Consider the following 60,948-nt stretch of genomic DNA (forward strand, 5'->3'; position numbering starts at 1 on the left):
ATGTTTTGTTTAATCTAAAAACAGTTACTTGCTATTTTTTCCTTTGAAACAAAAGGAAATTCTCAGGGGAATATAGAAGGAACTAACCCCTTGAAACCTTTCTTTCTCAGCAGACCAGAAGGCTGGTTGTAAGAGCAACAGCCCAACTAAAGGAAGGAATGTGAACTGAAAGATGTGGAGCTACTGAGTCAGGCATTATGGCTACAATGGCCCCAGTAGGTCTGCCATTTTACAACCTGAAAGGTCACTGCAATGCCTTCCTTTTATAAGTACTATCTATCCCGACTCTTGTTATAAAGTGATCATTCTTTTAATGAATATCAAGACCTTAGACTTGCCCACTATAGCCCATGAAATCACTAAGTTGAACCTGTAGGAACATGACTGAACTCTGAAAAGTGGATACGGTGGAAGAAAACAAGAATCAGCAATGTTTAGCACTTTCACCACTACCAATGATGGAAAACACTGTGATATAAAAGCTTGCAAAGGTACTCTGATAGTTTGAAAAAAGCTAAATATAAGATAATCAATATAGAAAAATGCCAGAATAAAATGAGGTACCAGAGACCTTTGATGCAGGAGCTGCCTTTACGTACAGAAGAGTAGACTAATTGGCAACACGAGCACTTTCCCGAAGTAAATTTTACAGGGTTTGGCCTGTATCCCTACGAAACCTAACTCTAGAAGTGACTTTGTTAAATATTGATCACCAAGTGTCTGTATGTGAAGACAATTACCTGAGGGAAATGCGCTTTCGTACATATACTTTCAAGGTAATAATGGATGCTAACATTGGCCTTATTTTAGAGCCTGCTAGATCTCTGACACTCTTTCACTATTCCGTATAACACTGCAGCAGTCACACAGGAGGGTTCTTGAATTATTTGTCCTGTCCTTTTAGACATCTGCCATTATTGCAACAACAGTGTATGTCAGATACCAGCATCCGATAGGTTAAAAATGTTAAATATATGCATTTTACTGAAATAAGACAGCATCTATTGTAAGAAGGATCATTATTTTGTACATGGCACTAAAAATGACTTAGAATACTGCCAATTTAATGATGACACATGACCAATTGTAAAAGGCGTTCTCATTTCAGAGTTGGCAAAATGTTGAAAAAATGTGCATCTTAGGTTAGAAGAAATATAATTATAAAAGACAGAACTTTCTAAGCTTAGAAATTAGATTAGATTTTCTAATTCACAGTTTCCTGGATCCCAGAAACTGGGTTACATTACCAAACTGTTAAGTTACTACAAAAAAGAGATACACCTAGAATTCTAACAATTTAAGGGGCCACCAGGGGTGGATCACTTGAGCCCAGGTGTTGGAAACCAGGCAGGGGAACATGGCAAAACCCCATGTATACAAAAATTTTTTCAAAAAACAGCAGGACATGGTGGCACATACCTATAGTCCTAGCTACTTGGGAGGCTTAAGTGGGAGAATCACTTGAGCCCTGGTGGGGTGGAGGTTGCAATGAGTTGAGATCATGCCACTGCACTACAGCCTGGGCAGCAGAGTGAGACCCTGTTTTCAAAAAAATAAAAATGCTTTCAATATATTTGGGATTTAACATTTTCCATCTATACACCTAAAAAGTAAACTAAGCTCTCCCTGCCTGGAATTTTAACATTACTTTCACTTACTTCTATACATTACAATATTCGAGTGAGGGTTTTGGAGCCAAAGCTTAGTAGATAGTTGACTTGGACAATTTACACAAATTGTTTGTGACTCAGTTCGTTCATTTGTAGGTAGGGATGTAATACAGGTAACAGTAGTTCTCTTGTAGTATTACTGGAAGATTTAAAGATATCTATACAGTGTTTACAATTAATGGTGCATAGCACATAGTATGCTCTGAGAAAAGATGAGCCATTTTTATCACTGCACATCTATTTAAAATATGCATATCAGTAATGCAGAACTCTGTTCCATTGGCATGACCTTGGAAGGAGGAACAGAGAAAAGGAAAGTGTTCCCGATGCTATAGCTAAGTACACACCTTCTCAAAACACAGTTTTGTATCTTATAAGAGCCATTTTTAATGTTTACTGATTTTGTGGGTCAGTATTTCATACAGAGCACAATTCCTGATGTCAGAAACCTCAGCAGAGAAGATCTGAAGGCAAGGAGAGGAAGGTGTGACTCAATAGCTGAGGATTAGAATCATCTTAAGCAGTCTTCACTAACATGTCTGGCAGCTGCTGTTAGCTGTCAGCGGGGACCTCAGCTGGTCTGTCCGCCAGAAAACATACCTGTGTATTCTCCATGTGGTCTCCCAATGTGGACTAGTTTGGGTTCTCACAGTGTGGCAACTGCGTTCTAAAAGCAGACATCCCAAGAAAGCCGAGCAGAAGTCTTACTGATTTTATGACCTAGTCTTAGAAGTCACAATGTGTCACACAGTACCACCAGATTTGTAAGGAGCAAACAGGAAACCCACATTTCAAATGGAAGGAGTGTCAAGGTCACATTGCAAGAGGAGCATATGGAATGAAAGATATTGTTGTAAACTGCTGAGAAAACAATCTGACAGAGAGTTAGAGACAGTGAGAGACAAACTTTTAAGACAACCTGAAAGATGACTACCTCTAGTGGCACAGCCATATGACAACATTATTTGGGGATACACTTAATTTTGAAGAGTCAAATAACCATTGCCTAAACACAGCAATTTATTCAGAACCATTGAAAGCATATTAGGCTTCTATACTTTGAAAGAGAATGAACCGTCACAAATTTTTTGCAGCCACTTCTCAGATTAAGCAGAGCAAAGGTAACAAGCACAATAAAGGTTTTTTTCAGATGTATAGATAATCAGTACTTATCATAAACTAGGTAAGGAGAAAAATTCAGTCGAGCCAGCATGTGCCTAGAAAAAGAACAAAAACAATTTCTATTTGTAAGCATTCTGTTTGTTTTCAGGACTAAATTGTAAATTGCTTATCATTTAAAAATAGTGGTCTTCTGTAATCCAAGCACTTTGGAGGCCAAGGCGGGCAGATCACCTGAGGTCGGGAGTTCAAGACCAGCCTGACCAACATGGCGAAACCCCGTCTTAAAAAAAAAAAAAAATAGTGTTCCTTTATTATGCACTTGTGTGCAAAGTGCTTTAGTGAAATGTGCACTTTTTAAATATCTGATCTTTGCAACATTATGATATTAGTGTATTTTCCTCCAATTTACAGATAAGAAAGCTAAAGCCCAACCCAAATAATTCAACCAATTCTGCCTGCCTCCCAAATTCATGCACATTCTATTATCAAAGACTACTTTTGGTTTGTTTATAAAATTATCTTCCAGAGGACACTTAAGTTAAAAATAACCCAGACAGTTCTAGCCAGAGTTTGAAATAGGGCCAGGTTAACTTTGAGTATTTTTGTGAATATTATGAACCAAGAAGAAAAATAAATTAACTTGAAATGGGTGGATAGCAGAAATCTTCAGGATAATTTCTTAATGTGACCAAACACAAATTTTGAACAAAAAGAAATAACTATAGAGATAATTCCAGAAATCAATACAGACAAAAAGTGGGCCAGGCGCGGTGGCTCATACCTATAATCCCAGCACTTTGGGAGACCCAGGCAGGTAGATCATGAGGTCAAGAGATCAAGACCATCATGGCCAACATGGTGAAACCCTGTCTCTACTAAAAATACAAAAAATTAGCTGGGCATGGTGGTGCTTGCCTGTAGTCCCAGCTACTTGGGAGGCTGAGGCAGGAGAATTGCTTAAAACCAGAAAATGGAAGTTGCAGTGATCTGGGATCGCACCACTGCACTCTAGCCTGGTGATAAAGAGAGCCTCTGTCTCAAAGAAAAAAAAAGTAATAGATATACACATCTGAAGTTGTATGCATTGATTGGCTGGAAGAATAAACACAGATGTTAAACCAATGTTTCTGAAGCTTAATATTGCCATTAAAAAACTAGACATTGACAGGAAAATGTTTCAGAACTTTGAATATAGCAGACTTTTTCATTTTCTTTATTCTTCTTTGACTTCTCCTTAAGTAGTGACCTGAGCCTCCCTCAGGGACATCTTTAGATTTGTATCTTTCTTTTCTTTTTTTGAGATGGGGTCTCAGTTTGTTTCCCAGGCTGGAGTGCAGTGGCAGGATCACAGATCACTGCAACCATTGCCTCCCACCCTCAAGAAATCCTCTCACCTCAGCCTCCCAAGTAGCTGGGACTACAGGCTTGTGCTATCACATCCTGTTAATTTTTGTTTTCTGTTTTGCTGTTGCTTGTTAGAAACAAGGTTTCACCATGTTAACCCACCGGTCTCAATCTGCCTGCTTCAGCCTCATAAAGTACTTGGGATTACAAGCATGAGCCACCAGGTCCTGCCTGCATTTTTATTATTGTCTAAATTAACATGCCCTTTTCACTTCCTCTCAGATAATAGAGTATTATTGAGCTAGTAAGATTTTTGTTGTCATTTGATACTTAAGCGCGAAGGAATCCTGAGTATTTTAAAAATGTGTCATAGCACAAAACAAATTATACAACTTTATAAAAGATGATCTGATACCGATACTTCCATCTAAGTAATGCATAAAGATCTCTTATGAAGTTAGGAAAATAATTTTCCTTCTTAAATTGAGAAGCATGACCAACTTTTAATGTACAAACCTGCAAGCAGAAAATGCAGAAGCAAGTCCAGAATATGAAACTAAATTCTTTCCACAATAAGCTAGTTCTGACTATTTAAAAGAAGAAAAAAGAAACACTCTTTTTCAAGCCTTCTCCTTCTCCAATAAGAGTTTACATAACACTATCTTATAACAAAATGTCAAATTCACCCTGACGGGTTTTAGAAATCAAATTATCAATTGAATACATTTGATAGTAATTGTAAATGTGAACAAGTGCACACACATACAAAGTAGGGTAAGCTAAGAAATAAAAGAATGGTGGGTGGTGGGAAGTTCTTCTTGTTTTGGGGTATTTTTTAATGTCTTTCTATATTACCTAAAGTTAGTTACCGTTGGTTTAAATCCTTCCCTACTCCAAAAGCTTCTATATTTGAGATGATGATTTTTTTAACCTTTAGATTCAAAATTTAGATTTAAAAGTGCACTCTTTACCATTTACCATAAATTATTGAGTAAATCATAATTTAGAGAAAACCAGCAGTTAAAATATTTCTGCAGTTAGCAACGATTACCAAGAGATCTATTTTTGCAGTTACCTCTAGGTCATTTGACCCAGGATGGAAGAACTTAAACAAAACCACCAGAGGCCAATCAAGTGCTTCCTGGCTTATTTAAAACACTGGCTGCTTCAGACTAGTCCCTGAAAAGGGAAGTAATAATTTCAGACCCTAACACTTGATAAACATTCACCCAGTAGTAAATGATGGCTATACAAAGGGCCATCCTTTGTCATCTTCAACTTTTCAAAATTAGGACAAACACTATCTTTTGGAATAAACATCATTATTCATTTGCACCTGAGGTTCTAAATTCAAATCCATTGTTGAATAGAAGGTCATCTGAGCTAGTTTTCCAATCTCTGATTTGGAACTACAAGTAGGACCCCCGGGGGAAGGTAACTAGTTAGCAGAATGCCACCCTCACCTGCTGTTAGGAATAGCTTCATAGAAGGCCAAGAATTTTTTAGATACTAAAGGATATAGAAAGTCCTTAGGGTTAGAAACACTCCCAGGTTTTCCAATCCATTCCCTACAAGTAATTGTGTGTGTGTATGTGTGTGTGTGTGTGTGTGTGTGTGTGTGTTGCTCTGTTTGATATTTTCAGAGCTCTCAAAATCTCACAGACACCAATCAGCACCATCAGTTAACAACTATGCAGACTGCTGAATTGGCTAACAGATCTGGAATTTTCTCAAAATTCTCAGTGAATGGCTCATTTGTACTGTAGGAAGTAATACAATATGAACTAGCTAAAAATATTTATAGTTTATCTTCAAGTTTAGATAATAACTGGGTCTGGCTTATCCAATTGCTATTAAAGGCTTCACTTTAGTGAATGGATAAAAATGGTCTGGTTTAATATATAAAATAAACTGTATAGACACAGTGATTTCAACCTACTGCTATTTGGTTTTATAACTCCTCAAGTTTTTATATATTTGTTGTCTTAAATAAGTAAACGTTCCTACTTGAAATCTTATTTACACCATTTTTTGGCATAGACTCACTTTTCCAAAGGCATTTCATTCTAAACATTAACCAAAGTTTAACGTCAACTAGCCGGATATATATTATCATAAAGTCCAAAATAATGGCAATTGACAGCATGAAATCAGAGCAACATAAAAGACACCATTTATAGAGCTGCAGCATTAAAAATGTTCGACCCAAAGTTAACTTTCTTTTCCCTCTGTTGTACCTCGATATTCAGACTCACAAAGAACCAAAGGAACCAGAGAAAAATAATACTGTTAAAAATGATATCCTCTCCTCAAGAATCATGCAGTGACTGTGGGGTTTTCCAGACAGAACTAACAGAGCAAGAAAAATTAGGGGTAAATGTCACTGGATCTTAGTATAGAGATAAATTGTCAACCATTCTAAAAGGGTGAAGTATCTACCTAGAAGGCTCTAACAAATAGGTGTCAATTAACAACATAATCTGATTCCTGGCTTAAATACAGCAGCAATTACGGGACTGTTTCTGCTCTCTGTTGGGACTGTTTCTGCTCTCCGTTGGGCCTGTCTCATCTCTGTGGTCAGCCTTCCTCCAGTTTCTCTTGGCACTTGTTGGTAGGGTGCATTGTGTCTAAGAACCCAGGTGTTGGAGAGGAGAGCTAGATTCAAATTCCAGTTCAGCCATTTTTAACCTATGTTAGATAAATCACCTAATTTGTTTCAAAACCTTCATTGCTTTATGTAAATAACTGTATACTTGTATTAATAACAATAGTTATTAATTGTCTTAAGGGAAAGGGGTAATGTAGCCAAACACCAAGCTTAGGGTCTAACAAGTGTTTGATAAATAGTAATTATTCATTCAATAAATACGTATCCAATATTGCCAACTGCAAAGAGTCATGAGTTGAATAAATTGATTTGAATTCCCTCCTAATCTTCATATATTTTGAACCCTTCACTGCAACAACTGAAGTATAAAAAGAAGAAATATTTTAATCACCACTAATAGGAATATTTTCTGACAGCCCGTACATGTATGTAGTCCAGCACACACTAGCTGTATGTGAAGGCATCTTAGAATATTTGTATTATCATATCGCCATGAAAATAGCTTGAAATTGGGGACACCCACTCTCCTTTTCATCTGCAGACCCAACCTCCATTCTCCCTGAAACTGCCTTTGCAAAAATTGTAACCAAGAAAATTATGATACTGAAAGATACCTGACCTAACCAGTCCCATCTTGCTTCTAATCTCCAAGCTGTCCTTATTCATTTCTGGGCGTAGGTTGAACTAACGTTGGGAGAAACTTATTTTATACTTAGACTTTGAAACAAAGATGGCAACAGCCCTTTCTCAAAATAAACTCCCTTCCCGCCTGGGGACTAGACTGCCTTTGCAGGACTCACAAATTAGCTGCAAGATAAGAAATTATGTTTTAGGAGTCATGTAGCTGGAGGCTGCAAAATTCTAAACCTCCCAAATTTCTCCTCAGGATAACATCTCCGTTGTAAAACCCAATGTCAGTGCTTGAGATATTTTGCAGACCTTGCACTGGGTAAATCAGCTGCAACACTCACACGGAAACTGGCTCATCTGATCTTGTGGTCCTCACCCAGAATCCAACTCAGTAAAAGAGGACAGTTTTGACTCCCTGTGATTTCATCTCTGACCCATGTTCTGACCCCCTATTCACCAAATTATCCTTAAAAACCCCAATCCCTGAGTTTTAGGGGAGAATGATTTGAGTAACAATAAAACTCTGGTCTCCTGTCCAGCCAGCTCTGTGTGAATTAAACTGTCGCTATTGCAATTCCCCTGTCTTGATAAATTGGCTCTGTCTAGAGCAGTGGGTTAGGTGAACCTGCTGGCTGGTTATACCCACTCATATTTATATTTAGCTTATGAATAAAATCTCAGTCTTTAGAATCAGATAGGGGTTTGATTCCTGGTTTCAACATGTAGTCAGTCATTGAGAAATCATGGATAAATTACTAATCTCTATGAACTTATTTACCTCATCTACCCAACTGGAATTGTAATAAGTGCTTTATATTATTGTAAGGATTAGAAATACATTATTGTACATTTCCAGTATATAGTTGGCTTTCAATAGATTGGCTTTCAATTTAACTATCATTAAAGTTCTTTGTGTTATTTCTCCCTATTCTAAACTTTAGTCTTAAACTGAGTTGTTTCGGTCTTTGCAGTGATAAAAATCTCAGAGAAAAACTTTTAGGGTTTTAGACAAGATGGAGTAGATATACTTCTTTGTGTTCTCACTAAGTACAGCTAAAAATCATGGATACTATAAATAAAAGAAACATAACAAGACTCTTAAGACATAGAGAAGGCAAACCAGAGATCTTGGAACTGGAGGAATAACACAGAGGTGAGTTCCCTGAGATTTTTTGTTTGTTTGTTTGTTTTGCCTCAAATATTCTAAAAATTGAGACAGAAGAAGCTGGCAACCTGAAACTTCCAACGGGCACAGACAAAATAATCTCCAAGAAAGGCATGCTCTTTCTAACCAGAGAAACAAGAAAGGCACAGACCAGAAAGACAAAAACTTTTGGACAATAACCACTATACTCCGACCAAAAACAATTGGAAAAGTTACTGCTTCACTGCCACTTTTGTCAGCAAATGCCAAGTGGAAAGCCAGGACATCCACCACCACCTGGGGCTAATGAGGCTCCACCTCCCATGGAGATGGTGAGAACAACTGAGAAGCAAGGACTTTCACCACTCTCAGAGTGAATGTCCAGAACACATTCAAAAACAAACCAAAAAAATTCATCATACCAAGGAACCATGAAAACCTCAACTTGAATGAGAAAAGTCAATCAACGGATGTCAACATGGAGGTGACACAGATGTTGGAATTACCTGGCAAGGGTTTTAAAGCAGCCGTCATAAAGGTGCTTCAGTGAGCAATTACAGACATGCTTAAGGCAAATTTAAAAATTAGAAAGTCTCAGCAAAGAAACAGAAGCAGAAACAAAAAGAAAAACCAAATGGAAATTTTGAAGTGGAGAAGTACAAATGAAATTAAAAAAAAAATAACTAAGTAGATGGGCTCAAAAAAGGAATGACGAAAACAGAGGAAAGATTTAGCAAACTTGAAGACAGAAGAAGAAACATCACTAAATCTGAACAATAGAGAATATGATGAAAAAAATGAACGCAGCCTCATGGGGCTTGTGGGATTATAACAAAAGTTTTAACATTCAGGTCATTGGCTTCTTTGAAGGAAAGGAAAGAGATGTCGGGACTGAAAAAGTATTTTTATGAAGTAATTTTACTGACAGATCGCCAGTTTGACAAAAGATAGAAATCCACAGAATCCAGAGAGAAAACCTGCAGAAATTTAACATATGATAATAAAATTTCAGAAAACTAAAGACAATGTCTTAATAAGCAGGAAGAAAAACAATGCATGACACATAGGGAAAAATAATTGAAAAGACAGCAGATTTCTCATCAGAAACCCTGGAGGCCAGGAACAGGGACAACATTTTTCCATTGTTGAAAGAGAAAACTTTGAACCTAGCATCCTGTATTTGGAGAATCAAGGAATTCTCCTGTTCACGAAACTTAAAAGAATTTGCTGTCAGCATCTAACCCAAAAAGAATGGCTAAAGAAATTTTCTGAAACAGAATGCAAATGCTAAGAAAGGAATTTTGGAGCATCAGGAAGAAAACGCAGCAGAAAGAGTAAGAATATGGGGAAGTACAGTACATTCGCCTTCTTCTTTTGAGTTTTCCAAGTTATGCTTGATGGCTAAAGTGAAAATGATAGTATTATATGATGTGGTCCTAAAGATACATACAGGAAATATTTAAGACAACTTCATCATAAAAAGGAAAAGGTAAAGAGACCCAAAGAGAGGTAAAGATTTTACCCTTCACTTAAACTGGTAAAATGTCAGTGTCAGTTAACTGTTAAGATTAGATAGATAAATACATAGATAGAGAAAATGTAATATCTAGAGCAACCACCAGAAAATCTAAACAAAGAGATACACTCAGAAATGCTATAGATAAGTCAAAATGGAATTCTAAAAACTGTTCACATAACCTCCAGGAAGACAGGAAAAAGGTCTCATTTTTTTTAAGTTGGGTAGAAATTGCTCATGGCTTAGCCATGCTTAACCCGATATTTGTACCTCAACTTCAACTTCCCTCTATTCTGAATATTGATTTTATCATGAGTCAATACTCAATGCACCCCCCCACTAATAGCCATGACAGTTTCACATTCAATATTAATCCAAAAGTACATTAAGGAAAATAATACTTATGATGATTGTCTGAAGAACAAGGGGCCTGTTTTGCCAAAGAATTAATATAGCGCTGGATCAAGCAGGGGCACAAGAGCACAAGAGATAAAGCACTTAGACGATACTGAGTTGTACCCCTCTCCTAGCTCTGCCATACACACACAGGGTAGCTTTTATTATATTAATGTTTCATTTTGATACATTAATGTGAATGCTTTTCAAAGAGATAGCCCTGTACCTAAGGTTAACAACAATAGTGGGTCTCTTCCACTTATTGAATACCTGTTATATGCCAGACATCTTGTAAAAATTATTATCCATCCTTAAAACAAGCCCTGCAAGGCAGATATTATCTCATTTACAAGTGTCTGGGCCAGAAGGTGTGCTTATACCTGGCTCACCTGAGTAAGCGTTCTGGCTCCACTTACGCAGTCTGTGACTGTAAGAGAATTTTATAGAGAGAATTTATTACTTCAGTGTTTCTCATTAGGAGAAAATGGCAGAAGAAATTGAGTCCAAGAGAGAGAAACATTGCTAACATAAATTAGATCCACAAGGCCAACAAAAACCCACAGTCATAAAGCCACGAGAGTGGAATGACTCTATGAAAACTCAATGAAGACAGAACAAGAGAAAAATATTTTCAGCCACAATTAATTAGAGGAACAATATGTCAAACTACCCTGATGTGAGTTTAGCTTCTCAAGGCAAGAGATAACCATGGATGGGTATTCTACAAATTTCAGGATAGAAGGTAATTAAATACTCCAAGATGTAAGAGGACAATTGAAAGAACAATTCTTACAGTCAGATTCTGGTATAGTGGCTAGGTTTCTATTCATGTTCTGGAGACTTATATTTGCATATCAGAAGCTATCATATCTGACCCTGGGAATTCTCCTACCACCTTTCACTATAACATGTAGCATTTTATTTTATTTTTATGGGTGCATAATAGGTGCCTATATTTATGTGGTACATACATAGTAGGTACATATATTTATATACCTAGCAGTGGGATTAGTGGATCATATAGTAGCTCTATTTTAATTTGTTCAAGGAACCAGCAAACTGTTCTCTATAGTGGTGGTACTAATTTACATTCCCATCAACAGTGTACGAGGGTTCCTTTTTCTCCATATCCCTGACAGCATTTGTTACTGCTTGTCTTTTTTGGAAGAAAAAAAAAGCCATTTTAATTGGGGTGAGCTGATATCCCATTGTAGTTTTGTTTTCATTTCTCTGATAATCAGTGATGTTGAGCACCTCTTCATAGAGCTGTTTGCCATTTGTATGTCTTCTTTGAAGAAATGTCTATTCAGATCTTTTGCTCATTTTTAAAGCAGGTTATTAGAATTTTCACCTATAAAGTTGTTTGCGTTTCTTATGCATTCTAGTTATCAATCTCTTATGTCTTATCAGATGTATAGTTGGCAGATATTTTCTCCCACTCTATGGGCTGTCTCTTTGCTTGGTTGATTGTTTTGCCATGCAGAAGCATTTTTACTTGATGTGATTTTGTTTGCCTATTTTTACTTTTGCTGCCTATGCTTTTGAGGTCTTACATAAAAAAACTTTGCCCAGACCAATATCCTGGAGCATTTCCCCAATGTTTTCTTTTGGTAGTTTCATAATTTCAGGTCTAGATTTATGTATTTCATCCATTTTAATTTTATTTTTGTATATGGAGAGAGATAAGGCCCTAGTTTCATTCTTCTGCATAAGGATATCCAGTTTTCCCAGTACCATATATTGAAGAGATTGTCCTTTTGCCAATGGATGTTCTTGACACTTTTGTTGAAAATGAGTTCGCTGTAGGTGTCTGGATTTGTTTCTGGGTTCTCTACTCCGTTCCTTTGAACTGCTGTGTTATCAATTGTAATGTCTCCTTTTTCGTCTCTGATTTATTTGGGCTTTCCCTGTTTTTCTTAGTTTGGTTTCAAAAACCGACTTTTTGTTTCATTAATCTTTTGTATTTTTTTATTTCAATTTCATTTATTTCTGCTTGATCTTTATTATTTCTTCTACTAATTTTGAGTTTGGTTTTCTCTTGCTTTTCTAGTTCTTTAAGATGCATTGTTGGGTTGCTTATTTGAAATTTTTCTCCTTTTTTAAATAGACACTTAATGCTATAACTTTCCTCTTAGCACTGCTGTTCACTGTGTCCCATAGGTTCTGATATGTTATGTTTCCATTTACATTTGTGTCGATAAATTTTTTTAAATTTCCCTCTTAATATCTTCATTGACCCACTGGTCATTCAAGAACAAATTATTTAATTTCCATGTGTTTGTATAGTTTTCAAAATTCCTCTTGTTGATTTCCAGTTTTATTCCATTGTGGTCAGAGAAGATGCTTGATATGATTTCAATTCTTTTGAATTTTTTAAGCCTTGTTTTGTTGTGGCCTAAAATATGATCCATCTTTAACAATGATCCACATACTGAGAAGAAGAATGTGTATTCTGTAGCCATTGGATGAAATGTTCTAGAAATATCAATTAGATACATTGTTCTATAGTAATGATTAAGTCTGATGTTTCTTTGCTGATTTTGTCTGAATGATCGGTCCAATGCTGAAAGTGTGGTGTTGAAGCTTCCAGCTATCATTGAATTGACATTAATCTCTCTTTTTAGCTCTAATAATATTTGCTTTATATATCTGAGTGCTCCAGGGTTGGGTGCATATATATTTACTATTGTTATATCCTCTTGCTAAACTGACCCCTTTATCATTAGATAATGAACTTCTTTATCTTTTTGTCTCTTTTTATAGTTTTGATCTCAAAATCTTTTTGTCTAATATAAATATAGCTACTCCTGCTCTTTCTGGTTTCTATTTGCATGGATATCTTTTTCCATCACTTTATTTTCAGTATATGTGTATCTTTATAGGTGAAGTGTGTTTCTTGTAGGCAACAGACTATTGGGTCTTTTTTTTCCTTTATCCATCCAGCCACTCCATGACTTCTGATTGGAAAGTTTAATCCATTTACAATGTTATTATTGGCAAGTAAGGACTAACTCCTGTCGTTTTTTTGCTTTCTGGTTGTTTCGTTGTCTTCTTTTCCTTTATCCCTGTTTTTGCATCTTGCTTTTAGTAAAGGTGATTTTCTCTGATAGTATGTTCTAATTCCTTGTTTTGTATCTGTTGTAGTTTTTTTTTATTTGAGGTTACCATGAGGCTTGCAAATAATATCTTATAAACATTATTTTAAACTGATGACAACTTAATACTAATTGCCTTTAAAAAAGCTAAAATGCAGAAAGAAAACCAGTAAAAACTCTACAATTTAACTTGATCCCTTTTCTTTTTAACTTTTTGTTGTTTCTACTTATATCTTATTATACTATGTCTTGAAGAGTTGTTGTAGTTATTATTTTTATAGGTTCATCTTGTACTCTTTCTACTCAACATATGAATAGTTGGCACTCGTATGTTGTTTTTTGACACAAAGATTCTGTTTTTCTGTGTACTTACTAGCAACAATGAGTTTTATAACTTCAAATGTTTTCTTATTGTGTTCATTAACATTCTTTTCTTTCAGACTGTAGAACTCCCTTTGGCATTTCTTGTAAGACAGGTCTAGTGTTGATGAAATACCTCAGCTTTGTCTGTATGGGAAAGCATCTCTCCTTTATATTTGAAAGACATTTTCACTGAATACACTAGTCTAATTTTTTTTTTCCTTCAGCACTTTAAATATTTCAAGCCACTCTCCCAGCCTACAAAGTTTGCATTGAGAAGTCTGCTGCCAGACTTACTGAAGCTCCTTTATATGTTATTTATTTCTTTTGTCTTGCTGGTTTTAGGATCTTTGGCTTTTGGATGTTTTATTATTAAATGTCCTGAGGTAGTCTTATTAGGCTTAAATCTTCACACTGTTCTATAACCTTTTGTACTTGGATGTTGATATCTTTCTCTAGGTTTGGGAAGTTATTATTATCCCTTTGAATAAACTTTCTACTCTGCACATGCTCTCTCCCTCTCTCTCCTCTCTCCTCTCTTCTCTCTCTCTCTCTCTCTCTCCCCCTCCCCCCCACCCCTCCCTCCCTCTCTCTTTCTGCCTCCCCCTTAAGACCAATAACTCTTAGATTTGTCCTTTTGAGCTATTTTCTACATCTTGAAGGCATGCTTCATTGTTCTTCCTTTTTCCTCTTGTCTCCTCTGATTGTGTATTTCAAATAGCCTGTTTTTGAGCTCACTAATTCCTTCTGCTGCTTCATAAATTTTGCTATTCAGAGACTGATGCATTATTAAATATGTCACTTGCATTTTTCAGCTCCAGAATATTTTATTCTTTTTAATTATTTCAATCTCTTTGGTAAATATCTCTGATGGGATTCTGAGTTTCTTCTCCATGTTATCTTGGATTTTGTTGAGCTTCCTCAAAACAGTTATTTTGAATTCACTATTAAAAGGTCATATAATTCTGTATCACTGGGATATGTCACAGGGGCTTATTTGTTTGGTGAGGTCATGTTTTCCTGGATGGTCTTGATGCAGGGGGATGTTCATCTGTGTCTGGGCATTAAAGAGTTAGGTATTTATTGTAGTCTTCACAGTCTGGGCTTGTGACTTAGGAAGGCTTTCTAGGTATTCAAAGGGACTTGGGTGTTGTAATCTAGTCTTTCTTCACTACAGCCATATCTGCTCTAGGGGAAACCCCGAGCCCGGTAACACTGTTGCTCTTGCAGACTCATAGAGGTACCACCTTGATTGTCTTGGGTGAGATCCAGAATAATTCCCTGGATTACCAGTCAGAGACTGCTTCCCACAGGCAAACAGAGTCTCTCTCTGTGATGAGCCACTTGGAGCTGAAGGGATGAAAGCACCCCTGTGGCCACCACCTCTACAACTTTTCTGGGTCAGATCTGAAGCCAGTAAAGCACTGGGCCCAGAGCATACCAGCTGTGTTCACCCAAGGCTTAAGGAATCTATAATCAGTAGGTGGCAAATCCAGCCAGGCTTGTGTCCTTCCCTTCAGGGCAGAAAGTTCCTCTTGGCCCTGGGCAGGTTCAGAGATGCCCTCCAGGAGCCAGGGCCTGCAGTAGAGAACCTTAGAGATCTATCTGGTGCTCTATTCTACTACAACTGAGCCAGTATCCAAGCCTTAAGAAAAAGTTCTTACTCTTCCCTCGCCTTTTCTCAAGTGGAGGAATCTCCCTACAGTCACCAGTGTCCCAGGCCCACTATGAGTTCTGCCCTGTGCTACTCTTCGCCATGACAGGGCAGCACTGAGTTCCAATGCAAAGTTCCATAATCACTGCATTCTCTCTCTCACCACAAGCACACAGATTCTCTGTCCACATGCCTGCTGTCAGAGGATGGGGAAGGGTGCTGTCAGTGATTCAAGGCTGTCTCCAACCCCTTTTTCAGTGCTTCTTTCCTTGATAAGATGTAAAAACCAAGCACTGTGACCACTAATCTTATTTTTAGTTGTTATAAAGGTGTTTTTTACATGAATAGTTGTTCAGCTTGGCGTTCCTGTGGGGAGGACCATCACTAGAGGCTTCTATTTGGCCGTCTTGCTCCCAGATTTTCAGGCAGCCTTTTCTTGAAGAGTGAGATGAATGGAATCTTGTACAGTTTTGCACTAAAGTAGCAGGTGTTTGGTAGAGCTCTTAACTCATCTTGGCCTATTTCCTCATTTATAAAACAAGGGATCTGGATTAACTGATCTCTAAAACCATTCTCAAATGTAAAATCCTGTCATTCTACTGATAAAATTTTAGAGACAAACTTCTACACCTACTTGCTTAAAGAACATTGTAATTATAATTCTTATCAACTTGTGGGCTATGACTCAATGTCATAATTTTTGTGAAAGTTAACACAACTGTGTAATAACCAATCTTTATCATTCTTTTCACAGTGTATTTTCTAGTTATTTCAATTCCCTGGAACACTAATTCATGCTAATCTTTTCTCCTAGAATATTTATTTTTGTATTTTTCTTCCTATGACCATAAACTTCTCTTTCCACAGCAGTCAGATGTCACATATGATATTTCCCAACGACCATTAGTGCGAATCATCAAAGAGGAGGTTGCTAGATCCACATGCACCAGCAACCATTATGAAAAATACAACTCTAAACACAAGTCCCCCCAACCAAGCAAGTTCACAAGACATAAGGTGGTTTGATACATTTGTGAAGCAGTGTCTTGTCATCAGCCACCCTGAATGCCAGAGTAGCTGGTTATGCTACCCTTTTGAGCCTCATTTTTCCTTATATTAACTGGAATAATATCTGTCCTACTTTCTCAAACAGTAGTATTAAGAGTCAAATGATATAATGTAAATTTAAAAACTGCACACGACAGCATTATTGACATTAAAGAGTGTAAGTGGTTTTATTTTTCTCTAAATAAACTGCACATTATCATGTCAAATAAGCTGTGGCCTGAGTCTGTAAAATATCCATTTTAATGAGAAGGTTTTTTTTGTTTTTTTGTTTTGAAACAGACTTTCATTCTTGTTACCCAGGCTGGAGTGCAATGGCGAGATCTCGGCTCACCGCAACTTCCGCCTCCTGGGTTCAAGCAATTCTCCTGCCTCGGCCTCTTGAGTAGCTGGGATTACAGGCACGCACCGCCATGCCCAGCTAATTTTTTGTATTTTTAGTAGAGACGGGGTTTCACCATGTTGACCAGAATGGTCTTGATCTCTTGACCTCGTGATCCACCCGCCTCAGCCTCCCAAAGTGCTGGGATTATAGGCGTGAGCCACCACGCCTGGCTGAGAAGTTTTTTACATTATTAATTCAAGATTTTCTGAAATTTGTTCCATGAATGTTAATTTTTTATAAATAATTACAACAATGAAACGCCTTACATTTTTTGTATTAAATAGGCTGAATAAATGCTTAGTTAAGCAAAGTTAAATAACTTCTTTCCTGCAAAACTTCATAAAAACTTTAATATGCCAAGGTGCAATCCTCCATGGGATCCTCACTATATAATACGTATGATTTCCAAGCTTCTTTGACCATAGAACCATTTTTCTAGGGAACATCTCTTGGGAATACTGCCCAGAAAGCCTCACTTAAGACACAGCACTAATAAATTGTTTTATCTTGTATAACTTGCTGAATGAAGCAGAACCCATTCAGCATGTACCCCAGAGGTAAAATTTGAGACACACATCTAGAAGTAAAGTAGCTAATACTGATTCCAGCTGGGTTAATCACTTTTCTAATAACATTAAAATAAATAGGAATTCTGAGCAGCAGATATTTGATAGAAAATGCATCTGTTGATTACCAGGTTTTGAAGTAAAACCACAGGTAAGTGAATGTCATTTGGTCCAGATTCACCTACCCACATCATTACAGCTGTTCTCCCTTCTCATTTCCCAACTATGTTGTAATAATCCTTTGTTTTTACTATTTTTTTTTCTTCTCCTCGAATCTTAAGACCCTGAGCTTTTTGGTACATTTTTGGGGGAGCTGGTGAAGGACAGAATAGTGTAGTAAATAAGAACTTACTCAGGAGCTGGACTCCCTGGATCGACCCTATGTGTGGCCTTAGGCAAGTTCTTCACTTCCATTAGCCTCGGTTTCCTCTTATATAAAGCAAATATAAGTATCCTCACTTTCTAATTTAGGAACTAAATGGATTTGAATAAATATCCTGCTATTTAAACTCCTATTACTCGTTGTCTTAAAGAGGAACCAAATTTATTTGGATAGTATAATATTGTCATTTTTCAATTTTGCTACTCAAACTCAGTAATAAAATAGATTTGATAGCAAAATTTGCTAGACTGACATCAAAGAATTGTTATGAGCATTAAAGTAAGCACTTATGAGAGTATCTGGCAATAATGTTTGCTATTTCTATTATTCTGGCTAATATAATATTCCATAAAAATATTAATAATAGACTTCTAGGCATTTTATTCTTATTTAACACAGGTTCTTGCTGCTCTAATTCAAAGTGTTATTAAAGGACTGATCCTCAGGTTTTATTTATGTATTCATTTGTTTTGTTTTGTTTTCTTAATTTTGGAAATAAAAAAGCATGGGGCTATGAACTAGGAGATCTCAATTCTAGCCTTGTTTCTGCAACGCATTAATCATAACACGTTAGGCAGGAAAATAATCTCTGGAAATTTCAGTTTACTCTTCAGAAAAATTGAACTAATACCTACTCCTCATGCCTGGTTAAGCAAAGTTAAATAGAGACTACCCTCCTAGGGCAGAGACTTTATTTTCTCTATGCTAGCAGGGTTGGCAGAGAAAATGAATATAGAAGTCCTCTGCAAACAGTAACATGTAACATTCAAGAAAGAGACTGGCTGTCACTCCACTTAGGCCACTTCTTATTTTATTTGGGGGATGGGATTACAAAATTACAATCCTAATCCTAAATCCTATATGAAACCCAGAGTCATGAACAAATCTATTGTTGCAGAGGAAAGCAGAACATATTTCACACTGATTAGGAGACCGGTGGTTAGACAATGGGACGTTTTAAAAATAATATTCACTGAAGCAAGGAACATTTATTGAGCACCTACTAGGTACCAGGAATTGTTCTTGGTGCAAGCTTGCTGGAATCATGGAGCATGTGACTGACTCATTACCTACAGAACCAGATGTTCATGTCAATTTCCCCTCTTACTTGCCATGTTACTAATCCTTTTCAAGTCACATATTTTTGGTCAAGCTTCCTTTCTTTGTAAAAATGGCTCCCAATTCATGAGACTAAGACTATTTGTAAGATCATGTACTAAAGTGTTTGCATTTCCTCAACAGGAAAGTATAACTGAAAACCAGTCTTGCTTATCAGTAATATATCAGGGGACTGATTTCTGACAGCAATGTCTGCTTTGTTTTCATTCATGTTCTTTTCTCGGAAATTTAATAAGCATTATCTAAAAGGTCATGAGTCCTTCCTGGATAGCAGCACCAAAGGTATTTGTACAGCATTTAATATTTAGCCAGCCCTTTACAATATCACTGTTTATTTTCCTCCTAGCAACCCAATGTAGTTCATTATTATTATATTCTTTTTTTAAAATGGAGAAGCTAAGGCCCCAATGCATACACAATTTATCAAATTTAACAACCAATATTATACTCACTATTTTAGTCAAGTGAGAAGTCAACAAGTTAAATAACATTTTTACTTTAAAAAAATAAAAGGCCTGGAGTGGTGGTTCACACCTGTAATCCCAGCATTTTGGGAGGCCTAGGTGGGTGGATCGCCTGAGGACAGGAGTTGGAGACCAGCCTGACAAACATGGAGAAATCCTGTCCCTACTAAAAATACAAAATTGCTGGGTGTGGTGGTGCATGCCTGTAATCTCAGCTACTCAGGAGGCTAAGGCAGGAAAATCACTTGAACCCAGGAGGCAGAGGTTGTAGTGAGCCAAGATCATGCCGTTTCACTCCAGCCTGGGCAACAAGAACAAGACTCCATCTCAAAAGTAAAAAAATAAATTATCCCCTATGCATAACTGATCATGCAAAGAGGATTTAATTCTAGCAGGAAAAAAGGCTCAAGTAGAATATGCACCCCATGCCACGCAATAAAAGTATTACTATATTATTTAATACAACAGGAACTCTCTTTTCTCTATATATATCATCTTCCTCTTATCCCAACATCTGCTAAATGACCCACAAAATATGCTGTCAGCTTATCTCACACTAAAATGAAACTGCAAAAAGAAAAAAAGAAAACCAATTGAAAAGTCCCTAAGTGAATGGTAACTCCACAATCTCTACTGTATGATTTCTTTAACTGAAAAGCAATTTATTTTCAGAAGGAAGGTCATAAACCCTGGCTGTCTGAAGTCATGCTCTCTGATCTCAGCTACTTTGGGAGGCTGAGTAGTTTCAAGTCTTTTCCTTCTACAACACCCAACTTTGCTTAAGTAGACAAAACCACCTCCCATCTACATGTGTGATTAAAACCAACCAAACTGAACGCCATCAGCTTCCCCCACACTGTCCTCCAAATTTTTACTTGTTGCTGAAGAAGAGATATTCTATCTTCTGATTGTCAAGGAAAACCTTTCCTCCAGAGTTTTTCCACTGCTTCACCATGGATCTTTTTCTCTTCAATTCTTGCAGTCCTTGGGAATCCTTCCCTTGTTATGTCTAACAAGCTCAGACGGCCTCTACTCTAAAATAAACCTCTATCAACCCTGGCTGCTCCCTCAGACTATCATCCTGTCTTGCCACCAATCTCTTGAATTATTGGTATGAAGTTTTCCACAGATTATTCTCCAGCAAATCACATCTTAAAGCCCTAAAAACTGACTTTTGCTCCCAATTACCTACTTTCACATCATATAAAAAGGCACACATATTCCTTCAGCAAATAATTTTGAAACACATACTACACTCAGTGCTGGAAGTGCAACAGTGACAAAGAGCATATAACATAGTAGGGGCAACAATCAAGTCACAGGTGAACAGATTAAAAAAATACTTGCAGATACTGAAGTCTTTGTGAAATAGCTATGAAGGGAAGAAACGGGAAAATGATAGACAGGAGCAAGGGAAGCCTACTTACTTGGATACAATGGCTACAGAGGCTTTTCTGAAATGGTGCAAAAAATAGCCAGCTGTAGCCTAGGCAACATGGCAAGATCCCATCTCTACTAAATATACAAAAATATAGCCAGGCATGGTGGTGCATGCCTGTAGTCCCAGCTACTCAGGAGGCTGAAGTGGGAGGATCACTTGAGCCCAGGGTGCAGAGGCTGCAGTGAACTAAGATTGTGCCAGTGCACACCAGCCTGGGTGACAGAATGAGACCCTGTATCAAAATAAAACACAACAAAAATAGTCAGTTGTTCTAAGAAGAAGGTAGAATGACCCTTTACAACAGACCAATGAGATCTACAAAGAACTGATGCAGAAAAGCACTTGGTGCCTTTGAGGAATGATCCAGTACAATTCAGCAGGTGGGGCATAAAGTGAGGGACCAAGGACCCTGGAAAGAGACCTCCGAGAGCCAGGCAGCATTGAATGTTAGGACTGTGATGTTAATTTTCATAGAAAATTCAATCAGTCAAACAGAAAACATTATCTACAAGTGGGAGTTAATTTGAGACAAATAATTCCAGAGGAGAGATTCAATGTGGAGAGCTGAATTAGAGGCCCTAATAAGTAAAACACAGCATAGAAATACCCAAAAGCAGGTAACATTCAGAAATTCAAAGAGACAGCATGAGGGAATTCTGAGAGCAGATAGCAGAGTTCCAGTTACTGAATGCCAGTTTTAGGAAGGTTCTGAAATAAGGATGAGGTCTTATTTCAGAAGGACCACGCAGGAGGTAAAACTTAGGTAGAGGAACCTAAATGAAGACCTAAGCACAGGAAATAACACAGAAATCCATTTACCAAAATTCAGGTAACTTGTCTGGCCTCACTCCTGAGTCTGAGTTTTGAGTGGCTTAGAGTAAATAATAGAGAAGTTCACATTGAAAATAAACTGTTTGCAGCCACATGGTGGCTAACACCTGGGCGAGGCGGGCAGATCACAAGGTCAGGAGTTCAAGACCAGCCTGACCAACATGGTGAAACCCCACCTCTGCTAAAAATATAAAAATTAACTGAGTGTGCTGGTGCATGTCTTTAATCCCAGCTACTCAGGAGGCTGAGGCAGGAGAATCACTTGAACCCAGGAGGCGGAGGTTGTAGTGATCTGCGATCACACCACTGCATTCCAACCTGGGCTACAGTGCTAGCTAGACTCCATCTCAAAATAAGTAAATAAATAAATAAACTGTTTGCTCCAAACATTAAATCGAAGGTCTCCTTCTTGCCCTTTCTCATCGTCTGTTTTCAGTCTCCATCATCCACTGCCCTTTACATATAATAAGTCCATCCCACATGTATTCTCCTTCACCCCATCACTAGAAATCTTTCAGGTAAAAATCTTGAACTTGTTTTCCTCAACTATGAAGGTGAAGATGAAGAGAAAGAGAGAAAGAAAGAAAGAAAGAAAGAAAGAAAGAAAGAAAGAAAGAAAGAGAAAGAGAGAGAGAAAGAGATCTTGAGGTAAAATACATCTCTCCCATTTTTACAACAAACCAGTTGCCAATCCAGCCTCTTCTGCCTCCTCTGTTCCTGTTCCTCATTTTTATTCCCACTGGCACAATCCAATTTAGTCTATCTTTAAGTATTATCTAAAATTCCAAATAGCCTTCTATACCACTTTTTCTCTCTATTCAAAACAGTATAAAATACTTTTAATTAAAAGCCCACCCTGAATCATATGACTCTCCTTGAGAAGAATTGCTATGCTGGCTAGCCATCTGCAAAAGATTGAAGCTGGACTACTTTTACCACACAAAAAAAATTATCTCGAAATGAAACAAAAATTTAAATGTAACACCTTAAACCATCAAAATCCTAGAAGACAACCTAGGAAATATTCTTTCTGACATTAACCTTGTCAAATAATTTTTTTCCTCTTAGCCAATGACTGACCAAAGAATTTTTGGCTACGTAATTGCAAATGCAATTGCTTCAAAAACAAAATAGATAAGTGGGACATAATTACACTAAAGAGCTTCTACACAGCAAAATAATATATCAACAGAGTAAAGAGACAGTCTACACAATGAGAGAAGATATTCACCAACTATGCATCCAACAAATCCAACAAAGGCCTAATATCCAGAATCTCTAGGGAACTTCAGCAAATAAGAAAAAATAGGAGAAGATCCAACATGGCCCTTTAGGAGCAGCTCAGGAGTGCAGCTCCCAGTGAAAGTGCAGAGGGTGAGTGAACGCCACATTTCCAGACGGATCTTTATTGCCTACAGACCAGGAGATTCCCAGGCGGAGCAGCCCAACAGGTCACCGGCACGGCTGTTTTGGCCAGTGCGGCTGTTTTAGCCAGCACGGCTGTTTTGCTGGCTCCCCGGTGCAGCGGCTCTCCATACAAAATACACTGGTGTGGTTGCCCTTTTAAGCTGGCAATTAGAGGTCTGAGAAGGCTGATTCGCCCATTCATCTGATTAGACAGGGAGCCAGGCCAGGAGATTCCCAGGCAAAAAAGCACCATGAATCTCAGCGCCATTCTTTCAGCCGGCGGAGTGGGTCACTGCATGGGAAATCACACAGATCCCAGCGCCCTTTCAGCAGGTGACTGGAACACCTGGGAGAGAGTCAACCATTCAACTTAAAAAAAAATAGGCTCTGAGGCAGGGAGCCAGGTAATCAGGCTCAGTGTGTCCCACCCCCACAAAAACAAAATCAACAAAAAAAACAGTAACTGGAAATGCTCAGGGTTGAGAGGTTCATGGTAAGCACAGCTGAACCCAGAATGGCCCAGCTCTGTGGGGGAAGGGCGTCCGACATTACCGAGGCACTCCACCCCTACGGAGGTAGTCCACCATTGCTGAGGCAGCCTGCAGTTGCCGAGGCAACCCACCATAACAGAGATAGTCCACCATTACAGAAGCAGGCCACCATTGCTGAGGCAGTTCCAACCACACCCATATAAACAGGACTACAGGGAAGTTCACATGGCAGCAGGGTGGAGCCCACGGCAACTCAGCAAAGCCTCGGCAGGCAGACAGTGACTAGGCTGCCTCCTTGCTGGGCAGGGCAGCCCTGAAGAAAAAAGGCATCAGCACAATAGATACTCATAAATAAAGCCCTAACTCCCTGGGACAGAGCACCTGGGGAAAAAAAGGGGCTTTATGAGTTCAGCTGCAGAGGACTTAAACATACCTGCCTAGCAACTCTGAATGAACAACGGAGCTCACAGCTCAGCACTTGAGCTCCTATAAAGAACAGACTGTCTCCTCAAGCAGCTCGCTGACCCCTGTATACCTAAAGAGTCACCTCACAAAGGACTGATCAGACTGACATTTGGCAGGCATCATTCTGGAACAAAGATAGCAGAAGAAGAAACTGGTAGCAACCCTTACAGTTCTGCAGCTGCTGCAGGTGATCCCCAGGCAACCAGGGCCTGCAGTGGACCTTAGCAGTCCTACAGCAGTGGGGCCAGACTGTTAGAAGGAAAACTAAGAAACAGAAATAACTTTATCATCAATAATCTGGATGTCCACTCAGAGACCCAATCTGAAAATCAGCAACTACACAGACGACAGGTGGATAAATCCACAAAGATGGGAAGAAGCCAGCACAAAAAGGAGGAAAACACCCAAAACCAGAACATCTTTCCTCGTAAAAGGGATCACAACTCCTCACCAGCAAGGGAACAAAGCTGGATGGAGAATGAGTGTGATGAAATGACAGAATCAAACTTCAGAAGGTGGGTAATGAGAAACTTCAGTGAGCTAAAAGAACATGTTCTAACTCAATGCAAAGAAACTAAGAACCTTGAAAAAAGATTTGAGGAAATGATAACAAGAATGGACAACTTAGAGAGGATTATGAGTGAATTGATGGAGCTGAAAAACACAACACAAGAACTTCCCGAAGCAAGCACAAGTTTCAACAGCCGAATTGGCCAAGCAGAAGGAAGGATATCAGAGGTCGAAGATCAACTCAATGAAATAAAACAAGAAGGCAAGATTAGAGAAAAAAGTGCAAAAAGGAATGAACAAAGTCTCCAAGGAATGTGGGACTATGTGAAGAGACCTAATCTATGTTTGATAGGTGTACCTGAATGTGATGAAGAGAATGAATCCAAGCTGGAAAATACTCTTCAGGATATTATCCAGGAAAACTTCCCCAACCTAGCAAGGCAGGACAATATTCAAGTTCAGGAAATACAGAGAACACCACAAAGATATTCCTCAAGATGAACAACCCCAAGGCATATAACCATCAGATACACCAGGGTTGAAATGAAGGAGAAAATGCTAAGGGCAGCCAGAGAGAAAGGTCAGGTCACCCACAAAGGGAAGCCCATCAGACTCACAGCAGATCTCCTGGCAGAATCCCTACAAGCCAGAAGAAAGTGGGGGCCAATAATCAACATCCTTAAAGAAAAGAACTTTCAACCCAGAATTTCATATCCAGCCAAACTGAGCTTCATAAGTGAAGGAAAAATAAAATCCTTTGTGAACAAGCAAGTACTCAGAGATTTTGTCACCACCAGGCCTGCTTTACAAGAGCTCCTGAAAGAGACACTACACATAGAAAGGAACAACCGGTACCAGCCACTCCAAAAACATACCAAATGGTAAAGAGCATCAACAAAATGAAGAATCTGCATCAACTAATGGGCAAAACAGCCAGCTAACATCAAAATGGCAGTATCAAATTTACACATAATAATAATAACCCTAAATGTAAATGGGCTAAATGCACCAATCAAAAGACACAGACTGGCAAATTGGATAAAAAGCCAAAACCCATCAGTGTGCTGCATCCAGGAAACCCATCTCACATGCAAGGATACACAAAGGCTCAAAATCAAGAAATGGAGGAAGATTTATCAAGCAAATGGAGAGCAAAAAAAAAAAGCAGAAGTTGCAATTCTTGTCTCTGATAAAATATACTTTAAAGCAACAAAGTCAAAAGAGTCAAAAAAGGACATTACATAATGGTAAAAGGATCAATGCAGCAAGAAGAGCTAACGATCCTAAATATATATGGACCCAATACAGGAGCAACCAGGTACATAAGGCAAGTTCTTAATGACTTACAAAGAGACTTAGACTCCCACACAATAATAGTGGGAGACTTTAACACTCCACTGTCAATATTAGACAGATCAACCAGACAGAAAATTAACAAGGATATCCAGGACTTGAACTCAGACCTGGAACAAGCAAACCTGATCGACATTTACAGAACTCTCCACCCCAAATCCATAGAATATACATTCTTCTCAGCACCACATCACACCTACTCTAAAATTTACCACATAATTGGAAGTAAATCACTCCTCGGTAAATGCAAAACAACTGAAATCATAACAGTCTCTCAGACCACAGTGCAATCAAGTTAGAACTCAGAATTCAGAAAGAAACGCAGAACCACACAGCTTCATGGAAACGGAACAACTGGCTCTTGAATGTTGACTGGATAAACAATGAAATGAAGGCAGAAATAAAGAAGTTCTTCAAAACCAACAAGAATGAAGACACAACATACCAGAATCTCTGGGACACATTTAAAGCAGTCTCTAGAGGAAAACATATAGCAATAAGTGCCCACATGAGAAGAGTAGAGAGATCCAAAATTGACACCATATCATCAAAATTGAAAGAGCTAAAGGAGCAAGATTAAAAAAATGTATAACCTAGCAGAAGACAAGAAATAACTAAGATCAGAACAGAACTGAAGGAGATAGAGACACGAAAAACCCTTCAAAAAATCAACAAATCCAGGAGCTGGTTTTTTGAAAAGATCAACAAAATAGACAGACCACTAGCCAGATTAATAAAAAAGAAAAGAGAGAATAACCAAACAGATGCAATAAAAAACAATAAAGGGGAAATCACCACAGATCCCACAGAAATTCAAACCATCATCAGAGAATATTACAAACAACTCTATGCACATAAACTCGTAAACCTGGAAGAAATGGATAAATTGCTGGACACTTGCATCCTCCCAAGCCTAAACCAGAAAGAAATAGAAACCATGAATAGACCAATAAAAAGATCTGAAGTGGAGGCAGCAATTAAGAGCCTACCACAAAAAAAAACCCAGGTCCAGATGGGTTCACAGCTGAATTCTACCAGACACACAAAGAGGAACTGTTACCATTCCTTCTGAAACTATTCCAAATAATCCAAAAAGAGGGAATCCTTCCCAAATCATTTTATGAGACCAACATCATCCTGATACCAAAACCCTGCAGAGACTCAACAAGAAAAGAAAACTTCTGGCCAATATCCATGATGAACATAGACACAAAAATCTTTAATAAAATACTGGCAAGCCGATTGCAACAGCACATCCAAAAGCTTATCCACCATGATCAAGTAGGATTCATCCCAGGGATGCAAGGCTGGTTCAACATACACAAGTCTGTAAATGTAATTCACCACATAAACAGAACCAAAAACAAAAACCACATGATTACCTCAATTGATGCAGAGAAGGCCTTTGACAAAATTCAACAGCCCTTTATGCTAAAAACCCTCAATAAATTCAGTATTGATGGAACGTATCTCAAAATAATAAAAGCTATTTATGACAAACCAACAGCCAATATCATACTGAATGGGTAAAAACTGGAAGCATTCCCTTTGAAATCTGGCACTAGACAAGGATGCCCTCTCTCACCACTCTTATTCAATATAGTACTGGAAGTTCTATCCAGAGCAATCAGGCAAGAAAGAGATATAAAGGGTATTCGAATAGGAAACGTGGAAGCCAAATTGTCTCTATTTGCAGAAAACATGATTATATCTAGAAGACCCCATCATCTCAGCCCAAAAACTCCCGAAAATGATAAGCAACTTCAGCAAAGTCTCAGGATATAAAATCAACATGCAAAAATCACAAGCATTCCTATACACCAATAACAGACTTAAAGAGAGCCAAATCAAGAACGAACTGCCATTCACAATTGCTACAAAGAGAATAAAATACCTAGGAATACAACTAACAAGGAATGTAAAGGACCTCTTCAAGGAGAACTACAAACCACTGCTCAACGAAATAAGAGAGGACACAAACAGATGGAGAAACATTGCATGTTCATGGTTAGGAAGAATCAATATCGTGAAAATGGCCATACTGCCCAAAGTAATTTATAGATTCAGCACTATCCCCATCAAGCTACCAATGACCTTCTTCACAGAACTGAAAAAAAAAACACCTTAAACTTCATATGGAACCACAAGAGAGCCCACATAGCCAAGTCAATTCTAAGTAAAAAGAACACAGCAGGAGGCATTACACTACCAGACTTCAAACTACACTACAAGGCTACAGTAATCAAAACAGCATGGTACTGGTACCAAAACAGAGATATAGACCAATGGAACAGAACAGAGGCCTCGGAGGCAACACAACATATCTACAACCATACATTCTTTGATAAACCTGACAAAAACAAGCAATGGGGAAAGGACTCCCTGTTTAATAAATGGTATTGGAAAAACTGGCTAGCTATGTGCAGAAAGCAGAAATTGGACCCCTTCCTGACACCTTACACTAAAATTAACTCCAGATGGATTAAAGACTTAAACATAAGGCCTGGCACCATAAAAACCCTAGAAGAAAATCTAGGCAAATCCATTGAGGACATAGGAGTAGGCAAGGACTTCATGACCAAAGCACCAAAAGCATTGGCAACAAAAGCCAAAATAGACAAATGGAACCTAATCAAACTCCACAGCTTCTGCACGGCAAAAGAAACAGTCATTAGAGTGAATCAGCAACCAACAGAATGGGAAAAAAATTTTTGCAGTTTACCCATCTGACAAAGGGCTGATATCCAGAATTTACAAAGAACTCAAACAGATTTACAAGAAAAAACAAACTAGCCCATTCAAAAGTGGGCAAAGGATATGAACAGGCTCTTTACAAAAGAAGACATACATGAGGCCAACAAACACATGAAAAAGTGCTCATCATCACTGGTCATTAGAGAAATGCAAATCAAAACTACATTGAGATACCATCTCACTCCAGTTAGAATGGCGATCATTAAAAAATCTGGAGACAAAAGATGCTGGAGAGGATGTGGAGAAATAGGAACACTTTTACACTGCTGGTGGGAGTGTAAATTAGTTCAACCATTGTGGAAGACAGTGTGGCGATTCCTCAAGGACCTAGAAATAGAAATTCCATTTGACCCAGCAATCCCATTACTTGGTATATATCCAAAGGATTATAAATCATTCTACTATAAGGACACATGCACACAAATGTTCGTTGCAGCACTGTTTACAATAGCAAAGACCTGGAATCAACCCAAATGCCCATCGATGATAGACTGGACAGGGAAAATGTGGCACATATACACCATGGAATATTATGCAGCCATCAAAAATGATGAGTTCGTGTCCTTTGTAGGGACATGGATGAAACTGGAGAACATCATTCTCAACAAACTGACACAAGAACAGAAAATGAAATACTGCATGTTCTCACTCATAGATGGGTGTTGAACAATGAGAACACATGGACATACGGAAGGGAGCACTACACACTGGGGTTTGTTGAGGGGAATAGGGGAGGGACAGCGGGTGGTGGGGAGTTGGGGAGAGATAGCATGGGGAGAAATGCCAGATATAGGTGAAGGGAAAGAAGGCAGCAAATCACACTGCCACGTGTGTACCTATGCAACTATCTTGCATGTTCTTCGCATGTATCCCAAAACCTAAAATGCAATTAAAGAAAAAATAAATAATATCAAAAAAATAGGCAAAGGACGTGAACAGACACTTTTCAAAAGAAGACATAGAAGTGGCCAACAAATATGAAGAAATGCTCAGCATCACTAATCATCAGAGAAATGCAAATCAAAACCACAATGAAATGCATCCCACACCAATCAGAATGGCTCTTATTAAAAAGTCAAAAAACAAAGTATGCTGGTGAGGCTGCAAAGAAATGGGAACACTTATATACTGCTGGTGGAAATGTAAATTAGTCCAACCACTGTGGAAAGCAGTCTGGAGATTTCTCAAAGAACTTAAAACAGAGGTACCACTCCACACAGCAGTCTCATTATTGGGTATAAACCTGAAGGAAAATGCATTCTTCTACCAAAAAGGAACGTTCACTTGTATGTTCATTGCTGCACTATTCATAACAGCAAAGCCATAGAATTGACCCATGTCCCCATCAGCGGTAGAATTGATAAAGAAAATGTAGCACATGTACACGACAGAATACTACACAGCCATTGAAAAGAATAAAAGCATGTCATTTGCAGCAACCTGGATGCAGACGGAGGCCATCATCCTAAGCTAATTAACTCAGGAACAGAAAACCAACTACCACACATTCTCGCTGAAATATCCTTTAAACATTGAGCACACACAGACATAAAGATGGGAATAATAGACACTGTGGACTACAAGAGTGCGGATGAAGGGAGGAGGGAATGGGTTGAAAACCTACCTACTGGTACCATGCTTACTACCTGAGTGACAGGATCCATACCGCAAACCTCAGCATTATACAACACTTCCAGATAACAAGCCTGCACATGTGCCCCCTGTTTATAAAATGAAAGTTAATTTGAAAATCAGCATCTAGGATGGAATTTTTTAATTATTATGATAGCCATGAAAAGGAATGAAGTACTGACTTATGCTACAACTTGATGAACCTTGAAGACTTTATGCTAAGTAAAAGAACCTTAAAGATATTGTGCTAAGTAAAGTCTACATGTGACTATTTACATTAAATTGTCCAGGACAGGAAAATCTGGAGACAGAGTAGGCTATTGGTTACTCAGGTCTGGAGGAGGCGGGTAGGGAAATAGGAGAGAACAGCTAAAGAAACAGGGTTTCTTTCTGAGGTGATAAAAATATTCTAAAATTGACTGTGATGTTGCTTGCATATACATGTGAGAATAATGAAAACACTGTCTTATTCACTTGGAATAGGCAAACTGTAAAGTATGTGAATTACATCTCCACATGTTTCTATCTAAAAATTTTAAAACTTTAAAAATTTTTTAAACAGGTATGTTAAAATTTTAGGCAAATTAAATTTAAGAGTTTGAGCAAAGAACAATTTAGGAATTGGGCAACATTCAGAACCAGAAGAGGTTGAGAGCTCTGCCCACCAATGGGAGCAGCAAGCTTCTACAGGCTGAACATGAAAGCAAAGCAGAGAAATCACCTGATTAGCTACAACTAGGTATCTGCCTTATTGGGGTACATTGTGATGAGGCATTTACCATATTTGGGTATGGTATGATGAGTTGGCCACCTGTGACTGGCTGAAACCTATTCTTTACAAAAACATACTCCTAAATTAGGTTTTGGTTTGCTTACAAACTTGCAGTTTGTTACGTAGAAACTTGAAATATGAAGACAGCCTCAGGCTGATTTCTTCCTGCTTAATTTAACAAGTACTTCCCACTACTGGCCAAATCAAGTGTAAACCCCCTAGTGAGGCAATCCACCATCTTTTCACACTTCAGCTGCAGTTGCCTTGTTTGAAATCTTGGTTTCTGCTTCTCCCCTAAACATACTCTATGTAGCAACCAAATGGATGGGGTGCATTTTTCTATCTCTCTTTATACACTGACCGCATATTTGTTGAATTCTTTTTGTGCAAGGCATCATGCAAGTGCTAGCCATTTCTGGGATGGCCAAAATAGACAAGCAATGAAGGGTTTGGTCTGTATCAGAGGCTTTCAAATGTTCTGCTTCTAAAAAAATTGGTTCAAAAGAAGTCTTTACCCAGAAATCCACTGCATAAAACCAAAAGTGAGAGTTGTCCTAAATGAAATTTGGGGCTGCCTAGTTTTCCTCTTCCTCTACAAGATCCTTCAGAGAGTCTATAAAATACCATAGGCACCCTTGATTTTTGCATACTATGCTTTGAAACACACACACACACACACACAGTCTCTCTCTCTCTCTCTCTCTTCTTAAAGATCATATATTTCCCCAATTTTTTGCCAACTACTTTTCATATTTTGTCCTCCCTCAATCATAGATTCCTTTAGAAAAGCTCGAGTCAAGTTCTATTTGGTAGCATCTATGCCACCACAAAAGACTTCTTTTTTTTTTTTTTTTTAATACAAACTCAAGCATCAGTTAGGTGTGCTGTGAGTCAGCTTATTCATAGGCAAGTAGTTCAGTAAATTCTCGGATTACAGATGTGAAGTGTAAGCAGCCAAACCTACAACAGCTTCTGAACCAAACATTTCTGGCTTCCTTGTATGTCATGTATTACAGATTCTAAGACCTTGAAAAGATCCTTTAAAAATTCCATATAGATACAGGTGAGATAAAAATTTCTAGTTTTAATTTACAAACAACTGAAAATCACAGAAGTTACTTGTAACTTATATATACACATATTCTTGCTTTTAGTTATTTTTTATTTACTAAAACACTTGCTATAAAGAAAGATAGATTGAAAACTGCTAAGTAACATTCATTAAAGTTTAATTCTAAAAGTTCACTTATCCAGAAACTCTGGTAACACTGAACAATTTTGAAAGTAAGAACTATTTTCCCCCAGGGTTTATAGGATCTCTCCATATACTTATCTCTTGAGAGTCTCCAGATTGTTCCTAATGGAAGAAAAAGTTGTGTTATTTGTTTATGCAAGCATCAATAATTAATGAAGATAAAGTCACTAAAGAGAATTGGTGGCTTGAAAAGAGGAAGAAGAAGTGGGTTTGCTGCTTGGGATAATAAATACCATTTGCAGAGGCCTTATTGGGCTCTAAGCACTATTTTTAGTACATGACAGGTATTAACTCTCTTGTTCTTCTAAAACACCCTGTGCAGTAGCTACCATTTTCTTCCTCATTTGCCCACGAGAAAACTGAGCTACAGAGAGATCAAGAAACTTCCTAAGGTCACTCAGCTAGCAGCCAGGATCAAACGCGGGCACAGTCCTACCAGCCCAGGCTCTTCCCACTGCCTCACGCCAGCCAACAGTGCTGCAGGCTCTCCAGGCTAAAATAGGGATCTGAGGATCACAGTGAAACACAAGACTCGCTTTTGCAGCTGCTGGCATCCTTATGTTTTAAAAATTACAAGTTCTCCCTCTCAAAAAATGTCTCCTACACTGACTGGTTTATGCAGTGCTATCATTAGCAGAATGTTATGGTTGGCTGTGAAAGTCTCTTTCCTCCCGATCCCTGACTTAGGCATCAAGCCCTCTAGGAGCAAGTATCATGTTTCACTCCTCTTTGCATCTCCCTGAGGTACCTAATACAATGCCACACAGGAAGTTAAGTATAAAAGTAACTTTCTGTGTGCAAGGGATCAAGTTAAATTATCTTTGAGTCTTAAAGGATGTTCATCTTCAAGCATCTTATAGAGGCAAAATGAGTGACAACCTTAAATTAGTGTCAGCCAGGTCCCGGCTGTGCAGGTACAAGTTTATCAGGTGACTTTGGAGGCATCACAGCTGAGTCCAGGATGCTGAGGGAATGGTGCTCGGAGTCCAGACAAGCTGAGTCTGCTGAAGTAGTTAAGACGGGCCTCAGAGAAAAGCTTCATGGACTGTGCCTTTCCTGAGGTTGACCCTGGGGAAAAAAGTGACCTCTCCAACCCCACCCATAATCCTGCATTACCCTCCAACCCAAAGAATCAGTTTGCACAGATACTAGAGTTTTTGCCCGGTGTTCTCAGTTCCACAGACCTTGCACTTTAGGCCATCTGCTGCACAGTGAAATCAGCATCTCTCTGACTACATCTTCTACTCCACCTGCCCCAGCTCAGGTGACTCCAGCCTTCCACCCTCAGGGCAGGCTTTTGCCCTTGCTTTTTCCTCTCCCTGGCTGTCTCCCTTCCCTTAGAACTCCATTTAAAATTGCAGATGCCTCTAGCAACGTTCCACGTATTCCTTATTTGCTTTATTTTTCTCCATCCTTGTTACTTCCATCTAACACACTATGTTTCACCAACTTATTTTGTCTATAGTCTGCCTCTCTATGCAAGAATGTAAATTTTAGCAGGCAAAGAATGTTGCTGTTTTATTTGCTGCTGAATCTTCTGTGTCTAAAAAAGGGCCTGGAAATTGTGGGCAGGTCACAATTACCTTTCAATTGAATGAAGTTTGCTTCACCGTTACTAATTAGTTATCACCACGAAAGATACTATCTGGTTATATGCATACAGACACATACATATATGTACATATACATACACAACACATACATACACATGCACACAAACATGCAGACACAGACACACACACCTGGATAGTATATTAGATCTATTAAACACCTGTTTATGAGCTGGGTGCAGTGGTATGAGCCTGTAATCCCAGCACTTTGGGAGGCTGAGATGGGAGGTTCACGAGGTCAAGAGCTTGAGACCATCCTGGACAACATGGTGAAACCCCATCTCTACTAAATATACAAAAATTAGCCAGGCGAGGTGGTACACGCCTGTAATCCCAGGTACTTGGAGACTGAGGGAGGAAAATCACCTGGACCCGGGAGGTGGAGGATGCAGTGAGCCGAGATCATGCCACTACACTCCAGCTTAATGACAGAGTGAGACTCTGTCTCAAAAAAAAAAAAAAGCTTAGTATTAAACACTCAGTTTTCTTAGGATAAAGATGGCACATCCTGGGAAATCTCCCAACTCACCCTCTATCCCATCAGATTACTTTCTTAGATGTTTACACTAGAGCAGACATATCCTGAATGTTATCATTTCTCATTCCAAGGACAAATACATAAAAGCAGGAAATAGAGGCCACCTTTCACTTCTACGTGAAGAATGAGGTGCTATTGCCATTTCACCCACCCTAAACCAGGCCTCTCTCTGGGTACCCATCTGCTGCGCAGCACCTTTATAGCCACCATCTGACAAGGCCCGGGCTTGCCCATAGCTGCCCACCTCACCTACTTCCCTTCTTCAGTCTCCCTCTCACCAATCAATATGAGTAAAGCTTGGGGCTGGCTCCACCAAAACTTTAAATAAAGCCACTCCCAGGTTACCATGGCAATAATCGCTCCTTAGACAACACTCTCTAAGCTGTCCCTTTGGATCCTCTTGTCCAGGGAGCAGATAATCAGTAAAAAAAAAAAAAAAAAAAAAAAAAAATCATGTGAGCTCACATCAACACAAATCAATTCAGACCTAAATATGCCAGGAGTCAGGGATCTCTACTCCCCTCCAACTGACAGTTCCAAAGAACATTCGAGAATGTTAAGTGGGTTCAGAAAAAGTGATTTGGGTACCAGGAAGGGAGCTAAAGCTGTGAGCTCTACTTAAACTAGGGACGGTGGGGAAAGAGGGTGAGAAAATACCACCTAATGATCAAGAAACCCGGAAAGGAAACTTGTCTTTTTCAGAGACTTGGTAAAGAAAATCAAAATAAAACAAAACATGCGCTTGTGAAAAAGCAAAATTCTAAGTCGGTCCTACGTTTGGGTTTGGAAATGAAGTTTATGGCATCCTCATCACGCTGAAATCTTTTAAGGAGAGTAATTAACATAAAAATGGCTGTGGACCAGAAATACCTTTCAGGTACCTGCCAGATGTCAACTCCAAAAGGCTCTATAGAAACCTGTCTACGACCCAGCACACCAGCCTCCAACAGAAAAATAATCCCCAAGGAAGAAGGGTTAAAAATGGAAAAAAAAAAAAAAGGACCATTTCGAGAAAAGCGTCCCCTCAAGCAAGAGTCAACAAGCAAAATAAATAGGTTTATTTAGTACTTCCAATTTAAATATGTTTACACTTATTAAAGAAATGTTCAAAAGAAAAGAAACAATAAAGGTAGAAGGCTATAAAAATAAACAGGTAGACTGAGAAAGAATCCAATAAAATGTCTGTAAATGAAAAATAAAACCACCAAAACATGTTGAGAGTGTCCCAGGTCAACACTTTGGGGTGGTGAAAATAGAATATCATCCAGATACTGTCTGAAAAGACTTCAAGTGATTCCATTTACCTTATGTGAAGAGGAAACCTTCCCTAGATGTGAAAAAGACAGGACTGTGCCCCCATTCTAGCAATGAGATGGCAAAATACTTCTCTCCAGAGCCCCAGTGGCATTATGCTAACAGACTCAGTTCTGGTTTACACTTTTGTTGTGGTTTGTAACACAGCACTTTGCCTACTAAATAACACAGGCATCCTTGACAAAGAAGCTTTGAGGAGAGCCAGGCTGCTGCTGAGACAGATGCGGAGGGTGTATAGAGGATCAAGGGCTCCTCCAGGTCTTGTGCGGTGGAGGAAGCACTATCTTATTTACTCTCCTTTTGCAATAAGCACTGAGTCCAGCTCTGACTCTGGAACTACTTCTTTGTCTGACTTTAGGTAAGACAGACTAAACAATGCATTGCTGTGGTTATCTTTGATGCCGACCTGTGACTGGATAAAATGTTAAACTCTGTGTGTGTATCCAGCACCCTAGAATTGGCTAGCATAAACTGGCCCCCTAGGCACTACTTCTGCATTGGTAACTTCCTTCTTCTGAAATTAATACATTTGTGTTGGGTTATTGCCTAACCTGAAACGTTCCTCCACAGTGCCTAACAAAAGCGAAAATGGCCACAAAATCTGAACCTCAGAATAACTGCGTGCAAAACTCCCATGTCAAAGCTGTCATTTAAGAAAAAAAAATGTGTGCTAGTCTCAATCTTTAGTTCCACTGAAAGCTGTGGTGCTTTCAGGTGACAAAGATGCCACCGGATGTGCTATTGTTTCTGGTATAATATGCTTTGGAGATTACTTTTTCAAGTTTAATTCCTCTTGGATCACATATGCCAGAATAAATATTATATTACTTTATACATGGTTTCTGGTTTACTCTGGCTCAGAACATGTAGTTAGTCAACAAAGGTAAGCAGTTTTGTCAAAATTCAGTAGCATATACTGTTCATAATAGTTATAAAAGTAACAATCACAACCTATAAAAATATAAATTTCATTTTTACTCATAAGAGTCATTTCATAAAACAATACCTCTCAAATTCATATCTTAGTAATCTCAAAGCAATCATTTTAGGTCCTTTAATCCACTTTTCCACAGTCTAGTAGTACTAAATTATCTAAATGATCCTAATAGGCAAAAGTATGCAGAAAAACCTTAAGATAAAAAGTTGACAAATAGTGCTGAAAGTGAAGTAACTATGGCAACCAATTCACTACAAAGAATAAAGAAAATATAGAACATAAGTGACCAATCACATTTTGAGAGTATCAAGCTTAATAAATGAGTACCATAATAAAACTTCAGAAATCATAGCTACAGATATTTATAACAACTAAAGAACATATACAAAGGTGTGCCTTCAGAAATTTTTGTCACAACTTTCACATCTTGTCTGCTTTATTTCCTTTCTCTGTCTTCAGGAAGTGCTTAATCTCAGTTTTCTAAACTAATCTTAGTTGTAAATGATACACTTTGGACATGTCACATAAAAGTCATTTGAAAACACTCTGAGAAAAAAGATTTCCATTTAAGAGCAGTATAAAATCAGCCTAAGCCAGGCCAGTAAAAGTTAATCAAATGAGACCAATTTTTAAGTCACAAACAAAATGTCCACATATCCATCTGAAATTTGTTTAAGTTACTTTCCTATCTATAGTTTGGTGCTTAAAAAACAAAAGTTGTCTTAGTGCTAATTCTGGTTTTTTAAACAAAGTGATCTTAATCATTTCATATGGAAATCTCCTTATAGAATAACTATATTTCACGCCTTGGATACATTCAGATATCCCTCAACCCATATTGACAGCCTCAGAACATTCACCAAATTCATCAAATAATTTAGCATTTATAGTAATTAGTGGGTTGAATTGCTTGGACTAAGAGATCCTTTCATTTGGCAAGCCAACATAAACTGAGAATAATAGAAAACTAGTTTAACTAATTAAAAGACACTTATAAAGTTACATCATAAATATTCACTGAATTAAAACCCATTTTCCCCCATTATACAGAGTCCAAAAGCCCATAAATAATGAGTAAGTGTCATTTTTCCTTAAAATCACTGATTAGAAAGAAAAGGAACACAGTGAATATAGCAAAGCTTAGTCTTGAAATGATGACGAGGACTTAAAGAAATCAGGAAGAAAGTCAATGTGGCAAGTTTCTTCTCTGTTTGCTTTCTGGGCTGACCTGTTGCAGAGGACTATGAGAAAAAAGTTATTACAGAATGAGTCATATGGAAAACACTTGCAAACAGAAGAATATTGAGAACATAATACGTGTTATTCTCTCATTGGTACTCATCTCTCATATCATGTAACTTTATGTGTCTTTTAACGTTAAGAAAAAGCAGGGTAAAGCATCCCAAAACAATTTATGAAAAGCCATAAGTGAGTCTGCTTCATTAAGTAACAAGATGGCAGGATTTTTTTAAAGCTCGAGGTTACCCAAACTCTGACCTTTGAAACCAATTCTTTCATTCGAAGAAGTAATACAAGAAAATGAACTGGTATAAAAGACATGCACAAGCCCCCTCACTAGATGCAAACGTGGAATCGCGGATCACAGAAAAATTAGTTTGGCCTTCTAAGAAATATATTCAATTAGATGCACACAAAAATTGAGGTGTTATAAAGTTACTTATTAATATTTGAAAGATGAGAAAAATATAAGCATACTAGTATTTTCTTTTGAGTCTAATAATAAAGTGTATATTCTGTAATCTATTAAATATTGTGGATTTAAAATGTTAAAATTTGGGGGATTTTGCCTGTTAAAGAAAACTTCATAAACTGCAGTATTACATGATATAGTATACCATGTGTTATATTTACCAAGTTAATATTGATATGTAATACACTTATTATTTCCATAATATGTTGATTTTTATTTGCTAACATTCCTTACAAAACACCTGTCTTTTCAGTATACAGATGACTAGATAATGAGATAGAAAACTCCAAATCTAGTCCTAACCACAAGATAACTATTTACATTGGATAATAACGATATCATAGCTTTCAAAGGAATAAGACTTAAAAAAGAATCAGGAAATTTTGTGGAACTCAGTCAATATAAAGCTGTCTTACAAGGTAGAATTGGGCTTTCATTAAAGTCGCGTCCCTGCTTAAGGAAGAATGACATCTTCTGACAGCATCTCTGTTTATTCAGTGTTCCACCCGAAGGAGTCTATTTGTCATCTAACAATATTGACTCTAGGGTCAGAATGGAACTGCTAAGGACACGTCGCCTTAATCTGTACAAAATCTCCCTTTCACAAATGGCTGAAGTATTTGCAAAACCCAATTTGTTTTTTAATGCACTCTGTTTGAAGCCTATTCAACCTCACTAGCAGCATATCACTTTGATGGAAATTTCTAAGTATTGACTGAGATTATTCGTTTCAAATTCTAAAAGAAAGACCTTAATGTCTGCTTTATAAATACTCATCTTCTAAAAGATTAGAGTTTGTGGGGAAATCACTTCATAACTTTGGATGTTATTACATTTTAAATTACTTTTTATTCCTCCTTCTCTACAAAGTACACCTCCACCATGATTTAAAAAGGATTTCAGGCTGTGGGACTTTATTCAGAGAAAACAAGAGATTTGAATGACTATGAGACTAGGATTCCTTCCAGCTTAATGCAGAGTATAAAATTTCTGCTTGCCAGGAAGAAATATTAGATTATTCTGTAAAACAAGTGTGGAGAGTTAAATGGCAGATCTAAAGCTGTATACTGCTTGAGAATGGCTAAGTATAGAAACTTGAACACAAAGAGCAAAAGTCTTTCACCTGCAGGTTTTTACCTGCAGGCTAAGCATAGAAACTTGAGCACAAGAGCAAATGTTTGAGGGTTTATAAGTCCCTCAGAGAGATCCTAGGATTGGATTCAGTAACCAAAGTGAACCCTCTGAACTAATTGTAAAATTATGCACATGCATATATATATGTGCATCTTACCTGCAGATAAATTTAGTAGCTACCATCATCTAGATCATGTAACTTATTATCCAAATCATGGTACTTTTCAGAATGAAAGAAGCATTCTCAATTATTATACCCAGCAACAGGTTTAAACTGAGGCTCTCCTGGGCAAACTGGGAAGTATAATCACCTCATCAATGACCCCAAAAGGTAATACACTACTACACCAGAGCACTTAGCATTTCATTACTTCAACCCAAGCACCCTTCATGAATTTTCATTTAAGGCCCCTGATTTTTATACAATCAGTGTATTCTCCCCGTGTTCTCCTTGTAGTGATCACAGGTCTCACTGCATTTGGCACTGGTAGTTACCTTGAGATTTGTAGTTCCTACTGGACTTGGATTCAGGGCTATGACACTGTCCTGCCTGTCCTCATACTTTCTACTTTTTGTGCTTTGCAAGTATTTCTTTTCCTCCCTCCTAAATGGACAATTATTACCAAAGTTGTATGCTGGGCCTTCTGCTCTATAATTTCCCGCAAGAAACACATTTAATTGCATGACATTAAAGGTAACATATCAATGGTTCTCAGCCTTTGACCCCCCCATATCATGCTCCCAAACTTTAGACCCAAGAACCTTCATCCACTCAAGCAGTAAATCTACTCCTCCATCATGAGTCTCAGGAAAGAATACAAAGAAGAATAAAGCTGATAAGCTTACTCAAACCTAACCCTCAATACTCTATAGCATTAAGACTTTTATGTTATGTTTATGTTTTGAAAATACTGCAATAAACTTTATGTGTTTGTCATTTCAGTGTTTGTAAGATAGAAAAGAAGCTTATTTTATAACAACGCAAATATTAGTCTTGTGCTTAGAATTAGGATTTTAATTTTAAAAGTACAAAATAATTATTTATGAAGCAAGATTAAATAACTAACGGAACTTATTAGTCAATAATTTTTATTTATAATATTTGTAAGAGTTGCTAAAGCCTTAAAAAGATTTTGCTAATTATGTTTACAAATTTGCTCTGTTGGGCCTTTAGAAAGTTTAAGAGAATTAGATATATAGCTATTAAAATTATAAGTATAGTTTAAACTATTTCAAATAATTTCATTACTGAGTATCAATTAAAACTCGAGACTATAAATCATTATTTCTGTGCACAAAAGCGCAATTCAGCAATTAAAATAAATTCAAATGGTAATCAAGTCTTCCTTTATCAAAACACAAATTTTTATGCGTCTATTTCTCTAAGCTAGAGTTTAGGGAGAGTTTATTCAGCAACCTGGTCAGCAGTTAGATATACGTTTTTGACATGTCTTTGAGGCAAACCCTTTGAGCACAAGAAGTCATTTGCACTTCCCTCTGCATAAGGCTCATTATAATTCAGTAATATGGAATCACATGCATCTACAGGTTTATCTCATTACTTTCTGACATTAGAAGGCAGCCTGATAGACTGAAAGAAATACTGAATTGGCCAGGCACAGTGGCTCACACCTGTAATCCCAGCACTTTGGGAAGCTGAGGTGGGAGGATCACGAGGTCAGGAGGTCAAGACCAGTCTAGCCAATATGGTGAAACCCCATTTCTACTAAAAATACAAAAATTAGCCGAGTGTGGTGGCACACGCCTGTAGTCCCAGTTACTTGGGAGGCTGAGGCAGAAGAATTGCTTGAACCCGGGAGGCAGAGGTTGCAGCAAGCCAAGATTGTGCCATTGCACTCCAGCCTAGGCGACAAAGCAAGACTGCATCTCAATAAAAAGAAATACTGAATTAATTTTCAGCAATTATGGGAAATTTTAGGTCTTCTCTCTGCTCACCAGCTTTGTGGCTTTGGGCCAATTATATCCACTCACCTGAGCCTTTTTACTTTTTTAAAAGAAAATAATGAAGTCTGATGAGATTGGTATAATGACAAATTAACTTTTCCAATAAATGTGTTAAAAGTTTAAGCCTCGTGATAGGCTATAATAAAAGGGTAATCAAACAAATGTTCGGCTGTCATAGACTGAGACTTAAATGATCGTAATACAAGGAAGTAATACATTCTGTATTAATAACTAATATTTTTTAGCGCTTACTATGTGCTATGTACCATTCTAAGCACTTTATATATATATTGTTTTATGTAATATTCCACAGATCCTATATAGTAAAAAGGTAGGGATAGGAAGACCTACAAGTGAGATGACTAAAGCACAGAGAGGTTAAGTAGGTTGCCTGGATTAGTAATATATGCAGTAGTCAAGAAGCTAGATTCAAACTCGAACCAATCGGAATCTACAGCTTGCCCTCTTAACCCTCACATTCTTCCTCTTGAGGGTAAAGTCTAAACTCAGAGTGGCATGAAAAGCCCAGGCAAATAGCCCCAAAACGCCTTTCTAACCCTACTGTCTGTGAGCCACCCAGACTGCTCTTATTTCAGCAAGATTGATCCTTGAATATCCCACAAATACATTTTGCGAATTCTGTATCACTGTCTCTATTTGGAAATCTTGCTTTCTACCATCAATTGGATCACTCTAGTAGGTAGCAATCTCTACTGTCTCTGAAAAATAGTCACACCCGATGTCAAGCCCACTTACTTGTTTCTTGTCGCATGCCATCCTTATGTGAACGGCTAATTTTTAGTGTTGTTCCATCTTAATTCTTCAATCAGATCGTGAGTAAATTTAGAGAAGAAACAGTGATGTAAACTGCTATGTGTTTTCCCATAGCATGGCCCATCACTCTGAATTGCAATTATCTATGTATGTGTCTAGCTACATCAATAACTGGCCATCACTTTTTCATTTTTATATTTGTAATGCTTGGCACAGTATTTGCTACATAAACAGAGTTAATGAATGAATATTTGATGAAGACAATAAATGAATGAGTGAATAAATGAAACACCAGAGTCAATTAATCATGCATACTGGATACGCAATAATTGCCAGTTATAAGTCTCCTGATTTAACCCAAAAGAAGAAAATAAATCACTGTAAAATATGCTTAAATATGGATGCAGCTGGAGGTTATAATCTAACGCAGAAACAGAAAACCAAATACCACATGGTCTCACTTGGTAGTAGCTAAACATTAGGTACCCATGTGCACAAAGATGGGAACAATAGACACTAGTGACCCCAAAAGGGTAGAAGGGAGAAAGGGCTGAAAAACTACCTGTTGGGTGCTATGCTCACTACTTGGGTGACGGAATCAATCCCACCCCAAACCTTAGCATCACTCAATATACCCATGTAATAAAACTGTACATGTACCTCCTAAATTTAAAGTAAAAGTTGAATTAAAGAAAATACAATATGCTTGAATAAATGCCTCTAAAATTATAATGACATAAACACTTAAAACACAAACGTGTATTATCCACTTAATTACGACCATTGTTAGGGTCCTTGGTACCAAGCTTAGATTTACTTACTAAATATTAGACCTGTATATCAAATTATCAAATCCTACTTCAGGAAGTCCTACTAGGGTATTTTCCAGAATATCCACCTGAAAGCAACATATGTTTACAATATCAGGCAAATCTGAAGGACTGATCACTTGGCATCACTGTTAAAAGTGATGAAGTTTAATAGCATATAAGAAAAACCCCTCCTCTGCTTGTCTCAAAGCATACTATATATACCACCTACAGGACTCTAGTTACCTCACACCAAGACAGATATGCCAAGATTCCACAGCCACAATAGTATGTGTGAGTTATGTTCTAATAATTACCTTCACCTTGACATCCCTCAGCTACTATGACAAACTCTGGGTTTTTACTGACATAAGATTAGGCACAGGAGTATAGAATAATTATATCACTATAATTAATTATAACAATTCAGAGACTCTTTTTTACATTCTGGAGTACATGGTCAGGATGTGCAGGCTTGTTACATAGGTAAACGTATGCCATGGTGGTTTGCTGCACACATCAACCCAACACCTAGGTATTAAGGCCAGCATGAATTAGCTATTTTTACCAAATGTTATGGGCTGAATTGCATCCCCCCAGTAATTCGTATGTTGAAGTCTTAATACCCAGTACTATCCTCAGTACTTCAGAACAGGGTCTTTAAAGAGGAAATTAAGTTAAAGTAGGTCATTAGGCTGAGACCAAATATAATATGGCTGGTGTCCTTGTAAGAAAAGGAAAAAATGACATAGACAGGTACAGAGGGAAAGTCATTTAATATTCCTTAAGTCACTGAATATTCAAAACAGTCCAACATGTTAATATTATCCCCGTATCATAGATGGAGAAACTGAAGCATTGGGATGTTAAATGAGATCACAGATCATCTGACCAGCACGCACCAGGATGCAGGACCAGATGGGAATCTCCTGAGTCCAAATCCCATCCACTTTTGACTTTCAGCAGATAGGGGACTAGAAGACTTTGGTCCCCACTCTGCCCTAAACTAGTTGTGAGACCTTCAAAAAGTTATAAATTTTTTGCTATCTTCATTTATTCATCTGCAAAATGAGGGAATAAAACTGAACATTCCTAGGGTCTATATAAGGGCCTGCTAGTTTTAAGAATTTTGCTCAAATCATTGGTTTTAAAGTCCTGAATTATTTCTGTAAATCTACTTAGAATTGAAAGGAAATTCAGTATTTGGAGAATCACAGTTTTGCCCACAGAATTCAAAGATTTATTGGAAAAACATACATACTTTCAAATGTTTTTGAAATATTATGATCTTTACTCATTTTATTTTACTTTATTTTATTTATTTATTTGTTTGTTTGTTTTTTGGGACTGAGTTTTGCTCTTGTCACCCGGGCTGAAGTGCAATGGCACACTCTCGGCTGGCCGCAACTGCCACCTCCCACGTTCAAGCGATTCTCCTGCCTCAGCATCCCGAGTAGCTGGGACTACAGGTGCATACCATCATGCCCGGCTAATTTTTGTATTTTCAGTTGAGAATGGGTTTGACCATGTTGGCCAGGATGGTCTCGATCTCCTGACCTTGTGATCCACCCACCTCATCAGCCTCCCAAAGTACTGGGATTACAGGCATGAGCCACTGAGCCTGGCCAACCTTAACTCATTTTTAAAAGTCATTTATATAGGGCTTGCAGCCCAGTTAACTTTCTGTTGTTAAAATATTTTCCATTCTGCGCTTTTAAAGACTGCTCACAACTTCACAAACAAGATACAGGATTAAAAATTTTCAGAGAGAAAATTGAAATCCCAGTTTTAAAATCTTCACGGAGTAATTAAATAAATCTTGAATGGAAAAAAAAATAGTTACAGACCTTAGGTTTTAGGTCTGAAAAAATGGAGGAAATGGCTTCCTGATTGCCTTTCAGGAACATTTGTCTTCAAGTAAGATTATCTGTGAAATACCTTTGAACTCTTTGGAGGGAAGTTGCTGCACACATTCTGTGGCAAGGCAATTACTACAGGCTGGCAGTATCAGGCTGGTTTTTTTTTCCCAACACTTCCTCAGTTTTGAATTATTATGTGGGTTACTTGATTTGTTTTGTTTTGTTTTGTTTTTCATACATGTAGTAGTTCGGGTGCATTTTTTTGACAGGAGTGGGGAAGTATTATCGAAAATAATTTTTATCATAATGGAGTATGGCAGGTTATATGACTGTGAGGATCAGAATTGTGAATCATCTCTTGTGTGTTTTCAAGTAAATAAAGGCAATCTATACAGGGCGGAGAAAAAAAAAAAAAAAACTACTAACTACAAACTCCATCCAATCACATAAAGACAAATCAGCCTTCAGGCAAATCAAATGTCTTCATTCAAAGTCTACCTGGATTTGGCACTCTGCCCATCGTTTCAAAACCTCTTAACAATGTACTTCACAAACAGTTAAAAACATGCATACTGAAAAGCATGCTTTTGAAACGTTATTTTTAAAAACAAGGAACTCTTTAACCCAGGAAAGACAATCATGTGGGAAAAGAAAGGATCGTTTCTGAGTTAGCAACAAGTAAATACAGCACTAGTGGGTGGGATTGAGGTGTGCCCTGGTGCATAAATAGAGGCTCAGCTGTGCTGGCACACTCAGAAGCTTGGACCGAATCCTAGCTGCCGGCTCACACGAGGCAGGTGGGTGAGGAAATCCAGGTAAGGCTCCTGATAGCAGCTTTAGAAGGGCACCTGCTGGAGTGACTTTTGGCCTCTGATTACTGTATAAAGTTGTAGGCAATCAAGCAACAGAGAAGTGCAAGTTTCCAAGGGCAATGAAGTAGGATTTGGAGAGGGAATCATGGAATTTCTACCAAAGGCTCACTGGGGCCTTTCTTTGGCTAGAGCTGGCACAGTGTGACGTTCCCAAGTTCATTCAAAGGAATGCTTTCTTCCTTCGGAAACAAAATTTCCAAGAGTGGGTGAATCCTAGGATTTTTCAAGCCTGGGACAGGGTCCAGGGATTTTCGTCTCAGTCATCATCTAAAGCTCTGCTTCTTTCCCACGGGCTAAAGCAAAGCCCTGTAGGCCTCTCCACTGTGACACCTCAGCTCGGATTGCCTACTTGTAATATATTACTGCAAATCAAAAAACAGTTTTCTTTCTCTCTTTGGTGCAGATATCCTTGTTGTGTCTGCAATTTTTAAATTCATGGGATAGGCTATTAGAGGAGAGGAGAGATCTGGTTGCTTTCCTGAAGCATTTACAAACAAGGACACTGAAATTTCTTGCACGGTCATTCTTTGCAAAAGGCAAGACAGAGACAGGATGACAAGTGGAAAGTGCTGGCTTCACATTTGTGTGTGTGTGTGTGTGTGTGTGTGTCTGTGTGTGTGTGTCTGTGTGTCTCCAAATTATCAATATCTTTCATGGTTGGAATTGTTTTGAGGTGGTTTATGCAGGAAGTTTGCAGAGCAGAATCTATTCATATAAAAACTCCGTAGAGTGAATCTCAGAACGTCACCCCAGAGCAGGATGTTTGTGTAGCAGGAGTTATATTAGCCTTCCTTGAGCCATCCTGCCATAAAACACAAGCAATATATCAATAGTTCCAACCTGTAATCTTTGGAGATATTACAAGGGGTCCGAGTAGCTACTTGTACAACAAGAACTGTAAATGGGCTAAGTAAATAAAAATGTTGTACCATCAATTTACTATTTTTTAGAATATTCATAGATGCTGTTATGCATAAAAGTAAAAGTCAAATGTTTGTTTATAGATTCAAAAAGTATAATTATTCTCGTGTAAAAGTTCTTGATTTTTTAACATTAAAAAGAAGTTTTTATACAAAGAGGGCTGAGAATTATTGATGTACAGTGTACATTTGAGTTGTTTTTGCAAAACTCTAGAAGACAAAAGTTGTATTGGCATTTCCACATCTTTATGGGTATAGAAAATGAACAAAGTATATCCCTGATTTTTGCTCAAATCTTTCTAAGACATTTTGTATTTATGTTCTATGAATTTGTTAATAATTGGTCAGTTAAATACAAAGTGTCATTTCGATCTGGTAACTTTGCAACACCTTTAAAAAAAATCAGCTCATGCTTAGCAAAGGTTTCCACTAAAGATAGGAGATTATGAAAAACTTCTCTCTTAAAATTACTAATTCCTTTGCAGAGTTTGAGTTCATTCAAAACCTACAGCAATACTAGAATCAGGTCCTGTGGTTTCACATTTCCCTTTTAGCCCTTGCAGTATTTGCCTTTACCAGAATCCCAAGTCTCCAGCCTTCCATGTTACAGCCCCTTGGATGATCTTAGTGACTTGCTAGAGCAACTCACTTTGCTCCCTCCCTTCCTCCCTTCCTTTTCACTCACAAAACTTATCTTGTCATTTACTTTCCTGTTAAAAGGCTTTAGCTTTTCCTGGGAATCAACTATGGAATAGCATTAAAAAAAGTAATTTAACTAAGATATTGGCTGGTCGTGGTGGCTCATGCCCGTAATCCCAGCACTTTGGGAGGCTGAGACAGGCAGATCGCTTGAGGTCAGGAGTTTAAGACCAGCCTGGCCAACATGGTGAAACACTCTGCTACAAAATTAGATAGGCATGGTGACACATGCCTGCAGTCCCAGCCACTTGAAAGGCTGAGGCATGAGAATCACCTGAAGGCTGTGTTGAGCTGTGATTGTGTCACTGCACTCCAGCCTGGGTGACAGAGCAAGACTATTTAAAGAAGAGAGAGAGAGAGAGAGAGAGAGACGCTTGGGGCTTATTTCTCTGTTATAAATTGCACCAAATACTTCCGTGCACTAACTTGTATGCCCACCATCACCTACCTATACAGGCCCATAAGGAGGGTCAAAGAGTTGTTTCGATGGAAAGAACATTACATTGGTGTGTCTTAGTTAACCCAGAGCTAATACAGAGTTTGAGTAAATGTTATGCTAGGGAGAGAGTTGTATAGGTAGCCTTCAGATAAGTGACACAGTTGGCACGTTCTAAATGAAGAACCATTTTATTCATATCTTCTTCTTCAATGGCAATGTCCCCATTTAACTGAAGGTTTGAGAAGTGTGTACATTTAGGATAATTGTTTCAGGGAGGGGAGATAGGAGCTAGCACTGCAAGATAACAAGATCCAGAAGGCTTTGTTCTGAAGCCATCTCACAAATCTTTCTCTCTTTGAACTTCAGATTCTTCATCCATACAGTGAAGCACTGGGGAGGTGAGAAAAGAGGGGGTAACCCCTAACCTGCCTTCTAGTACTTTATTTTTTAAATATAAAGTTAAAATGTGAGGCTGGGCAGAGTGACTCATGCCTGTAATTCCAGCACTTTGGGAGGCCAAGGCAGGCAAGTGGCTTGAGCCTAGAAGTTTGAGACCAGCCTGGGAAACGTGACAATACTCCATCTCTACTAAAACACACACACACACACAAATAGCCAAGTATGGTGGCATTTACCTGTAGTCCCAGCTATTTGGAAGGCTGAGGAAGAAGGATCACTTGAATCTAGGAGGTGGAGGTTGCAGTGAGCCAAGATTGTGCCACTGCACTCCAGCCTGGGCAACAGAGTGAGACCCTGACTCCAGAAAAATTAAACGTAAATTTTCTTAGCTACTAGAGTATATAGGTCTATTTTCTTAAAATATATATATATTTCTATATAAATGTATATCTATATAGATAACTCTATAGAAATCTTTATCTTTTTATCTGTATCTATGTGGATCAATAGACAGATATCCATACTATATGCAGACAGTTAAAACCTACAATGGTTTGACTTAATTTTTTTACTTTATTATGGTGCAAAAGCAGTACACATTCAGTAGAAGCTGTACGTCAAGTATCCATACAACCATTCTGGTTTTTACTTCCAATACAATATTCATAAAAATTACTTGAGACATTCAATACTTTATTATAAAATGGGCTTTGTGTTGGATGGCTTTTCTCAACTGTAGGCTAATGTGAGTGTTCTGAGCGTGTGTAAGGTAGGTTTAGCCGTGGTTTTCAGGAGGTTAGGTGTATTGCAGTAGTTCCCCCCGTTATCCGTGGGGGTAGTGGTCCATGACTCTTGGTGGATGCCTAAAGCTGCAGATTAGTGCCAAACGCTACATTTGCTGTTTTTTCCTATATGTACATATCTCTGATAAAGTTGAAATTATAAATTAAGCATAGTAAGAGATTATCAAGAGCTAATAAAAGAACAATTACAACAGTATCTTGTAATGAAAGTCAGGTAAATTTGGTCTCTCTTTCAAAATATCTTATTGCACTGCGCTCATCTATTTTGGACTGCAGCTGACCGTGGAGAGCTGAAACCACAGAAAGTAAGACCCTGGGAAAGGAGAAACTACACTGAATGCATTTTGACTTACGATATTTTTAGCTTACATGGGGTTTATTGCAACATTACTCAATTGTAAGTCAAAGACCATTTGTATTCTTAGGAAAATCCCACTGAACAGAGCTGTTTACTCCCATCTCATATGTCCAGTCTCAGCAGAGCCTCAGTTTCTGGCATATTCCACCACTGTGGGGCAACCTGCCGACCCTGAAGACTGCTGGTTCGCTTTCGCTTTACTGATTTTGGTTGGTTTTCCATACTAGAGTTGCCATGGAGAAAATTTCAGTGTCAGCATTCTTGCTCCTTGTGGCCCTCTCCTACACGCTGGCCAAAGATACCACAGTCAAACCTGGAGCTAAAAAGGACACGAAGGACTCTCAACCCAAACTGCCCCAGACCCTCTCCAGAGGTAGGAGTCAGCTTCTTGTCTTTCAACTGCTACTTAATTAGAAAAGATTTCCTCTCTCGGTGCTTAAAACTGGTGCTAACCTGGTGCCACGTTATTTTTGGTAGCATTCCGTCTAGATTTATCATTGTTTATAATTATTTCTACTTTCTCTAAAGGTTTTTCTTCTTCTTTGTATCAGGCATATATTTATCCCAGTCTTTACCATTGCTTTTCAACAGCTCTGGATCTGAATTTACAAAAGCCTCAAATATACTGATTCATTTCGTTCTAGGTTGGGGTGATCAACTCATCTGGACTCAGACATATGAAGAAGCTTTATACAAATCCAAGACAAGGTAAAGATCAGGGTTACTTAGAGCTCTCTCAAAGCTCTCAAGAGCACCCCCTAGTGACATCTAGATACATGTGAAATCTTACTCATTAAAATTTGTCTAATCTCTCTGTCTTTTAAAGCAACAAACCCTTGATGATTATTCATCATTTGGATGAATGCCCACACAGTCAAGGTAATTTCTTTTTCTAAATATGATTTACTTTATAGGCTTTTAGTCTTGCAGCCAGGGTTCAGATCACTGATGTTTGTATCCTTAGAACCACAGTTGCATAAAAAAAAAGTATTTCATATAGTAAAAACACATTAAAAAGTAACTTCAAATATCTCCACATTTTGTAATAAAATGTGTGCACATTTTGAAAAACTAGCTTTAGGATCCAACTTCAACTTCTTGATTTCTCTTACAGTCCATATTCAATACACAAGCAAATACTGGCTTTATCTTCAAAATATATCCTAAAACCAGCACCAGCTTCATGGGCACAAAGCCTGTGCCATCACACAGGACCCAGAGCGTAGAAGGTTCCCACACTTGGTTTCAACTCTGCTATCATTGTCTTAAAATTCTTAGTAATTCTTAAACAAGGGGCTCTACACTTTCATTTTACAATATACAACAAATACTAGCCCCTCTTGGTTCTATTTTTCTACATCCTCTCACCTATTCCATACTGCATAGCAAGAAAATTAGTGGATGATACAGATGCCCTGAGTAACGCATGTAAGGAACTTGCCGTCTTTCTTACAACAGGCATTGTGTGTCAGCATTTGGACTCCCTGTCCTATTTGTCAGAGCATATCTGATTAAGTGGGGAGCTTGTACACTTCTTCTCACAGGAAATACAGTCATCTTTCAACTATGCTAGACTTTTTCTTGGTCTCTGGAAGCAGTGAGGACTTCAGCTGGCAGCAACGGTGAAAAGGAATTACTGAACTACTGTCAAATGGACTTCCTGTCATTCCTTGGCCATTCACACACACAGGAGATGAGGCAGTTAATGCTGAATGACATAGCAAGCCTCTAGAGGGTATTTTAGGTGCTCCCTTCTCACTTTAATTGTAAGCATGCTGTTTTCAGAGACTTGCTGAAGGATTAAAAGGGTTTTCTCTTTTGGATAAAAAGATATTTTTCATTTTGCACCGGGCCCAAATCCAGTCACTTCCTATCGCCTCCATGCTGCTGCCCTGGTCTAAGCCAAGAACAAATCGTGTCTAGACTCCCATAACAGTCACCTACATGGCCACCCTACAGCCAGTCCACACAGAAGCCAGAGTGAGGCTGGTAAACATAAATCAGATCCTATCACTCAGGGTGTTGAAGTGGCTTCTTATCACAGAATTAAATCCAAATTCCTGACCACACGCTATGAGGCTGATGGAATCTGGCCAATGGCTATCTCTCCCTTCCTACCACTCTCCTCTTGCTTTCTTCACTCTCTCTAGCCTGGCCTTCCATGCAGTTCCTCCCCCATCTGAGCTCATTCCCACCTCACAGCTTTTGCTGTTGCAGTTTCCCCTGTCCACAGTGACCTACCCCAAAATGGATCACTTCCTCACTCCAATGTTACCTCCCCAGGAAGATCTGCCCTGACCACTCAGTTTTTAAACAACTTGCTTTGCTTTATTTTTCTTCGAAGTACATATCGCTACCTGAAATTATCATCTATTAATTTCTTTGTTTATGGTTTGTCTCCCATGCAAGCATTGGAGCTCTATTAAAAAAAAATGCTTTTTCTTTCCAGTGCACTATCCCTAGGACATAACACAGTGCTTAACACATGGCAGCCATTCAATAAATATGAGATGGAAAAAAAATAAATTGACGAATAAAGGATGAATGAGTGAATAGAAAGCGGAGCTAGTCAATGCCATGGATATTACTTCACTCGTCATTTGCTAAAAGGCCAAAGTAGAATATTGTATTTAAAACACATTCAATCAATAAATAAAATGCAATTTAATTTAAAATAGAGCAAGGCTTTTAACCAAGGCTAAGTTGGATGTTTAATGATTTTTCTTTATGTTATAGCTTTAAAGAAAGTGTTTGCTGAGAATAAAGAAATCCAGAAGTTGGCAGAGCAGTTTGTCCTCCTCAATCTGGTTGTAAGTTTCCTTTACATCATTACTAACATTTCTCTATGGCTCATTACTTGAAATGAATGATTCATTTTTCCTATACATCTTAGTCATACCACATTAACTGGGATTGCTTCCAAATATCCCATCTCACAGATTAGAGAGAGAAGAAAGATATTTCATTTTATTAATAATCCATTTGGCATGTCTGTTTTTATTTAATAATTAATCATCTTAGTTTGTCTGAAAAAAATCTCTCCTGTAGTCAGAATATTTTTTGTTGCTATAGTAACTGGAGGATTTTTGTTACTTACTGTGCCCATCCCTCTACAGTCCTGGCTTCTCTACACCCATTCTTAATCCTGGTCACCTCTCTCTCGGGAAGAGATAGCGCTCTGGCCATCCAACTCTAATCATGCCTCTTGTGCCTTAGCTTCATGCATTCCCACCTTACTTCACCATCACCACCCCTCATGATGCTCAAGCTTTCTGTCTTTGCAAATTCTTTTTACTATATACCAACATTTCATTTTTCTTCTAAAAGCACACAAATGAAAAGTCACTCTACCTACTCATATGTCCTACTGAGCCCCCCAGGCTTTCCTCTTCACAGGCCGGCTTCCTTAAAAAGTACTCCATACCAGTAGCTCTTCTTTGCCTCTCTTCCATGGCTCCTCTTCCCCTTCCTACTCCGTAATGTGACATGATGACTCTCTACTTGACCCTTTTCTCTTTCCATATTTTATATTCAGTAGACAACTTCATCTGCAACTGCCTTTAATCAATTCCAACACACTAATAATTCCTGCATCTTACCCAAACATGAAACAACGTCCAACTTACCTATCCAACCATATTTCAGATATCTCATAATCAGCTTGAACTCAGTATGTTCCACGCTGCATTAATCATCTTGGTTTGGGCTTTTCCAATAGCTTTTCTTTATCTATTTCCTGTTTTATTAAAATTGGTAGTGTGCTAGATTAGACTCTCCTACTCACCTACAGCATTCAGGAAGCCCTGTGCTTCTAAATCCCCAGCGTTCCTGCTATAGTCACTTCTCTATAAACTCAGGACTACTATTTTATTAAGCCTCTTTCACTTTCCCTAGCTTACTGTAATATGACTAAATGGCTCCCAGTCTGCAAGATAAACCTGTCTAATCCCACGTGGCTGTCAGAGTAATTGCTTTACAGACAAAATAGGGGTCACAGCTCCTCCTCTAACATCCCTCCAGTGGTTCTTATCTATTTGGGAACAAAGGAAAACACTATGGCATGGTGTGCAAAGTCATTCTTAGCTTGCTCCTGAAACACCTCTAGCATCTTCTCACCACTGCCCTCGAGCGTCCCCCAAACTTAGTCCTTCCTCAGCACTTGGCCATAGGAGAAAATGCTCAGCCTGTCCTCTTCATCCTCTTCCCCAACCATGGAGTGGCTTTCTTTCCACATAACTGATGCCTGTTCATTTTTAAAGATTCTTCCTTATCCACTTCAGAAACTCCTAGTCCAGGGTGCAATCTGCATTCTGGGCTAAAGGTCTTGCTCAGGGCACCCACCGAACCTGCATATCCTACACCATAACATCTCACCCACTGAATCATCAATATTCATTTTCCTACCTCTATCTCTCAATAGAGTATGCACTCATTAAAGATAAGCACTGTGCATTGCTAAATACAGTTCTAAATAAAAATTGATGAATGGATAAATGAATAGTCAAGAAAATCTCGTATTTGTCTCTCTAATTTCTCTAGAAACGACATCTACATCTGTTTTCTTCCTTAATATCCTCTTACTTTACTCAAGATGTTTTCCCCAAACACAGTAACTCCTTCCAAATTCTCCCTTATATTTTTTGCTCTTTATCACATCCATTCAGCACTTTATCTCATGTTTTGCTCTATGTTATTTATTATTTCACGCTTGTAACTTGTCTCTTCATCTACACAATAAACTCTTCGTGGAAGAGAGTTGCCTTTTAATATCTTAGGGTGCCTGGTCAGAAATAGAGAGATTCTTGTATTAACAAGTTTGAAAATAACTGAAAAGTAAACTAAAAGATGCTTTTCTTTTTATCTTAGTATGAAACAACTGACAAACACCTTTCCCCTGATGGCCAGTATGTCCCCAGGATTATGTTTGTTGGTAAGTGGAAGTGACAATGAAATAACTCTTAAACTCAGTGCTGCCATCTTTCTTCTCTCGTCTCCACTGTCTCTTGCCACTTCGCCATAGCCAATCACTAAGTTCTTCTAGCAAAGAGTATGACATTCCTTTAAGTTCCATATGTACTTTTTTTTTTCTTTTTCTTTTTTTTGAGACAGATTCTTGCTCTGTCACTAGGCTGGAGGGCAGTGGGCATGATCTCGGCTCACTACAACCTCCGCCTCCCAGGTTCAAGCTATTCTCCTGCCTCAGCCTCCCGAATAGTTGGGACTACAGGCACGTGCCAACACACCCAGCTAATTTTTTTATTTTTAGTAGAGATGGGGTTTCACCAAGTTGGCCAGGATGGTCTCAATCTCTTGACCTTTGATCTGCCCACCTGGGGCTCCCAAAGTGCTGATATTATAGGCATGAGCCACTGGCCCCGGCCAGTTCCACAACATATTTTCTTTAGAAAATGTGAGCTTCTACCTATTTCCACAGAACACTTTCTTTTCTCACATGCTAATTGTAACTTTTCATCTTCTGCTATAGTACATCTGAGAACAAAACACCCTATTCGCTATTTAAACATATTGATAAATTTCCTGACTACAAGAGACCTGCAAATATTTATTTTTTAATCTAGCAAACTCTCGATTTATGTGTTAGATTTTTCTACCTGATATTTTTGATCATTACTTTTAAGAAAGTTAGGAAAAGGCAGGGTGGGGTGGCTCATGCCTGTAGTCCTAGCACTTTGAGAGGCCAAGAAGGGTCACTTGAGGTCAGGAGTTCAAAACCAGCCAGGCCAACATGGTAAAACCCTGTCTCTACTAAAAACACAAAAAAATTAGCCATAGTGGCAGGTCCCTGTAATCCCAGCTACCTGGGAGGCTGAGGCCTGAGAATTGCTTGAACCTGAGACATTGAGGTTGCAAGATGGTGCCACTGCACTCCAGCCTGGGCGACAGCCAGATTCTGTCTCAAAAAAAAAAAAAAAAAGAATACCAGTTCGGAAAGAGAAATGAAAGGAGCCACATGCTCCTTCCTGCCACTGGTACTTTTCCCACTACCTTCTCTGTCCCCCAATTTCACGTCATTAACTTGCCAATCATCATCATTCATTGACCTGGTGAAATCCCTACCATGTGCTCTTGTGGTACTATATTTCTCTTTTTAGTTGTCCTTTCCTCAGGAATAATTTTGCATTTTGGGGGTGGTTATGTAATAAATATTTCCACATTGAACTATAATGGCAGAGTCTCCCTATGGCAGAGACTGTGTCTATTTCTGCTCACCATGATATTTCCAACGTGACCCTGTGGTAGGCTCTCCATCAATATGTGTTGAATTACTGAATGAAATGTACTGAGTTTTGCTTTGTTCAAAGTCATACTAATTTAAGGACAATCCATAATGAAATTCATAACTTAGAAGAGTTCACTGTAATCATGATTCACCTGTATAATTAAAGTTACAATGAATGTATAAAACATGGAAAAGAAAAACAAGAGATAGAAAAAAAGGAAGGCTGAACTAAAGCACTAATTTTATAGATTTAGTTTTAATAGAATTCAGAACATTTGGAATCCTAACATTGAAAGGGAATTTATAGGCTGTCTGGTCATACCTTGTAAAGGAATTCTTTTTACAGCATCCCTGTGGAAGAGCATTTTAACATTCAATTCCTTTGGTCCTGAGACCAGCTCCAAGGCAGCTTGCTTTTCCAGCTCCATAGCAGTCCCTGGCTAGGTATTAGAATCACCTGGGGGATTTTATAAATCAAGTTACCCAGGCCACACCTCAAACCAATTAAATCACAACCTCGGGCTGGGACATAAGCATCCACAGTATTTACAACTCTGCAGATGATTCCAATGTGCAGCCAGGGTTGTAAGCTGCTAGTTGGGTACTTAAAAGGCCCTTCTTAGGTTAATTGCTTACAAAGATTAGACCATGTCTTTGTATCGTGCACACCAAACAGAAGTATAGTCAGTCTTAAATCTGGTGAATAAATGTACATCTGCTTCTTGTAATTTATGTTTCTGGCCTTAGTCCAACATTCTGAAATGACAGATTGCCCACTCCAGTGCCAGCGAAAGACTTTGCAAACATCCAGATGGTTCTCACGTGTCCTTCGTGTCTCGTTTTCAGGAAACGTGTCCTAGGTTCTTTCTATTACTTCTCTCAAGGCAAGGTTTCCAGACCTCTCTGTAGGCTCACGCTTCCTTCTTGGATGCACCTTAATTTTAAAATACCCATTTTTCCCATTAATTAGATCACCTCAAGTTAAATATAAAACATGACAAGATGGATTTAAATTTAGAGGAATATACGTATACCTAAGAGAAGATCAATCTCTATTTTTAAAATGAGGCTAATTAACAATAAAGTAAAATATAGTGACAGTACTATATGTTTATTTGAATTTTGCTGTTGTTAAGGATTTGGGTTTAACTGTTTCTTTTTTTTTAAAAAAAAATCTTGTTTTGAAAACCAGCATTGGATATGGGTTTCCAATGATCTAGAAACATGTAAACTACAACATAATCATTTCAAGAATTTAAAATAATTTTATAGTGGAGAATGCTAATGTTTTCACCAAAAAACTAAACAGCATGTCACCCCTAAGTATATATCACTCTGTTTTCAGGTTGCTGTAGATAGGACCGAAGGGTTCATAACCTTTACCACAAATAGCACTGCACAGCTGTTGATGCTTCCGGCCCTGCATTTGCTACTAACTGACAGGGCAGCAGATAGAGGTTATTTGAAAACAAAGCATTCCATTCCCTTTCTTTTCTTTTATCTTTACAGACCCATCTCTGACAGTTAGAGCTGATATCACTGGAAGATACTCAAATCGTCTCTATGCTTACGAACCGTCAGATACAGCTCTGTGTAAGTGTTACCTTCAGCTGGTATGTTGGCCACGGGTTGAACACCTTTATTGCTGTAGTGATAGCAAGAAAGTGAGAGAGAGCCAGGCTTAGGGGTGCCCCGGACTCAGTTTGACCCTAACTAGCCTTGCATCCTCAGGCAAATCACACTCTCTTTCCATCTCAGGTTTGTTCGTTTTTACTCTCAATTGAAGATGAATTATTTGGATTAAGTATCTTTCTCTAGGAGGATTCTATGACATTACCTAATTTTCAGGTTTTCTCTTCAGTACACTAGCACACACTCCTTCTATCAGAGCTGAGTGTAATCATCGTAATCATCTGCCTGTTTTAATTTTTTAAATACCAAAAGTGAAAGCATGTAGTCCAGCTTAAAATTAAATTCAGGTTCACTTTAGAGATCAGTAGGAAAGATGATCCAAATGGTTGCCAAGAAAATCACCTTCCCTGTGGTTGCCAGGAACGGAAAAAGAGACTGTCTTAAGGCAAATGAGGCACCTCAGTGCAAGACTGTACCTAGCTGGGACATCTGATGAGTCGTTCGGGAAGAAAACTGGGTTTTGTCCTAGGAACCAACTATCATCAGTTAGTAGTGGCTGCCTAGAACGGCACCGTCCAATATGGTAACTATGTTGCTATTTAAGTTGGAAATTCATTTCTTCAGTCACACTAGCCATATCACAAGTGTCAATGCTCAGACAGGGAACAATTCCGTCATCACAGATATTTCTATTGGCCAGTGCTGACTCAGAATGTCACGTTGGGAGGAGAGTGAGGCCGTGTCTAGGAAACAGGAGAGATCATCATGGTCCATTAGCAATGTTTCCAATGTGTGCTGGATGAGAGGAAGCACATTTCAAGTAGTGTCAGCCATTCTTGAGATAACACTATACATTTTAATAAGACTAAGCTCTTCAAAGGCAGGTTTCCTATACAGGTAATATCATAATGCCTTGTAGAACAGGCACTTAATAAATATTTTTAGGAAGAGTGAAGAGGCTGTTCAGTGCCTATCACATGGACATCTTATTTTTGTAGATCATATACCTAATTTTGTTGAATTTCTGTTGAAGAAACAGTGACCTAGAGTTTGGACTCTGGAACAGTAGCTCCGTTACTTGGTAGCTGTGTGACTTTGAGCGAGCCACTCAGCCTCCCTCTGCCTGTTTCATTATGCATATATAAAGTTCTAATAGTGTTTTATGAGGATTAAAGAATTCACCTGCATAAAGCATTTGGTTTGCTATTATTTATATTTCCCCTACTTCTAAAAAAATTTACAGTAGCTGCACATATCTACTAATAGACATTTATTTTAAATATGATTTAAAATTTACTTCTAAATGAGCCAAAATTATTTTCTGTTGATAGAGCTTATAAAAGGATTCTTTTGGAAGTGAGGGTTGGAGATGAAGTATCTGGGAAGGAGTGAATACGCTAGAAAACTAGATGATCACAAAAGCCATTTCATACAATGTTTTAAAAATTACAGTAAGATTAGCAAATATTCACCTCATGATTAAAAAGCACCCTATTAGGCTGGGCACGATGGCTCACACCTGTATTCCCAGCACTTTGGGAGGCCGAGGTGGGTAGATCACTTGAGCTCAGGAGTTTGAGACCAGCCTGGGCAACATAGCAAAACTTTGTCTCTACCAAAAATACAAAAATTAGCTGGGTGTGGTAAAGCACACCTCTTATCCCGGCTACTTTGGGAAGCTAAGGCTGAAGAAATCACTTGAACCCAGGAGGCGGAGGTTGCACTGAGCAGATACTGCGCCACTGCATGCCAGCCTGAGTAACAAAGTGAGACCTGTCTCAAAAAAGAAATCACCCCATTAAATAATGAATAGGGTATCCAAGTTTGGGGTTTATTATATCTATCGATGTAAGTTATGATGGCGTTTTGACTCTCCTACTTTTATCCCCTATTAGTGCTTGACAACATGAAGAAAGCTCTCAAGTTGCTGAAGACTGAACTGTAAAGAAAAAAAGTCTGCAAGCCCTTCTGTCTATGTCAGGCCTTGAGACTTGAAACCAGAAGAGGTGTGAGAAGACTGGCAAGCGCAGAAGCACTAGTGAACACACTGATTTGGTTACAGTTTAATGTTACAACAGCTATTTTTTTAAAAAACAAGTTTTAAAAATTTGGTTTCAAGCGTACATGTATGAAAACAATATTGTGTTCTACCATAGTGAGCCATGATTTTCTAAAAAAAATAAATCCTTTTGGGGGTGTTCTGTTTTTTCCAACTTGCTCTTTCACAGAAAAGTGATGTGGTTCATTCATCAAATAATAACACACGAAATGTTTTTAATAACGCACGAAATGCTCAAGAAAGGGACAAGACAAAACCAAAACTAGTTGAAATGATGAAGACCAAAGACCAAGTTATCATCTCAGCACAATACACGTTCTCATTGGATGACTCTATAAGTAGACATGAGCTTAATCAACAGAAGTATCAAGCCACGTGCTTTAGGGTAAAAGAACATTTAGAAAGACATCCCAAGAAAATTGGATCACTACCTAGAGTCAACCTTGACCGGGAACTCTAATGTACACACTTTCATTTAGTTATTAAATTTTAGTCAGATTTTGCCCAACTTAATGCTTTCAGGGAAAGCCTGTGGCAGGTAGCTTTCTCTTTCAGAAGTCTAACTTAGTAAGTAGAAAGGTCATCCAAAGAACATCTGCATGCCCTGAACATACCCTAAAGAAATCCTGGGACTTGGCCTCGTAATGACCTTGTCTCTCAAGGTCCTAGAGTACCACAGTGAAATAAAATCAGCCAACATGTGACTGACTGAAGAGCAAAGGCTGGTGAATGCTGATGAGGCAGATGGAGATCAGAGGTCACTAAGGTTTAGAAAATGTGAAAGGCTGTGGCATCGGGGTAGCGGAGCGTTCTGCCTAACAGAAATTAGAACTGTGTGTTAGTATCTTCACTATATACTTAATCTCACATTCATTAATATATGGAATTCCTCTACTGACTTCTTTGGGCCCTGGACTACGGTGCTCTATATAATGCTTTGCAGTAACTGTTGCTTGTCTTGATTAACCTTTTTGGATAGATTCTTTTTTGAACAGATCTTTTGGCATTACCCATTTTTCCAGGGATATATTTTCAATGCTTTCCTATCTCTCATAGTGACTACCACCACTAGTAGGGGCTGAGCGTATACGGCTGATTTAATGACATACAAATCTTCAGGAAAAATATCACAGGTTAATCAGTTCCCTTGTCACAAGTAGGTAACTTACATGTGCTGAAAAAGGTAAAATATTCCATTTAGAAAGCTCTCTGAGGGATAAGAAGAGGAAAAAGACATTCCCCTTCCATAAACAAATATTTTGAATAACAACTTCTAAGCAATTCAAGCTTCTTTCATAGTACAGCAAAATATTTTTTCACTGGACGGATGTGAAGTAAAGTTAACTTCTTAAAACTTATTGAATGGCAAAATACATACAAATACTTTTTAAATATAAATAAATATTTAGGAAATCAAATGTTACAATTGTAAGCAAAATGAGTC

General features: G+C 38.3%; 1 protein-coding gene across 2 annotated transcripts; it reads left to right on the plus strand.

The window, feature by feature from the left end:
* Positions 1–45,832: 45,832 nt before the first annotated feature.
* AGR2 (anterior gradient 2, protein disulphide isomerase family member) lies at positions 45,833–59,658 on the plus strand. Of its 2 annotated transcripts, none has more exons than XM_002751532.3 (8): positions 45,833–45,897; positions 49,800–49,945; positions 50,217–50,280; positions 50,399–50,451; positions 52,309–52,382; positions 54,439–54,502; positions 57,323–57,406; positions 59,341–59,658. In XM_002751532.3, the coding sequence occupies exons 2-8, from the start codon at positions 49,807–49,809 to the stop codon at positions 59,388–59,390; spliced, it is 528 nt and encodes a 175-aa protein (XP_002751578.1). In that variant the 5' UTR covers positions 45,833–45,897; positions 49,800–49,806; the 3' UTR covers positions 59,391–59,658. The 2 variants fall into 2 exon arrangements, with proteins under 2 accessions (XP_002751578.1, XP_002751579.1); XM_002751533.4 differs by having other exon boundaries at positions 45,833–45,879.
* The last annotated feature ends 1,290 nt before the right edge of the window (positions 59,659–60,948 follow it).

Source organism: Callithrix jacchus, chromosome 11, assembly GCF_049354715.1.
Source record: "Callithrix jacchus isolate 240 chromosome 11, calJac240_pri, whole genome shotgun sequence".
Taxonomy (NCBI): Eukaryota; Metazoa; Chordata; class Mammalia; order Primates; family Cebidae; genus Callithrix; species Callithrix jacchus.

Coding starts and splice junctions, on each gene's coding strand:
- AGR2 (XM_002751532.3), top strand. CDS start 49,807: ATGGAGAAAATTTCAGTGTCAGCATTCTTGCTCCTTGTGGCCCTCTCC. Junction 49,946..50,216: donor GCCCCAGACCCTCTCCAGAG/GTAGGAGTCAGC, acceptor ATTTCGTTCTAG/GTTGGGGTGATCAACTCATC. Junction 54,503..57,322: donor CCCCAGGATTATGTTTGTTG/GTAAGTGGAAGT, acceptor TTATCTTTACAG/ACCCATCTCTGACAGTTAGA.